Here is a 72,089-nt window from a genome sequence, read left to right on the forward strand (position 1 = left end):
AAACTAATTTAAAAGTCTTTGTAGTTTATCTCTTTTTTCAGTGCGGTTCTTACATTGTTCGGCCAAAGAAAAACTAATTTAAAAGCTTATAAATCACCATTTGCACCGTTGGTCCTTACAATCAAGATTCCTCCTCCTCCTCCTCCTGTCACGGGTTACTGGAGTGTTAACATTCAACTGAATAGAGAATATATGTTATATGAGAAATTATTTCCTTTCGCCATATTATTCTTTGCCTCTTTTTTTTTTTGGTGAAAAAAACAGGGGCAAACAAAGTAACCATCTACTTTTGTTTGTTTCCATTATACAAAGCCATTGTTAAGCCCAAAAACTCCTCCAAGAAGGTATCACCCAACTGTTCTGAAAGACTGGAGGAGGGAGAGAGGCTTGAGGGCTTTAACAAGCTAAACAGTGTACATAGGGACTCTAGGATTAGAAAATTTTTAAGACAACATTATTGGGATGATTGTGGTTAGTTTTCCTTTGTGTCTTAGATATTGAACAGGTTCGCATGCAAGAGCCTGATTTAGCTTAGAACCTATATCAGATTAAATGAATGAAAATTTTTTTTTAACACTTTTACTCTGTTCTTTAGCGGGTGTTTGTTGTTCATCAGGTTTTTTTCTACGGTGGTATTGGGCTTGATGTATGAAGCAATATTGCCTTTTATGTTTGTGTCCTTGTTTCTGACTCCCTGTGTTGTTTAAAGCATAATTGATCCTTTTATTTATTTTTTTCTTTTTAAAACTTATGAGAGCGTTTTATATGGCAGCTTCATGTAGCTGCGGTTTTGAAGACAAAGCACCACATCAATCATTATTAAAGACACGCTTCAAGCTAAAATCATTGCACCCTCTAATAATATCTAGCCTTTGTGTTGTGGAAATTATATTTAAAACATCAAATTTTGAGTCATTAACCTTAATTTGTTGTGAAAGTGATCACTCTGATTCAAGCAAAAAAAGATATTTTGTTGGCAAAAAATGGTGCAGAGTAGCTTTGTGTGGAAATTATATTAAATTTATTATATATTTTCATATAATTATACTTTTGCTATTTGAAACCTCTCTACTCAGAATAAAAAAATTATGCAGAAATTAGTCATCTACAGTATCAACTTTTGCATAGAGTTATGTATAGCAGCCAGGCATGCATATTTTCCATCCTAAGTTTTCTTTTTCTTTTTTTAACTTAAATAAGCCTAATAATCACAAATTTATTAGAGACATTATGTGCAAAATAACAAGAGTTTTGAAACTCTGCTTCTTGTTTTGAGTTTGCGAAATGATCATATTCCGTAAACTTGAGAGATTTAAGCATCCATGTTGAAGGAATAATGTAAAATTTATTGATGGATTATTTCCCTTGATGCGCAATAAGGCTTTGCCATCGAATCATGATTGGACTAGGGGAAATAGTAATTACGATCTTGATCATATCGTACTGTTTCCTTTTTCGTAAACTGACATCCAAATTTTGATCAACGTCACTCCTCAGATTATGACTCAAGAAGATATAAATGTCACTAGTGGATGCGATGCATTTTTATTTGAAAGAAAATCGCAAAATTAAAAAGAAGGAAGAATTACAATAAAATCTCAAAGAAAAAATAATTATCAGTTAGTCTTAATGATAAATAAGTAATTATCATTTACTATATGTCATTGCAAGCTGCTCATATTATTACTAGGACTTTAATGATTATATTCCTTACTTAGAATTTCATAGTAATTCTCCCCTGAAAATTTAAAAAAACGAGGAATTCTTAATATGGCATTTGTAGGAGAACAGAGGGCACACCTAATGAGCAAAACAGAGATGTGGAGGAACAGAGGAGCACACACAGAGGGCGAACTGCTCACCTCACACCATCAAGGTGACGGACGGCAACTGCGGGAGGACAAAAATGACGATGATTTCTCAAGAATAGTAAGCAAAGAAGAGGCCGACGGCGGACGGACAACGGCGCAACCACACCGGCACTGAATATAAGGAGGATGGAGGTTGACAGGAAGTGCGGCTGAGATGCCCTTTTTCTAATTCTCCATAGGTTGCTTCTCTCTTTTTCTCCTCTCCCTTCAACGTAACAAGCCGAGAAAATTATCATGAAAACATTTATATACACGCACAAAATGATAAAAGCTTCTCTCATGCATCGGTAGGATTCACAGCAAACCATAAAAACGTTTGTCCTAGACTGCCAATTGACCTTATTAAAAATTTACAACGCATAATCAAAATATTAAATAATTAATACCTCTGATTTTTAATATGAGAGCTAGATAACTAATTTAAAGAGATTAAAAAAATTAGTTAAGTTGGTTAATTGTAACAAATATGTGTTAACTTTTCTAAATTACTCTTTTTAATCATGTCCACTAGAACTATCCTTTGAAGGAAACGATGCCTTATGACCAATAGGGATCTTTTAGGGGAGGAAAAATAATAAATTTAAGAGACAAAATGAATTTAGGACAAAATTCAATCTCTAACTAACTATTAGATTAAGAATAGGAGGCTGTATTTTACATTACTTTTATGGCCATTACAGGATTTTTGCCATCTTTGAACATTTCTACACAACACAGGCCATTCGCACTTGCTTACAACAAAACAAGACCGGATAATATGCATAATAGATAGTTGACCTATGGCCATTGGATCGTATATATCTTAACACTTCCCCCTAAATCCTTTTCTATAGTCCTTAATACATACAAATGACGTAAAAACCTTCTTTATAGATTATATTAAATTAATGTATCCAGGAAAATTTTAAATATCCATCAAGCATGCATTAATATAAAATATAAATTTTAATCTAAAACCAGAAGGGTTGATCTACGTACCTTGGAAGTATAGACTCATCTTCTTCAACAACGAACTGACCATGATGTCTGGAGCATTGAGTATAACCTCCATCTTTCTCAACTTCAGGTTGTATAACATCAGTGGCCTGTAATATTTTCATCATTGTCCTGGGGCCCAGTATTTGCAGACCCATTGCTCCATTAAGTGCTCTTTTAGCAAGTAAATAAGCAATGCCATTGCCGTCCCTGTGAAAGACCTGGATATCCACAAACCAATCCCACTCTAGCATCCCTTTGATTTCCATGATGAGAGCAATATCCTTGTGCGTCTCAGGGACTTCAAATTTGATCAATCGAACAGCCTCAGCGGAGTCGCTTCTCAAGATAACATCTCCAATACCAGCGTCCCAAGCTCTTTTGAGACCCATCAAGCAACCCCATAGTTTGGCTGTGAGGGTATCTCCACCACTTAATTTCAGAAGAAACGCCTCCTTCATACAATTGTGGCCATCTTTAAGAATGCCTCCACAAGCTGCTTTGTCATCTAACTGAGAATAGGCGCCATCTGCTTCTACAATAATATCATCACGTCTCGGCGAGGGACTATAACCTCCATTGTTGATGTCTGGATCAATCTTCATGTAGTTATTGATGATACTACAGCCTTCGTCCCTTGTTCTTCGCCAAGCTTCAACATCTTCTTTACACACCAATCGCCACCCACACTTGCTTATTTTCATCCTTGGTGACTTATTTTCCGTTGCATTCTTAGAGAAAAATACCATTTGAAGTCCGTTGACAACCAAAGAGGAACAAGGAATATATCTCACAAAAAGCCTAGGAGTCCAGACCGTATGGAAAGAAGAATCATGTGCGTAATACCAGTTTGGAGATTCATCATTACGAAATCTGCAGCTCCACCAAATTTCATCCCACCCCTCTCCAAATGTGAGATCGTGTTCTATGACTAAGCATATGGCTATGCCCCACCATTCACGTGAACCACAATAATCAGGGGATATATTTATCATGAACGACACATTTGGACACCACCGGAATTCTTTCTCACAAAAGTAGTTTTGATTATAAAACCATGATGGAACTTCGCTACCTAGAATTGTTAATAGGCGAGTACAATGCCTGAGGTAATAAAACTGGAACCAAAAAAAAAACACATATTGCTTGTATGAGAAGTATGTTGATTCACACGTAAAAAATGGTAATATATATGTACAAGTAAAATAAACTAGATATTTACTGTCAAAGAAATTAAGAAAAACAATAAGTAATTCTAAAAACTCACAGTTTCTGAATACCCTGTTATAAATGCTGACTCCAAATTTAAATGGTTGTGAACCTATAAGAAACAATTTTCCATGTTAAAGAAGTAAGATGATTGAGGTGAAAGAACAAGTAAAGACAAATAAAATAAACCTGAGGTTGAAATGATTCAATAAAATCCCATAATTGATGTGCACATCCGTAATGTTTCATTGATGAAGAACAATCAGCCCACACAAGTGATAGATTTGACGGAAGTTGCGGCAAAGACCGAAGCCTTGGACAATAAAAGAGACCAATACATTTAAGCTTCGAGAGATTGGAAATGAGGCCAGATGGTAAGTCAATGAAATTGTTTTGACTTAGATTTAAAATTTCCAATGATGATAACCTGCTGATGTCATCAGGAAGTGATCCATCATGGAGACCGCAAAACCTTAAGTCTAATTCTTTCAAGAATGACAAAGACGGCGGCAACAAAAACTTGTTGGAGCTTGAAGGCCTTTGAAGAAGGGATAAGCAACTCCACGATGATGAAGATTGTGCTTCACCGTTGTAGTCACTAAATGATAACCCTTGTATAGCAATGAGACTCAAATCCAGCTTTTCCAAAGCTTCATTTTCATTCAAGTTCTCTGGCAGCCTTGAAAACTTTGAGCATTGAGACATTTTGATAACTTTCAGAGCTTTCAACTTACTAACACTACATGGAAGACAGACCAGCTTTTTGCAGTTCGTCAAATTTAATTTAACAAGACCAATCAAATTGCCCAACGATTGAGGTAGTTTGGCTATAGCAGTCTTCTCTAAATCAAGCTTAGATAGACGTGTCATATCTTTTCCAAACACAGGAAGTTTTCTAACTTTTGAACAACCCGATAGAATAAAAGTCTCCAAGCCATTCATCTCAAATTTTTCTGGAAGGGTTTTAACTTCTTTGCAATCTTTCAAGTCAACAGTGACAAGTTTCTTGTGTTGCCCAAGAGAGGGGTGAATTTCAACCAAGTTAGAACACCCTTCAAGAATCAACTTTTCAAGATGAGGAATTCCATCAAAATTTGGGACTTCGATGAGGCATTTTGAATGAGATAGATCGAGGGACTTCAGGCTTGGGAGAGACTAACAATAGAAAAATTGAAAACAGTCCTCAAAACTAAACATTAATTATAATTATAATTTATTAAGTTATGGAGAAAGAATTTAAATGAAAGGATCGTAATTACCTGTGTTCTTCTCCAAAGTTTTTTTAATTTGCTGTGCTGCATTTTTAGTACTACAAGCTCATAGAGTTGAGGCTGATTGGGCAAATAAAATAATGGATACCTCACCCATTCTATGACTCTCAAGTCACTAGAAAGGGATTTGAGCCCATGCAGAAGATTTAATTGGCAATGTGAAACATGTGAGGGACTTGAAATCGTAAGTAACCTAAGATTACTCATCTTTGAGAAGGATTCAGGATCCCAGAATGCATCACATGACTTTTCCAATGTTAGCGCTATTCCTCGAATTGCTTCTGTCCCCTGTAAAACAACAAGCCAAGGTCAAAATGTATGTGAAAGTTATGGAATATATTGACATTAAAAAGCACATAAACAAAAGAACGTTGGAATAATGTCACCTTATTTCCTTTTAGTACGTGATTGGCATCCTCCAAAGACAATATCCGGGAACGCTTGCCGGCATCATAAGGTGATTCTTGATAGATAATATATTTACACATATCTCGGAGAATTTCATGCACCCACAAATGCCCTTCATAACTAATTATTAGTGATTTCTTAATGAGAACATTTATCTCAGTTTCTGGGCGAATACCCTTATCCAAAGTTTCTAAAATTTGTATGACATGATCTTTGTCCATCCCATTGAAAAAGCAAGCAACATCCAAGAATATGGTTTTCTGCTGATCATCCAGTCCATCAAAACTCACCCGAAGTATCTTCAAAATGTCCTTTGGAGGAATTTTCTTGAGCTTAGCTAGTTCATCCTTCCATTCCTCTATAGGTCTTTTGCAAAGAGATGAACCTAACACTGTGAGCACTAAAGGAAGGCCTCTAGCATACTCAATGACGGTTCTAGCAAGTTTCAAATAACCTTCATTAGGATGCTCTTCTTTAAAAGCTTTTTCAAGGAAAAGTTCAAGAGACTCTTTATCGCTCAATAATTTGAATTCATACACAGCAGATACACCGTGTGATGATAACAAATGCTTATCCCTAGTTGTTATTATTATTATGCTCCCTTCGCTGAACCATCCTTGCTTTGGAGCCAAATTTTCAAGTTGGCTAGGATCACTCACATCATCAAGGACAAGTAGAATTTTTCTGTCAGTCAACTTTCTCTTTATTAACTCCATTCCTTCATAAGAATCAGCCACTTCCATACTCTTTTTTTCTAGAGACGAAAGAAGTTTTCTTAGCAATGAAATCAAACCTTCTTTTTCCCATGCCTCTCTAATATTATCAAGGAAGCAGTGAGTCTCAAAGTTTTTGCGCTGCCGCTCTTGCTCATAAAAGGCTCTAGCAAGAGTTGTTTTGCCCACGCCGCCTGTGCCCCATATTCCTATAAACTCAACTCCTTTTGATTCCCTTGCTACCATTGACTTCAATTCATCTAATTTTGGCTCAATTCCAATTAATTTGCCATGACCAGATGCTGATTTATCACGTAACTTTGACTCCATTTTTTCAGCAATGTTTTCAATGAATTCGCTTTCATACCTGTATATGAAAATAAAATTATAAAATGATTTTTTTTGGACATGAAAATAGCGTGATGGTTTTAAGTCAATTGAATTTTAAAGTTCTTGCATAAACAATAAAAAAAAATACTTAAAATGAGATATAAAGATAAACATGACCACAAATGTAGCAATCTTAAGTTTTCCGTGAACCTTAGTTTGACTTAGTGAGGATAGGAGATAATTATTTGCAGATATACATGATTATGTGTGTGTGTGTCCATACACTTTAGTATAACTCCTAGATATTGAAGTCACTTAATTAATACATTATAGGTTGAGTTTCCTTTTTTTTTTTTGGCAATACATTTTATTATTTGAATAGTTTTTCTTAATTTTATTCAAGCAACATTTCACAAGAGTTAAAATCTAATGCTGTACGGTAACGTCTTCAACTATCAAAAAATAATAACAACTATTAATTATTTATTAATAAACAATGAAATTTCAAAATTTAGAGAAATTATAAATTATTCATATTAAGTTTTTAATTGTTGAATTACATAATAATTATTATTATCTAATTTTACTAATATATATTCAAGAAAATGACCATTTCAGGATTCTATCATTAATTGAATTCAGTTGGAAAACCTAGATCACCTACAGCCTAGGTTGCAAGTCTATTTTACCAACAACTAAAAATACAAGTCTATAATGAAATAAAATGGGTGAAATACTAAGGAAAATATAATTTAGCACTACTTATAGTTTTATCTGATTTTAAATCAGGTCTTTCTAGTTTTTTTTCCCCTTTTTATGGAACTTTTGTACTCCTTTGATCCTATTTCTAAGATACTTCTAATATGTTTTACACAGACTAAGAAAAACTTTAAATTTCATTAACTCTCATTTAAAATTAAATAACTTTCTAACTTTATCCCTATTTAATATATATTATACATCATGTAAATAAAGTTAACACAATAATAAATGAAGGATAACATTGAATATCTATACAAAAAAAATTTCTCAATACCCTATAAACAAAACTAAAAAATATTTTCTCTCTCTCCTATAAATAGGACTAGAAGAGTAATTCATTACATTAAATGAACAAGTTCTGCTGTTAACAATGCTCCCAAGGCGGTTAATGTTGTGGTGACATGGCATTGAAAAGGCTGCATGGACTTGCTTTCTCTTCTAGTAAAAGCTTGCGGCTCTCTCTCTCTCTCTCTCTCTCTCTCTCGCATCCCTCAAGGGCCAACCACACCAGTCTCACGCCGACAAGGATAAGAAAGGCCTAAATTGTATTCACCCCTCCATTAGCATCAATGCACTGCTTCTATGCCATTGGGGATATATATGTAAACAAATTCATACACCTCAATGATATTAGAAGCATCTTAACCACGTCGATGTGAAGCCGAGCAGTGAAATGCCAAATATGGAGATGTTTTCAACTTTTTCAATGAGCTGACTTCGAATGTGTGAATATAGTTTAAGAAAGAGCTTTTCTTCTCCTTATCGACTGGTGTGGTTGGCCTTTGATTAATGAGAGAGAGAGAGATGGCCACAAGCTTCTACGTGGAACAAAGAGAAAGAAAAAGCTCATTATTGGCATTGGAAAGAAAGAGAAAGCAAGCCTTTTTAATGTCATGTCACGCAGCATTAACAGCGTTGAGAGTATTTTTAACAGAAAGACTTGCCCATTTAATATAATAAATTATAAAAATTTCATAAAAAGAAAAAAAAACTAGGACCTAACTCAAAATCAGACAAAACTATAAGAACTATTGTATTAGTTTCTCCAATTACTAATCACCTTTCTGTTTTATCTTAATTAAAGAAATATAGCATATTTTTTAAAAACATACCTAAGCCTCCTTTCAAATTGCAATATATCTTACACAAATCTCTCTTCTATATTTGAGATTTTATTTTTATCTATCTAATAGTTATTTAGTTGATGGTTAAATTTAACTTTTAAGCCTTTGCTTTGAACAAAATATCTTTATTTAGCATAAAAATTATTTAAATATTTATATTTGTCAAAAACATAATTTTTTATAATGGGAAATCATTCTACTGCATATGTTTTCAAACATTCTAATATGTCATCAGGTTAATTAATTATTAATTTTGATTATATAATGAAATTGTATAATTTTTTTTTTCATTACATGTATTGATATATATGTTTAGATTTTTTTTAAATGTCTAAGATCATATTTCAAAAGCTTATTTTATTCATAATACATATAATAAATAATTTGAGTTTGAGAGATTATATTAATAACTTAAATTCGTAATTTAAAATTTTTAGACTATTTTTGTAATAAACATTTATAAACGCATTTTTTAGAGTGAATCTATAAAAACATTTAGTGAAGTGTACATTTATTAAAGGAATTATTGAAATTCTTAATAAACTTTTTAATATCCATAATAATTAAATTACTTAAGCTTTTATCCCAATCTGATAAAAACATTAGAAAAATATTTATTTGCAAGAGATAATTAAGAGAAAGAAAGAGAAAACATTTAAATTCTTCAAAATAATTTTTATCCAAAATTAGGAATTTAGTATGATGAAGGATAAAGTAGTAAATAAATATTATTTTAGTACAAATTTTAATTAAAAAATATCTTTTTAAATTATTCTTTACAAAATTAACTATGTTTTCAAATAGGTAAAAAAGCAAGTGTAATTAAAATAAAATGGATTAAGGTATTCTAATTTTAAGCAAATGGCATTTATAATATTTATCAGTTAAAGCTCCAAACAATCCACCTCCACGTCCTGCCCATTTTAGGGAGGGACCTACTCACTCGCCCGACACAAGAGACCCCTATCCTTTAGGGAATAGATCCCACAATCTCCTCAATACGAGATGCGGTTTGCCATAAGAAAAAACCTCGATGAAACAATAATTTAGAGTATACTTGAATATCTACGTCCTTATTTTTCAATCAAAAAAGAGAGATGATAAGTATTGAGAGAAGTGAAAATTACTGATCTTTGGAGTCCCAACCAGATAAAGAAGCAACTTTTTGTAAAGCATCTCTCCACTTTTGCACCTTTATTTTGTCTTCGGCAAATCTTTCTTCATGCCTTATGAAGGCATCTGCAAAACTTCCCTTTTGTTTCCTAACATCAGAAGGATTTACACCGTAAAATATCGGAAATACTTGAAGACTTGTCTCTTCCTTTAATTGCAGGATCTTTTGAAGCTCATTCAAACACCAAGTTGAAGAAGCATAATTTGGGGAGAACACAATAATTGTAGAACGAGATTCTTCAATTGCTTGTACTAAACTTGGATTAATAGATTCTCCCCTTTCAAGTTCTTCTTCGTCCCGGAAAGTTTTTAATCCTTTACGTTTTAAAGCAGCATACAAATGATCAGTAAAATTTTTCCGAGTATCTTCCCCTCGAAAGCTCAAAAACACATCATACTTCCTTCTCTTAGTTGAACCAGAAGAGCTTGAAGAACACCCAACTCCATCAGCATCACGCGCCATCGCAAGGATTTGGAATCTGAACACAAACAAAAGTAAAAACACAAAAACAGAAAGAATAGTACATGTATAATAGGAGCTTCAACGAAGAATGCAGCAATCAGTCCAATGCAAAGCCTTGAGATAGGCATTGGGCATATTAAAACAAATAAAGTAAAAATTCAAAATCACAAAATGCTCGAAGATCTATAACAGAAACAATCCATTTCACTGAAGAAAACAAGATATAATAGAAACATCAACAGACAAGGTTCTTCTTAACGCAAGATTCATTCACTCTTCACGCATAATTTCAAAGCAAAATTTCACAGATCTAAACAGGTCATTTCGGTGATCATAAATGTAGAAAGGAGAGAGGGAGAAAGTGGAAACCTGGAAGAGGAAATAATATCGAAAGATTTGTTCGATTCCGACCGACCTGATATAAGATGAAGCCCAGCAGCCTGGTACAAATTTTATAGAAAGAAAAATGGAGAAACAGTGAGAAGGAAAGTGGAGGGAATGAGCTCAAGTCTTTGTCCTCTCTTCGGTCTTTGGGAGTTCAAATTTGAAACCGTGTTACGGACGGGACCACACTGTTCCCTTTTGCTGAAGGACAGAACCATGTGACCCTGTGTCAGTGTTTCAATGGGTTTTCCTTCTTACTTTTTTGTCATAAGACAGAGCGAGCGGAAACCAAAGCATCCCTCTCTCAATTTCCAGGATATTCCCCGGATTCACATTCAAAGACGGAGGAACCTATCATAATTTTCAAGGCGGAGTTTAATTCTAAAAGACTAATATATTAGGTGAGATAACTCCCAAGTGTGTGACTTGTAACAACATTTTTCTTTGAGAGTTCAATTCTATAAAAAACTAACTAACAAGAGTTCACTACAAAAAAATGTTTTTAATGACGGAATTTTTTATTTAGTGACAGAATTAATGACGGATTAGCGATGGAATTTCCATCACAATTCCGTCAAAAATTAGTGACGGAATTTGTTTCCATCGCAAATTAGCGACAGAATTTTTTTTCGTCGCTAATTAGTTGTTTTTTTTTTGTAGTGGTTGGTCTATTTAGTGACGAGTTGACTCCTAACTTATAAGGTCATGAGTTCGAATCTCACTACTAATATAAAAATCTTGTTGATGGGTGATCTGTAAATATCTCTATAAGCACTCTTTGAATCTGAAAGCATGTATTAACCCTAATAAATCCTCGTGATCCAACTCACCTAAGCTTTTTTGTATCAACAAAAATTTGAAAAAAACTTAAGTTACTCTCTCGAGTTCTTATTATAAGTTTTAAATTTATTTTCAGATTTAAGAGGAAGATGGAAACTCAATCTCATTCACCTAGTTCTCTGAAGTATGAGAAGATCAATGCCTGATTTGGGCAAAATATTAAAGAGCACTCTCACCAATCCTATGCAAGAGAATTTTTCATTAGGAAATCCATCAAATTGCATCCCACCCTGCGAAATCATTTTCTATCATTACGCATGTGGCTATGGCCAGCATTTGAAATACCTTAGAAGCACTTAAAAAAAGTACTTTCATGTAAATCAAAACAAAACTCCTCTCATATACTTATCTCAAACACTGTATAGAATTACTTTTGAAAAACTAAACCAAACACCCCGATCCAGCAAATTTTATAGAAAGAAAAATGGAGTAAAAATGAGAAATAAAAATGGTGGGAGTGAGCTCAAGTCTTCTCTTTTCTTCAGTCTTTGCGCGTTTAAGTTTCAAACCGTGTTACGGACGGAACTACTGTCTTCCACTTTGCTGAAGGATAGAACCATGTGACCCTACCTCAATGCTTTGTTAGATTCGATTTTACCTTTTATAAGTATGTATATGTGAGAAAAACCCCAAAAAGACTTTGGAAAGACTTGCTTTTATTTTATCATCGTGTTCTAGGCTGCACGACTCATGACTCCCTACTATACGTTGCTTCGCTTGAGAAAAACCCCAAAAAGACTTTGGAAAGACTTGCTTTTATTTTATCATCGTGTTCTAGGCTGCACGACTTACGAGTCCCCTACTATACGTTGCTTCGCTTTGGAATCCAATGGAAGAAGGCGAAGACCAGAGCATTCCTCTCTTAATTTCCAATTTATTCCTCGGATTCACATTCAAAGAAAGAGGAACAAAGTGCCAGCTAAAATAAAAAATTCAATTCCAACAAATTATCCTATGAGCTGGGAGAACTCACTTATGAAAGACTCGTGACAACGTACCCTCTTCAAGAGTCTAATTTCTAATTACTAACTTTACTAGATAGGAAAATCCCTTGAACTCATAAACTATATACAACCTTTTGTTTTTAATATAAGAACAAGTTGGATATTCATTTTAGTCATAGATATAAGATTCCAATTCACTTTTTTTCTCATGTTTATCTATTTTGCCACAAAGTAATATATATGATTATTACAATAATTGTTTCAATACACATTATTACTAATAATATTTTAGGAAAGATAACACATATTTACTATAAATAATTAGCTAAACTAATTTTCTTGATATTTGCAAATTAGTTTTTAGCTACTATATTAAAGACTGGAGGTAGTATTTTTCTTGTGAGGCTGCAAATCTTTGGAAGATGTAGGTCGTTTTTCCCTTTGAGAATGAGAAGAAACTCCAAAGGATTCCAAAAGGACCAAAACTCACAAATATTTTACGAAGACAGTTTGCCATCTCTAAGCAGAGTTGTACTGAATCTTGAAGCTCATTGTGGTTCACTATCACCGAAAAGGCCCAATAATCATATGGATCAGAAAAGCCATGTGGAGACTAATACAAAGGATGAGAAAATGGCCAACAAACAGACTATTTGGGCTTTGGAGTAATTTGAAATATTTAGAGTGTGCGAGTGAATTATACTACATCCACCCCTTATTATAATATTCAAATCCTTGCATTGATTCATTTCTTGTTACGAAATACCCTTTTAAATATTAAATATATTTTTACCATTTTGCCTTTATTAATATACTCATTATTTTTTTCCCAAAACACTCTCTCTCTCTCTCTCTCTAAGTCTCACCTAGCCACTTTTAAGCAAGGATATATTTGAAATAAAAAATATATTTCCTGCTTTTGACTTTCTTAATAGTTTTATTAAGTCATGCAATTCGATTACTTGAACCTTATAATAAATGATAGAGTAAAAAATTAATTTGAAAGTGCTTATAATTTATCTCTTTTTTTAGTGCGGCCCTTACATTTTAAAGGCTCATAAATCACCATTTGCACCGTTAGTTCTTACAGTCAAGATTCCTCCCCCTCCCACAGCTTACTGAAGAATTAATAATCAACTCGATAAAGAATATGCCATATAAGAAATTATTTGCTGCTGCCATATTATTCTTTACCTCTTTTTTATTTTGTGCAAAAAACAGAGGCAATGAAAGTAACCATCTACGTTTGCTTGTTTCCATTATACAAAGCCATTATTAAGTCCAAAAACTCCCCCAAGATGGTATCGCCCAACTCTCCTGAATTCTGAAAGAGTGGTGGAGGGAGAGATGTTGGGGAATTGAAGAGTTTGTTGCTAACTGCTCACTGGAGGAATTCAAAATCATATTAAAACTACAAGTATTGTTGGATTAGTTTTCCCAATGAAACTTCTTTATGTTTTGTATTAAACTACAAAATAAGTCTCACATTTAGGAATATTTAGGAACAGAGGCAGTATATATTTACCATCATAAGTTGTTTTATACTTAAATAAGCCTAATAATCACAAACCTAATAGAAACGTGCAAAATAATGAGTTTTGGAAGCCTACTTCTTGCTTTGGTTTTGTAAAATAATTGAGTAAACTTGAGATTTAAGCAACCATATTGAAGGAACATAAGATTTGTTGATGGATTATTTCCTTTGATGCACAATACTGTCTTGCGATCCAATCATGGATTCATGATTGGACCGGGGCAAAATATGGTAACAAGAAGCAGAAGTATCATTAAGATAATCTTCATCATCTGGTACTATTTTCTTGAGTTTCTCAAACGCAAAAAACTTGATCAACACCACTCTTCAGCTTATGACTCAAGAAGACATAAATGTCATCAGAGTACGATGTATTTTTATTTGAATGAAAATTACAGGGTTAAAAGGAAAATGAATAAAAAAGGAGGACAAATCACCCCATTTCTAGGGAGGGTCTCATTCATACTTTAAGTAACAAGAAATTCTTACTGAAAGAAACAAAACACGTACCTAGAATTGACACTAGCTAGTAAAGGGAGACAAAAACAAAGCTTTCTGGACCGGTTTTGTGATTGGCGTAGATATAGTTGAACTAGAAAGTCTGAAATATACCTTAACACCAAGTTTGGAAAACATGCTCAATGGAATGCCAAAAGTTTGACATCCACTCCCAACAGCTACAGCCTTCTTTATTCTCAACTTCATTAGGATTGCTGAAGTCACGTGAATCAATATCAACTTCATCTCTGGATTTTTGCCATCTTCCAACATTTCTACACAACAAACATTACTGACTTAATATGGTGTAAAATGATATTTCAAGTTGGTTCAATTATAACAAAACAAGACCAGTGATTATGTAAGATATATAGTTGATGACCTCCAACAATTGGACCTTATATCTATTAATACTTTCTCCTCTCCTTATTACCACTACAAAAAAATTGACTTTCAGCGGCGACTTATAAAAGTCGCCGCTGAAAGTTTTCAGCAGCGACAAGTCGTCGCTGAAAAGTCGTTGCCGTAGCAGCTGTGGCTGAAAACTTTCAGTGGCGACTAAAAAAGTTGCCGCTGAAAGTGTGACTTTTAGAAGTTTCGGCGGCGACATTTGTCGCCGCTGAAAGTAATGCCTAAGAAGAATTGGCTTCACCAACGCCACGTCATCGTCGTCAGCCGCCAAATCATCGTCGCCGACCGCCACATCATCACCACAGGTGCCACGTCATCGTCGCCGACCGCCACCTCATTGCCACATCACTCCTTCTCGCCACGTCATCGTTCAAATATTTTAACCTTAAATGTGTCTTCTTCAAGGTTCGAACTCGTGACCGCCTCCTTTGGTGTCCAATCTTCTTGCCACTGAGCCAGATTGAATTTGTTTATTAATATTGTAAAATAAAATATATATTATTATATTACACTTTCAGCGGCGACAAAAAAAGTCACCGCTGAAGGTCCACTGTCAGTGGCGACACTTTTGTCGTCGTTGAAAGTCTTAGTTTCAGCAGCGAACTTTCAGTGGCGACAAAAAAAGTCGCCGCAGAATGTCTAATTTCAGTGGAGACAAAAAATGTCGCCACTGAAAGTCCACTTTCAGTGGCGACACTTTTGTCGCCGCTAAAAGTCTTAGTTTCAGCAGCAAACTTTCAGCGGTGACAAAAAAGTCGCCGCTGAAAGTCTACTTTCAGCAGCGACACCAAAAGTCGCTGCTGAAACTAAGACTTTCAGCGGCGACTTTTTTTGTCGCCATCGAAAATCGTCGCCTAAAGTCTGTTTTTTTGTAGTGTACACATATAACCCTTTCCTAAGATCCTTAATATAAAACCTTTCGTCTGAAGCATCAGTTTCTTATCTTAATTATCTTTTATTTTGATATTTCTTAACCAAACAACCTCCTCCTGTAATAATGAACTTAATCATTGTGGCTAATGCTGAAGTTAGTCTGACAATTAACTTCATCATGGTATGCAAGGGTATGCCCTACCGTTCACTTGCAAAGGTGTGCCCTTAGAGTACAATCATGTGTATCTTTACATTGGGATTCTCTTTTATAGTTGTGTAAAAAAAGACTATTATAGGACATAATTATATGATGTGCTAAAACATATAAATGAGGTAAAATCTTCTTCAACTTATGATTTCTGCCACAAATCAATGGAAAAAAAATTAAGGGAATATAAAATCTAGTTTGACCTTTGATGGACTGTTGAAAATAGATTATGTCATACAAGTAAAAGGTGAAAGATAAGAAAAATTATCCAAGATATGGAAACAAATCCGTCCAAAACCATTAACCGAACAGCGCCTATGAAAATGAGATAATTAGGGGAATATAATACTTATATGAATTGAAAGATTATATTACATTAGTGCATCAAAGAAAATTTTAAATAGCCATCATATATTTAATCTAAAACAAGAAGGGTTGATCTACGCACCTTGGGAGTATGTACTCATCTTTTTCAACAATGAATGGATAATGATGTCTCGGGCAGTGACCATAACTTCCATTTTTCTCAACTTCACTGATATTGTAATTATTGATGCTACTACAATCTTCGTTCCTTGTTCTTTTCCAAGCTTCAACATCCTCTTTACACACCGCTCGCCACCCACACTTTCTTATTTTAAATGTTGGGGACTTTTTTACAATTGCATTCTTAGCCAAAAATACCATTTGAAGTCCGTTCACAATCAAAGAGGAACACCGAATATATATAATACAAAGTTGATGACCACAACTTGAATCTTAATAAATATCATGGCTATGATATGTAATTAGAAATTTATCATTTGGAAATCTGTAAGTCCAACAAATTGCATCCACCCCTGATCCAAATGCAAAATCATTTTCTATCATTAAAGATATGGCTATGCCCCACCACTCACGTGAATCACAATAATCAGGGGATATGCTTATTATGAATGACACGTTTGGATGATTGAATTCTTTTTCACAAAAGTAGTTCTGATTATAAAACCATGATGGCACTCGGCTACCCGGAATTATTAATAGGCGAGTAGGTTGCATGAAGAAGTCACGCTGGGACAAAAAAAAAATTCTTTTGTTGTAAGCATGATAATTAATCAGAAGAAATGGTACTATACATGTAAAAGTCAAATAAACTAGATATTTATTATCAAAGAATTTAAGAAAAGATTCAAGTAATTCTAAAAACTCACAATTTCTGAATCCCTTCTTATAGTTGAAGACTTGATATTTAAATAGTTGTGAACTTATAAGAAACAATTTTCCATGTTAAAGAAGTAAAATGACCAACATGAAAGAACAAGCAAAGACAAATAAAATAAACCCGAGGTTGAAATGATCCAATGAGATCCCATAACTGTTGTGAACTTCTGTGATGTTCCATTGACGGGCAACCGTTTGCGAATATAGCTGATAGATTTGACGGAAGTTGTGGCAAAGACCGAAGCCTAGGGCAATAACCGAGACCAAGAACAGTAAGCTTGGAAAGATTGGAAATGAGGGAAGATGGTAGGTCAATGAAATTGTTTCCACTTAGATCTAAATATTCCAACGATGATAACCCATTGATGTGATCAGGAAGTGATCCATCGTGGAGGTTGCAAAAACCTAATTCTAATTGGCTCATGTATGACAAAGACGGCGATAACATAAAATTTGTTGAGCTCGAAGGCCTTTGAATAAGGGAGAAGCAACTCCATGATGAGGAAGATTGTGCTTCACCATTGTATTCACAAAGTGAAAGCCTTTTTATAGCAATTTTTCTCAAATCAAGCACTTCCACAGCCTCTTTTTCGTTCAAATTCTCTGGTAGGCTTGAAAACTTTGAGCAGCCAGCAATTTTGATCATTTTCAGAGATTTCAATTTACAAACATCACATGGAAGACAAACCAGCTTTTTACAATTCTTCAAATTTAACTCCTCAAGACCAATCAAATTGCCCAGTGATTGAGACAGTTTTGTTATAGCAGTCCCCTCTAAATCAAGTTTAGACAGACGTTCCATATCTTTTCCAAACTCAGGAAGTTTTATAACTCTTGAACAACCAGATAGAACAAAAGTCTCTAAGCAATTCATCTCAAATTTCCTTGGAAGGTTTTTAACTTCTCTGCAATCTTTCAAGTTAACAATGACGAGTTTCTTGTGTTGTCCAAGGGATCGGTGAATTTCAATCAAGTTAGAACACCCTTCAAGAATCAATTTTTCAAGATGAGGAATTCCATCAAAATTTGGGGTTTTGTTGAGGTACTCTGAATAAGAAAGATCAATGGACTTGAGGCTTTGGAGAGACTAACAACAAAAAAAGGGGAAACATTAAGGCCTCAAAAACCAAAAACTAATTATAATTATAAATTATTAAGTTATGCACAAATAATTTAAATGGAAGGGCTATAATTACCGGTCTTCCGCTCCAAAGTTCTTTTAACTTGCTATGTCGCATTATTAGTCCAACAAGTTGATGGAGTTGAGGTTGACTTGGCAAGTAAAATAATGGATACCCCTCCCATATTATCACTTTCAACTCTTCGGAAAGGGACTTGAGTCCATAAGGAAGATTCAATTGAAAACGTAAAACATGTGAGCAATTTGAAATGATAAGTAACTTGAGATTACTCATTTTTGAGAAGGCTTCAGGATCCCAAAATGCATCACATGACTTTTCTAATGTGAGGATTATTCCCCGAATAGCTTCTGTCCCCTACAAAACAAGTTCAGGTAAAAATATATAAAAGTCATGGAATAAATTGTTATAAAAATAGTGCAAAAACACGAGAACTCTAGAATGTCACCTTATTGTTTTCTAATACATGATTGGCATCCTCCAAGGACAATAACCTAGAACGCTTGCCGGCATCATCAGGTGATTTTTTGTAGACAATATATTTACCCATATTTTGAAGAATTTCATGCACCCACAAATGCCCTTCATAAGTAATTACTAAGGATTTCTCAATAAGAACATTTATTCCAATTTTTGGGTGAAGATCATTGTCCAAAATTTCTAAAATTTGTATGACATGATCTTGGACCATTCCATTGAAAAAGCAAGCAATATCCAAGAATAGTCTTTTGTGTAATGTCTAATCCATCAAAACTTACTTGAAGTATCTTTAAAATGTCATTTGGAGGAAATTTCTTGAACTTAGCTAGTGCATGCTTCCATTGCACAATAGTTCTTTTGCAAAGAAATGGACCTAACACTTTGAGCGCTAAAGGAAGGCCTCTAGCATATTCAATGACGGTTCTGGCAAGGTTCAAATAATCTTGATTAGGTTTATCTCCTTTAAAGGCTTTTTGAAGGAAAAGTTGAAGGGACTCATTATCACTCAAGAATTTCACATCATACTTAATAGATACACCATGCGAGGATAGCAAATGCTTGTCCCTAGTTGTTATTATTATTATACTCCCTTTGTTGAACCATCCTTGCTTTGGAGCCAAATTTTCAAGTTGGCTAATGTCACTCACATCATCAAGGACAAGTAGAACTTTTCTGTTGTGCAACATGTTTTTTATCAACTTCATTCCTTCATAACAATCACACACTTCCATACTTCTTTTCTCTGAAGAAAAAAGAAGTCTTCTTTGCAATGAAATCAAACCTTCTTTTTCATATGCCTCTCTAATATTATGAAGAAACCAGTGAATCTCAAAGTTTTTGAGCTTTCGCTCATAAAAAGCTCTAGCAAGAGTTGTTTTGCCTATGCCTCTTGTACCCCATATTCCTATAAACCCAACTCCTCCCAATTCCCTTGCGACGATTGACTCTAATTCATCTAATTTTGGTTGAATTCCAATTAACATACCAAGGTCAGATGGCAATTCATCATCAAGTAACTTTGACATGATTTCTTCAGCAATGCTTTCAATGAATTCCATTTCATGCCTGCATAGGAAAATATAATTATACCGACATGAAAATAATTTCAGTATTGAAGAGTTGCGCAGAGCTTCTAGTATTTACAGACAGACACAGAGGGTGAGAAGCTACGGTATAGTCTAGTCTTGATGCAAAAGAGATTAAGAAAGAAGATTGCTACCATTGTGCGTGTGTACACACACTTTGCGAACTCCTAAATACTGTAGCCACTTAATTATATTAACGTAAACATATGATTGTTGGAGTTCACTTTTTTTGGTAACATGTTTTATAGTTGACCCTTGAGTAGTTTTTCTTTGTTTTATTTAAGGAACAACGTCAGATTAAAAGTTCAATATGTAACGCTGCATGGTAACATTTCCAACCATAAAAAAATAATAGATATTATTAATTATTAATAAATAAACAACGAAAGTTTTCTTTTGGACAAAAATAAACAATGAAACTTCAAAATACAGAGAAATTGTTAATATTAATTTTTTAACTATTGAATTACATAATAATTATATTATGTAATTTTACTAAAAGTCAACAGACCTGCTTGATACGCTAAAGAAAAATGACCATTTTAAAATGCTATCATTGATTGAATTCAATTGAGAAACCTATTTCGTCAACAATAAATATTAACAATAGCACTACAAGTCTATTAATTTTGCTAGCAAATAAATGAACTCTAAAGTTTAGTTGAATATCAACACCCTTATTTTCAACAAAATAAAAATAAAAGATTGTTATTGAGAGAAAAGTAATTACCAATTTTGTGAGTCCCAACCAGATATAGTAGCAACTTTTTCTAAAGCATCCCTCCATTTTCGCACTTTCATTTTGTCTTGTACAAATCTTTCTTCATGCTTTATGAATGCCTCTGCAAAACATCCCTTTTGTTTCCTAACATTAGAGGGATCTACACCGTAAAATATAGGAAATACTCGAAGACTCGACTCTTCCCTTAACTGCAGGATCTTTTGAAGCTCATCCAAACACCAAGTTGAAGAAGCATAATTTGGGGAGAGCACCACAATTGCAGAACGAGATTCATCAATTGCTTGTACTAAACCTGGATTAATATATTCTCCCCTTTCAAGTTCTTCCTCATCCCGAAAAGTTCTTAATCCTTTGTGTTTTAAAGCAGCATACAAATGATCAGTAAAATTTTTCCGAGTATCTTCCCCTCAAAAGCTCAAAAACACATCATACTTCCATCTCTTAGTTGAGGCAGAAGAACTTGAAGAACACCCAACTCCATCAACATCACGCGCCATCGCAAGGATTTGGAATCTGAACCCAAACAAAAGTAAAAACACAAAAACAGAAAGAATAATACATATATAATAGGAGCTTCAACAATGAGTGCAGCAATCAGTCCAATGCCAAGCCTTGAGATAGGCATTGTGCATATTAAAACAAATAGAGTAAAAATTCAAAATCACAAAATGCCCGAAGATCTATAGCAGAAACAATCCATTTCACTGAAGAAAACAAGATATAATAGAAACATCAACAGACAAGGTTCTTCTTGCCGCGAGATTCATTCACTCTTCACGCATAATTTCAAAGCAAAATTTCATAGATCTAAAACAGGCATTTTGGTGATCATAAATGTAGAAAGGAGAAAGGGAGAAAGTAGAAAGCTGAAAGAGGAAATAATATCGAAAGATTTGTTCGATTCCCACCAGCTTGATATAAGATGAATCCAGCAGCCTGGTACAAATTTTATAGAAAGAAAAATGGAGAAACAACGAGAAGTGAAAATGGCGGGTGTGAGCTCAAGTCCTCTCTTCTCTTAAGTCTTCCAGTCTTTGGGCGTTGACATTTCAAACCGCGCTACGGACGGGACACTGTTCCTTTTGCTGAAGGACAGAACCATGTGACCCTACGTCAGTCCTTTATTGGGTTTTCCTTTTTCACTTTTTAGACATTTGCATAATGTAATTACTGGAAATTAAGACAGAATTTAATTTTAAAAGACTAATTAATTCATTAGATGAAATAGCCCCTCAGTGTGAGAGATTCATGATGGTGCATTTCTTAGAGAACTTAATTTCAAAATACTAGCTTATTAGTAATGGCCTATAAGTAGCTTTGAAAAATATGAAGTAAATATATAAGAAGAATTTTATCTCAGTTTATATAAAACATGATTACAAGTGTTTATAAATAGATTTTAGGTACGAGATTATCTTGAAGTTATAAACTATACTTCCTGCGATATTTCAATATGGGAAATGATAGAAAACAGCAAATTCCTGTATTACCATTTCCATAGAATTCTCCCAAAAAATGAGAAACAACTCTAAAGTATTAAAACTCTATCTTTCTTTGTTTCGGTTCACAAAGGATGTCTATCATCTTTTGCCTACTGAGTTAGAAAGGCAACACAAGAAGATTTTGGAAGGTGCTGTGCAACTTCCGAGTAATATTCAAGTTCTTGTTTTAGATATTCATTTCAAGTGGTCTCAGGTTTTACTCTTCGGTAATATCACAGTGATCCAGATTTCTTTGTCTTTTTTTTTTTTGGCTAAGAATATAATATTACTTCTCGTAAGACGATTAATTTGAAAAAATTAAAAGAGTTACTACATCACTATAAATTAGTTATATTTATCTTTTGGTTTAAACTAACTTGTCTCATTTATAACTTGATACATGATCTAATGATCTGCTCATATGTTATAATTAAACAAGTTAATAAATCTTTTTCAAATTACTCAACTAGGTTATATATATATATATATTAAATATTAGAGGTAATAGTAATCTAGCTGCTTTTAATTTTTAATAATAATTTTTTTACGGCCACCATAATAATTATATATATAGGGAAAATTAATATTTTGATTCTTATACTTTTAACTCATTTGTAACTCAATCCTTAGATTATAACTCGGTGCAATTCAATCCTATAATTTTAACTGAATTGTAACTTAATTTCTAAACTTTAATTCGATGCAGCTCAATTCTTATAGTTTATTCATTTACAAATTAGTCCATGTATTTTAGAAAATAAAAATTATGGAAAATTAAAATTTTAATCTTTATAATCTCATTGAATATATAATTAGGTCCCGCAGTTTATATCCTTTTGATTAACTCCTTGCACCGCGAATGGCGTTCCTTCTCACCATTAATTAAGTAGCTGTTATGATTTAGCCATTTCATTATCTCACTTTCTACCCCCGAAATTTAAAAAAACAAAGAAAAGAAAAGAAAAACGAGACTCCTTGTATGTCTACAAATGAGTTAAAGATTATTTGAATGGCAGGCAGTTTTTTTTTCTTTACTGTGGTGGACTTCCTTAAAGTTTTTTGCTGTCATATTTTAATATTTTGATCAGAAAGTAAATTGCAAGCATGCAAATGTTGAATAAGTAGACAAAAAAATCAACGATCAAACAATAGATATCATCTTCATGTCAGTGGAGTGTTGAGATTTGAATAGATAAAGAATATACGCCGTACGAAGAACAATAGTCGAAATTGACTCTGTTTTAGGAGTGTTTGGATATCATCCCATGCTATTATCATATTATTTCCATTGCCTCTGTTTTTGGGGTCCGAAAACAGAGGTAAACAGAGGATCCTTTGCCTTCTGCTTGTTTCAATCGTGCATGTACAAATATTACCTTGTCGAAATTTTATTGTTCAGACATAAGCTAAATCCTCTGTGAATATTGAAAAGAAAAAAAACAAAAGTTAAGCTCAGGAGAAATCAGTGTCAAGCCTTGAAGAGTATCGGCCCTAATTACATATTGAATGAAATTTTAAAGAATGAAATTTTAATTTTCCATAATTTTATTTTCTTAGGGGAAAAAAAAAAGTTCATAGGCTTGGCAATATATATTATGCTCAAAATTGAAAAGCCCTAATTTAGGCCACGCGGCTTCATTTGTTACTATTAAGCTCATTTTAGCGCAGCGCTTTTCCCTCAATTCTGTATGTATATCAAGACATGTGATTTACATGATTAAAACTTGTTCAAAATAATTTTTAACTGTTAAATTAAATTTTAGAAGCGTAACCTCTATTAATTTCATGAAGAATAACCTGATATCTTGTTGGGTTCCCTTCACCATTTTACGATTTTAACTTCGTGGTTAGTGCTTTGAAGTTTTCTTTTCCTGATGGCAGTGGCAGCATTACAAGAGTTTGCACTTTTCCTTTTGTAACTTCGAAGGTCGAACATTACATACAAATTACAGTGTTTTGGTCCTGCTCCGAATTACAAAACCACAAACAATAAACCAGGGAATCAAAAATGAAAACAGAAAGAAAGATAATCTTCTCACGCGACGACCCTTTTCAGTCGAATCAATGGAGGGATGCTGAGATTTGTGGTGAAGATGAACAATCTCCACAAACAAAGGTGGCTGCTACTGCGCGGCGGGGTTCTCTACTTGGCCCAGTCTTCCCAACACACATTTTAAACTCCACACTAACAAACACCATCTCCGATCATAAACATATACAAGAATAAAGAATTTGAGTAGATTAAAAAAAATGAATAAATTAGTAATTTATAATAAATAGATATTATCTTTGCTATTTGCTAATCAAATTTATTGATTAGAACTACTATTGTTAGAAAGACTATCTTTAAAAAATTATATAAATATAAAAGACAAAATAGATTGGGATTTTATATTTAGGACCAAATAAAAGTCAAACAAAATATTATATTAAGGATCAGAGGTAGTAGCAAATAATATAATATTCCTCCAGTCCTTAATATAGAATATAATTTGAGAGTTGATATTAGTCCTATATGTAAGACCCATTCACATATTTATCAATGCTTTTTAAATTAACCATAATAATATTCCTTCAATAATAATCAAATGAGAGAGGGAGGAAATAAATTAAAGAAGATGATTAAGGTATTTTGAAAAAACATATCATATTAACTAATTTAACTAATATATTTAATTTGCTCAAAATAATTAATTAAGTTTTATATTAAGAGTCGAAGAATGTAAGATTAGCTAATTCAAAAACAGGATAATGGTACAGTGACATTGACCATGAAGAAGAATGGAGCCATTGGAACTGAACACGAAGAGGAGGACAAAATTATTTGAATTTTTTTAAAAAAAATAAAGAAATGAAACTATTAATATGTACAGACCTTTATCACGATCCTTGGTTATTTTTAATCTAACGTTTTATTTTCTCCCTTCACTCTCCCACCTCAGCCTCAATTCTATTTTCTTTCCTTTCTTCTTCGTTCCCTCAACCCAGAATAACATTGCATGCATCACCAGTCCCGCCTCACACACTTAGGATACAAGATCATCCTTTTCAGCTTACGCCAGTGTTACTGCCGTCGTCAAGCTAAAAGATTCCCAAAGTTTGACTCTTGCTTCAAATTTGAGGTGCGACACTCCTAAATCTTAACAAAAATCAAAGTGACCCAAAATATTCATGCCTCACGAGTTTCTTCATCAAATCTGGTTCGCTCCAAGGTTCGACACTCCTATACCTTTTCCATCTTCTCCATCAAAAATGCTTTTGAAGATTCATATCTTAGATTGTCTAGGCACCTACGACTTTAAGAAAGAACTAATAGGTACTACTGTCTCTGATTCTTAATATAAAAACTAGTTTGACATTTAATTTCGTCTTAAATATAAGATTTCTTATCAATTTTATCTTTCATATTTATCTATTTTTTTCAGAGTAGTCATTGTAATAGTTGCGTATGTTAAGAGTTCTATCAAATGATAATTTTAGCTAATACATATGATTATTAAGAGTATTCTAGAAAAAATAATATTTATTACAAATAACTAATTTAACAAACTTCATCAATCTACTCAAATTAGTTGACTAGTTCTATATTAAGGATCAAATGTAGTATACTTTATTGGAATTATAGTCTCTTTTTTGATGAGTATGAAATATATAGTGCTTCTGTAATTCTAATGATTGAGTTATTCTTTTTTTTGTGTTTATAATAATGGAAGATAAGAGACTGAATAGTTGTGATTTGTTTTTTAGAAAAACAGCATTCACATTGGTTATATTTTAACTTACATTTTTAAAAAAAATTTCACATTGTTTAACCGATGTAAATTTTGAACACAAGCTAAATCGTTCACATTTTCGTCCCTCCATTGGCCGACATGAAAAGTCCTATGTAACCAACGTAAAATATCATTTCTATAGTGGTGGGAAAATTCAAAAAGAAAAGGGCAAACCCAGTTTCTAGTCCTTGTAGTTTGGGTCAACTTTGGTCAAGGTCCCTAAAGTTTGTTTTTTAAGCTATTGGTCCCTCAAATTTAAAACTGTTAAGCCGTTAGTCCTTCTACTTCTTGAGGGTTAAGTTTGACCGTTAATTGATCAACTATGCTGACCTAGCAGATCCATGTGTCGTCCATGTCATTTTCTTTTTTAGGTTAAGTGCAAATTTACCCCAAAAGTTCTCACTCATAAGCGCTGAGTATTCTAAAATTTCAAATTGCAGCAATATTGTCCTAACTGTTATCAATGTTAAATTTGATCATTAACTAACCAAATATATTGAGTTGGTATGTTTACATGTGATCCACATCGTTCCTAGATCATACATTAATGCTATTTCTCCCACACAAAAACAACTCTTTCCACATCTGTTATTTTGTCATTCGCTATTAGTTTAATACGTTTTACAAGAACATATATAAGAAGAAGCTCACAAGAATTCTTAAAAGATATAAATAATGAGGACGACTTCGAAAATAGCCACAGGCTTAAAAAGCACAGAAGCATTGATTTTTTCAAAGTTAGTGCTAAATCCTCACCTTGAAGAAAAAATAAAATAGATCACACGTGGATCTACCAGTTCAACATATTTGATTAATTAATGATCAAATTTATCATGGATAACAATCGGGGTAACATTACTATAATTTGAAAACTTTAGAATACCAAGCGCTCCTAAGTAAAACCTTTCTGGGCAAATTTGCACTTAACCGAGAAAGAAAAATAATGTGGACAACACGTGAACATGCCAACTCAATATAATTAGTTAACTAATGGTCAAACTTAACCCAAATAACGATTAGGACAACATTACTACAATTTGAAAACTTTTAGAATGACATTAAACCAAAAACTACTTCCAGAGACTTAGCACTTTAAATTGCAAACTACAAATTTATAGCTTAACTCTATATTATTATTAGCCCTAATAATTCGGCTTTTTTGTTCTTATATTATTGTACTTTGAACCTTATTATTATCATTAATATTATTTTGCCTTTATTTTTTTAAAAAAATTATGATCCAGACTTAGATGATAGTGCATTGAAAATTAAAACTCCATGTTTACCAATATATCAAAGTTGATGCTGATCTGGCATATCATAGCATTTCTACCATTAAAATAATATCGGTGCATTGGCAAATGCAGTACAACAAATGGTAAACTAATATCCAATGCCATACATCATAGCCTACTGAAAAAACCCACTAATTCAGACTAGCCCCTCCCCTATATTACAAGGATATCATACCAATCAAAAAAATTAAAACTCCAACTGCATCAAAAAAATTAACATGGTCATTAATTCCCTGATATTCTCATGCAAAGCATCATCCTCCCCGTGATCATTTGTCACGTGAAATCTTCACTGCCACTTCATAACCCAACTGGTTTGAAAGCAAAGATTGTCTTCCTCCCTCACTGGACGTAACCATTCTTGCTTGTTGTGAACCAACCTTGCATTCTTATAGTTCCTAATTCTTCTACCATCAAAATCCATATAATCAAACAATTCATCTGTCTCAGTCGTCAATGCAACACGCCCTCATTAGTTAATAGACATTTACCATACAGAACATTATTCCTCTTCTCCCACATGATATACAAGCATCGACCTGCAACCCATCCCTGACACCTGGGTGAGCGAGCCATTTTTTAGGCCAGATAATAAGACCTCCTGTCGTATGCAGAACCATAAGCAGAATGGGTAAAGTTATTCACAGCCAGAGGCAAAATTGATTCCAACAACATCGTACTCTATGATGCCCAGAAATTAAAATCAACAAGAAAATCATAGTCTATGATGCCCAACAACCAATTCCCCAACGAGAGAGAGAACAAAAACGCAATACACAATCTGAAAAAACAAATAACAAAAAAAAAATTGACATGGAAAAAGAGAGAATAGAGAACAAATGAATGAGGAGGAGGTGAAGGTTAAGAGTACTGGATCTCTTTACCATCGCCAACCCTTCTTTTCCTTTGAAGATCTATACCCTTCTCGCGACCTCCTTTGTCGATCCCAAGCCCTTCGCGATCTGTACCCTCTCTTTGCCAGCCACCCCCTCTGCTTGCAGGCCCTCGTCCACTCTGCGTTCCATGATTGCGTTTCTTTCGTTCTTTTCTTTATCACATTGTTGTCTGAGTTAAAATTAAAATGCCAAGTTGTCAACTCATTATTTTTTGCCCATGATCACTATTAACACTGTTAGTGCACATCAGCACCCTCAAGAAGCAGGACTAACGGCTTAACAGTTTTAAATTTGAAGGACCAATTCCTTTAAAAACAAACTCCAGGAACCTTGACCAAAGCTGACCTCAACTCTAAGGACCGGAAATTGGGTTTTCCCAAAAGAAATTGACAAATCACCCCTTTCGTATGGAGGGTCATATTCACATGTTTAAGTGACAAGAAATCCTGACTAAAAGAAACAAAGCATGTACCTAGAACTGACTCGACAATGCAAAAACAAACTGCTTACAGCGATGAAAAAAATGTTTTCTATAAGACTTTTATAACTAGTACAGATACAGCTCGATATAAAAAAAAAAAAACAAGAAACTTGAAATGCACTTTAGTACCAAATCTAAAATAGATGCTCAAGAGAATGCCAAGAGTTTTGACATCCACTCCCAACAGCTGCAGCCTTTTATATTCTGTTTTTTTTTTTTTTTTGGGTGACCAAAGCTGCCTTCTGTATTCTCAATGTCACTGGGAACGTTGAATCAATATCAACTTCATCTCTAGATTTTTGCCATCTTTCAACATTTCTGCGCAAGACGCACCACTCACACTTATCTTAAACAGTACTGACTTAATACATAGTGTTAAATGAGATTTCAAGTTGGTTCGATTAGAAACAAAACAAGAACAACGAATATAATATGCATAATATATATATATATATATATATATTTGGATACCGATGGCAATTAAATCATCTATATCTTAAAATCTTGTCTTTTAAGTGTTAGTTTCTTATCTTAATGAACTTGATGTTTCTTTACCTACCAACCTCCTCCAATAATGAACTCGGTCATTGAGGATAATCTTAATTTTTTTTAAAATATTAATAATTAATATTAACTAAATTCTTAAATTTATATGAAATTGTTCATAAGTCTTTATAGTAAAGACCGTAGAGAGTAATATTGTCACAATATGCAACAATATGCATCTTAAGGAGATATGTTAGTCCAGCAAATTAATTTCATCGAAGTGATACCAAATTAGTTTCTAATACTAAGCACAGCTATGCCCAGTCATTCTTTTGAACAAGGGTATATACTAAAAAAGTAATAATGTATGTCTTCACATCGGAATTCTCTCTTATAATTGCGTAAAAAAAAACTAACTATCACGCATAATTATGTGCTAAAACATAAAAATGATGTAAAACCTCCTTCAACTTATGACTATCTGCCACAAATCAATGGAAATATTAAAAAAAAATTAAGGGAATACATAAGATCTAGTTTGATCTTTGACAGACAGTTGCAATTAAATTATGTCATACAAGTAAAAGTCAAAAAAAAAAAAAGAATCCCAAGAAAGCAAACCCAATACTATGAATTGATCAATGCCTATGGAAATGAAATAATTAGGGAAATATAATATTTAATGAATTGAAAGATTATATTAAGTCAATGTATCAAAGAGAAATCCAAACACCCATCAAGCATGCATTAATATAAAATATAAAATTTAATCCAAAACAAGGGTTGATCTATTTACCTTGGAAGTTGACTCGTCTTCTTCAACAACGAATCGATCATAATGTCTCAGGGAGTGATTATAACCTCCATTTTTCTTAACGTCACCGATGATGTAATTATTGATGCTACTACAACCTTCGTCCCACGGGCTCTTTGTCAAGCTTCAACATCTTCTTTACACACTGCTCGCCACCCACACTTCCTTATTCTAAACATTGGTGACTTGTTTTCAATTGCATTCTTAGCAAAGAATACCATTTGAAGTCCGTTTACAACCAAAGAGGAACAACGAATATATATCATACAAAGTTGAGGACCACCATACGAATCTATATAAACCTTAGTGCGACAATACGTCTTCGGAAATTCATCAATAGGAAATCTTAACGTCCACCAAACTGCATCCACCTCTGCTCCAGTTGCAAAATTATGTTCTAATATGAAGCATATGGCTATGCCCCGCCATTCACTTGAACCACAGTAACCAGTGGGCAAGCTTATTATAAAAGACACATTTGCATGATTGAATTCTTTCTCACAAAAGTAGTTTTGGTTATAAAACCATGATGGCACTTCGGTACCATGAATCATCAATACGCGAGTACGTTCCAAGAAGAACTCACGCTGGGACCCAAAAAAAAAAAAAAAACAGATAGTTTGTGTTAGAAGTATGATAATTAACACGTAAGAAATTGTAACATGTATGTAGTATGTACAAGTTTAAGGAAAAACAATCAAGTGATTCTAAAAACTTACAACTTTTGAGTCCCATTGTATAATTGCAGGCTTGATATTCAAATGGTTGCGAACCTGTGAGAAACAATTTTCCATGTTAAAGAGGTAAAACGACTAAGGTGTAAGAAGAAAATAAAGACAAATAAAATAAACCTGGGGTTGAAATGATCCAATGAAATCCCATCATGCCGTGAACTTCTGCAATATTTCATTGATGAACAACCATTTGCAATTATAAATGACAAATTTGAAGGAAATTGTGGCCAAGACTGAAGCCTTGGGCAATAAGCGAGGGCAATAGCCCTAAGCTTTGAAAGATTGAAAATAAGGCCAGATGGTACGTCAATAAAATTGTTTCCACTTAGATTTAAAACTTGCAATGATGATAACTCATTCATGACATCGGGAAGTGATCCATCATGGAGTTTGCAAAAATGTAAATGCAATTCGCTCAATAGTGACAAAGACGGTTGTAACAGATGCGGAAAATGAAGGCTTTGATAAGGATAATCCAAGAGTTGTGGAGCAGCCCAACATACTGCGAAGGAGCCAGCGAGCATGGAAGAAGCCTTGGAAGCTTCAAGAACTAGAGAACACGGAAATGGTTATATAAGGACAGGTGGTTAGAGGGAAGGGGAGTGAATGATATTGGTTATTTCCGTCCTGACAGATTCTCTGTAATTCTCTCTCCCTGCATTTTTCTATCATTCTCTTCTTTCTGTTATTCTGTATCATGTGGCTCAACTCATGAGGTTGAATAAGCTCTGTAATCGCACCCTTATTGACATACATATATACATTCAGAGTGTTAGGATTATAGTTTTGATGATAACAAGTCAGAATATCAGGGTTAAGTATTTTGATCGATCAACTAATCGAACAATCAGTTATCGCTAAGATTTCAGATAAATGATCAAGTGTAAATCAGGTCTATAGTAGTCTTTTTGATCGAAGAACTATTCGATGAATAGTTTATCGATAAAGGGATCGATAATCGCTAATGTAAAAATCACATAAGAGTATGGAAATTATCGATAAGCTGATCGATAATATCAGGTAAGCAATCGAGTTACTGATAAGAAACCGAGTGCATTTATCGATCAAGTTATCGATAAATCAGTCATCAATAACGACTTCGATAAAAGGTAACACTCTCTACTTGTTCTGCACATTAGTTCAGTTACAAATTTATCGATCATATTTTCGATCATTTGTTTATCGATTACGTACTCGAACTTTATGCTCTAACTCTCTGAATGCAGGAGATCAAATTCACTGATAGATCGATAATTTTATTGATCACAAAATTTTCGATTACATGATCGATAATCAATGTTCTTTTTAACTCTTACTCAGTTTTGCTACAGCTAAATTATCGATAACATTATCGATAATTTTAACTTGTTTGCTTAAATAAGTTTTTCACATAACGTGTTCGATAAAGAGTCTGAGAATTGACATATTAGCATTAAGTTATGATGAACTAATTTTCGATCAAGTTATCGATCACTGGATTTTCGATAAAATGATCGATCATTCAATTCCCCGAACTTCATGTTTTCACAAAACGTGATCGATAATCATTTTCCTTACCTTACAGGATCAAACTTCTTTCTTCACTATTATCGATCACTTGTTCGAATAGTTAATGATCGATCAGCTGTTCGATCATTTCAAATAGCATGTGTCTTCCTTTGATTATTTACATAACCATGTTTTATCGATAATATTATCTATCATATATTTATCGATAAGATGTTCGATCATCAATGACTGAAGCTTCATTTTAATAACATCTAAATTATCGATAATCTGTTCGGTCAATTATATGATCGATCACTTGTTCGATCATGCAATGATTTCCTCTTTCTATGAAAATTCTTGGAGCCGATGATCCAACACTTGATCGATAACTTTAGTGATCTATTTCGAAAAGTCTTCATTCCGTTTATCGATAACTTGATCTATCATCAAGTAATCGATCATCTTTTCGATCAAACCAAACCGGAATGACACTCTGTTCTTGTTACTGATAAATGATCTCGTCACAAATCTTGAATGATAAATTAGCCTTCCTTCTGTATTCAAGGTTAAAGCACTCACCACAAAATTCTCACTTGTTCTAAGTTTGAAATATGCAGATTAATGAAAACGAGTGCAACGGCTCTTCAATGGGATTACGTAGACTGCGACCTACAGTGTCAGAAACTCAGACGCATTAATGGCGGAGCAGTTAAAACCAGTGAAACACGCAAACGAAGTCACAACGGCTAGAAGCCTTCCGTCTAACGGCTATTTAACGATATCAACTATAAAAGGCGCGAAGAGGCATTAATGAAGAGTATTGAATACCGGAGCTACCATCTGCTATTATTTAGTTACGCATTCAATACTCTGTTTTTCACTTTACTACTGAGCATCAGTGTTTATCATTGAATTCACTCTGTAAGAGAGCCATTCACTACTTTCATTAAAAACTTGAGAGACACTCAAGAGTGTGGACTCTTGAGAGGGGTTGTATCCTTACGGGAGTAAGGGGGAGTGATTGAGCGATTCAATTACTGTACCGAGGCACCAAGAGCCCTGTCGATCTTGGAAGATAGTGAAATACTCAGAGGTGTTCTGGGGACTGGAAGTAGGTCACGTGGTTGAGACCGAACCAGTATAAATCTTGTGTCTCTTCTCTGCGGTTAAATTTCTCCTTACTCTGACTCTCTGTTTCATTCAATACTTGCACGCATTTAATTCTTAAATTTTTGTAACTCACCCAATTCACCCCCCTCTTGGGTGAGATTGTTTCTAACACAGAGCTGTTAATTTCTCGCATAGATTTTTATCGCACTCACTAACGTGACATTTGGTGCTTTCATTGAGAGGTTTAGGGAACAAGGCAGAGAACAACCGCTTGAAGGAACTACAAGCTGATATAAAGAGGACAAATGAGTTTGTAGAAGAAGCTAAGGGGCATTTTGACCACATTGATCGACGATTCGATTCTATGGAATCTCTGTTACATTCCCTAGTGTAGTCGATAGACAGCTTGAGACAACCAGAATCATCACCTTCAAGATCTAAGGATTCAACCTCCAGAATACCGATTGTAGAACTAGTGAACTTTATTCAGAACTCGCATAAGACCATTAAGGTGGATTTTTAACATTTTGATGGATCAGATGCACTGGATTGGATTTTTAAGGCAGAGAGGTACTTGAAGTATTTTGAGATTCATTTTGATGGATCAGACTCGCATAAGACCATTAAGTATTTTGAATCTCCAATGAGTTTTTATATTAAGAACCGGAAATAGTATTAAATTATGAACAAACAATTTAAATGAAAAGGGTTGTCATTACCTGTCTTCCCCCGAGAGTTCTTTTAACTTACTTTGTCGCATTTTTAGCTCAACAAGTTCATGGAGTTGAGATTGACTTGGCAAATAAAATAATGGAAACCCCTCCCATTCTATGACTTTTAGTCCATTGGAAAGGTATTTGAGTCCATAAGAAAGATTCAATTGAAAATCTAAATCATGTGAGTGACCTGAAATGATAAGTAACTTGAGATTACTCATCTTTGAGAAAGCTTCAGGATCTCAAAATACGTCAGATGACTTTTCTAATGTAAGAATTATTCCTGGATTGCTTTTGTCCCCTATAAAACAACAAGTCAAGGTAAAAATGTAAGAAAAAGTTATGAAATATATCAATATTAAAAGAGCACATAAGTACAAGAACTTTGGAAGAATATCACCTTATTTCTTTCTAGCACATGATTGACATCCTCCAAAGACAATATCCTGGAACGCTTGCCGGCATCATCATGTGATTTTTGATAGACAATATATTTTCCCACATCTTGGAGAATTTCATGGACCCACAAATGCTCTTCACGATTAATTATAAGTGATTTCTCAATAAGAATATTTATTCCAATTTCTGGGTGAAGATCCTTGTCCAAAGTTTTTAAAATCTGTATGACACAATCTTTGGCCATCCCATTAAAAAAGCAAGCAATATCCAAAAATATAGTCTTCTCATTAATGTCTAATCCATCCAAACTTACTTTAAGCATCTTCAAAATGTCATTTAGAGGAATTTTCTTGAACTTAGCTAGTGCATCCTTCCATTCCCCCATAGTTCTCTTGCAAAGAAATGAACCTAACACTTTGAGGGCTAAAGGAAGGCCTTTGGCATATTTATAATTGTTCTAGCAAGGTTCAAATAATCTTCATTATGTTGCTCTCCTTTAAAAGCTTTTTGAAAGAAAAGTTCAAGGGACTCATTATCACTCAAGTAATTGACATCATACATAGCAGTTACTCCATGTGATGATAGCAAATGCTTATCCCTTTTTGTTATTATTACTATGCTCCCTTTGCTAAACCATCCTTGGTTTGGTGCCAAATTTTCAAGTTGGCTTAAATCATTCACATCATCAAGGACAAGTAGAATTTTTCTGTCGCCCAACATGTTTTTTATCAACTTCATTCCTTCATAACAATCACCCACTTCCATACATCCTTTATCTAGAGAAAAAAGAAATTTTCTTTGCAACGAAATCAAACCATCTTTTTCATATGCTCCCTAATATTATGTATCAAGCAGTGAATCTCAAAGTTTTTGCACGTCCGCTCATAAAATACTCTAGCAAGAGTTGTTTTACCTAAGCCTCCTGTGCCCCATATTCCTATAAATCCAACCCCTTCCGATTCCCTTGCTACGATTGACTCCAATTCATCTAATTTTGGTTCAATTCCAATTAACATACCAAGGTCAGATAGTGATTCATCAAGTAATTTTGACATCACTTCCTTAGCAATGCTTTCAATGAATTCTGTTTCATGCCTGCATAATACGAAAATATGGCTTTTATTTCTGGACATGAAAATATCATGACCATTTGAGTCATTTGAATTTTAAAATTGTATGCATAAACACTAAATAGTTAATATGAGATATAAAGAAAACATGACCACAACTGTAGCGATTTTAAATTCACCGTGAAATTTAATTTAACTTTTAGGAGTAGAGGATACAATCATAGACAATCACGAAGAATGAGAAGCTATAATACAGTCTAGTCTTTGATACAAAGAAGCAAAATCCCTAAATTTTCTAATGAGATTATGAACTATAGTTATCACCATTGTGCGCGCGCGTACACACTGTGCCAACCCTTAGATATTGAAGTCATTTAATTAACACATTACTAGTATTCATTATTGAGAACCCCTTTTTGGTTATATGGTTCATATTTGACCTTTTAGAGTAATTTGAGTAGTTTTTCTTCATGTTATTCAGGAAACTTTTCACAATATACATTGTCAAATTAAAGGTTCAAATCTAATGCTGTATGGTAACCCTTCCAACTATCAAAAACTAACATTTATTATTAATGAATAATTAATAAAAAATGAAACTTCAAAATATAGAGAAATTATTAATATTAATTTTTTTAATGATTAAATTACATAATATTTGTGTAATTTTATTAAAATTCGACATACCTGCTAGATATATTAAAGAAAATGACCAATTCAAAATGCTATCATTGATTGAATTCAATTGGGAAACCTACTTCATCAACAATCAATACTATAGTGTTGGCCAAAAAAAATCAACACTATAGTACTGCAGCTCTATATTACCAACAAATAGAACTACAAGTCTAAAATTAAATAAATGAAGTTTATAGTGCTATTTAGTGGAAGTTTTAAGCAGTTCCCTTACCCTTAAAAAATTAAGAAAAAACCTTGATGTAATTCAGAGTTTATTTTGAATATCCTTGCCCTTATTTTTTGACCGAAATTTAAAAAAAAAAAAACAGAGATGGTTATTACTAAGAGAAGTGGAAGTTATCAGTTTTTTGAGTCCCAACAAGATATAGTGGCAACTTTTTCTAAAGCATCCCTCCACTTTTGCACCTTCATTTTGTCTTTTAGAAATCTTTCTTCATGCTTCTTCAATGCTTCCGCAAAACTCCCCTCTTGTTTCCTAACATTAGACGGATCTACACCATAAAATATTGGAAATACTTGAAGACTGGACTCTTCCCTTAACTGAAGGATCTTTTGAAGCTCATCCAAACACCAAGTTGAAGAAGCATAACTTGGACTAAGCACAACAATTGCACAATGAGATTCCTCAATTGCTTTTTGTAAACTTGGTTTGATAGATTCTCCTCTTTCAAGTTCTTCCTTATCCCTAAAAGCTTTTAATCCTTTGCGTTTTAAATCAGCATACAAATGATCAGTAAAACTGGTCCTAGTGTCTTCCCTTCGAAAGCTCAAAAACACATGATACATTCTTCTCTTAGTTGAACCAGAAGAGCTTGAAGAATGCCTAACAGCATCAGCATCACGCGCCATTGGAAGGATTTGGAATCTGACCAATGCGGAAACCGAGAGAATAATACATATATAGATGGATTTCTTTGAGCTTCTACAAACAGTGCAGCAATCAATGAGGGGATACTGAATACGGAAGAAAGTGAAATCAACTTTTGTAAATATCCCTTACGTTCTATTTGAGTTTCAAAGCAAAACCTTGAGAGAGGCACGGGACATATTCAAATATATCCATGCCCACACAGTCCCACGTCACAAATCAGTAAATAACACATTTCAGTATTTCACAGAAGAAAACAAGATATAATAGAAACATCAGCGGGCAGGGTATCCACACAAGATATAATACTAAAATTTAAATTAAAATAAATTTTATTTACTATTTTACTAAAAATTCTTGTAACTATAAAAATATAATTTAATAATTTATTAGAATGAGCAGTAAAATAGTAAATAAAATTTATTTTAATATAAATTTTAGTTAAAAATAACACTCCTCCGATCATAAATATAAGACCCATTTTGTAGTGTAATTTATATTACAAAATGATTTTTATATTTAGGACCAGAGTAGTATCTTTTAAAATCTTTTTAGAATATTTCTAACAGTGTCAACTAATTATAATAAACTGTATATTTTTAAAATAGAGAGGAGGTCTATATAATTGATGCAAGCTAAGAGGATAGTCAAAGTATTTTACTCTAAATTTTTATTTGAATAGTTTTTCTTAATTTTATTCAAGCAATTTTTAACAAAATACATTGTCGGATTAGCATTTCAAATCTAATGCTATACGGTAACGTTTTCAACCATCAAAAGTTAAAAACTACTATTAATTAATTATTAATAAAATGATATTTTTTTTAAATTTAGAAATTATGAATTATTGATATTTATTTTTGAATCTTTGATAATAACAATCCTTTAAGAATTACTCAAAATTTCAATTGATTTTTCTATATCCATGCCAATTAAATTACTTGATATTTTATCCCGATATGATAAACATATTAAACAAATAATTATTTGTAAGGAAAATAATTAAGGAAAACCATAAGAAAACACTAATTGTTCAAAATAATTTTAGCCAAAGTCAAGGATTTAGTATGACAAAGGATGAATTAGTAAATAAATATGTATTAAACTTGGTTTAATAGATTCTCCCCTTTCAAGTTCTTCTTCATCCCTGAAAGTTTTTAATCCTTTTGCGTTTTAAAGCAGCATACAAATGATCAATAAAACTTATTCGAGTATCTTCCCCTCGAAAGCTCAAGAACACATGATACTTCCATCTCTTAGTTGAAGCAGAAAAACTTGAAGAGCCCCCAACTCCATCAGCATCATGCTCCATTGCAAAGGATTTGGAATCTGAACACAAAAGTAAAAGTACAAAAACAGAAAGAAAGTGAACCAATATTTGTAAGATGTATTTTCCCGTCTATTTGAGTTTCAAAGCAAATTAAATCTTGAGATAGGTAATGGGCATATTCAAAAGGAAAAAAAAAGTACGACGAAAATTTAAAATCTCAAAATGCTCGCAGATCGAGTATCCTCAAATATAATGCATAAATAATCATTTTTATTTATGAATAAAATAAAAAAATAAACAAAAAGATGAGAGATAAGCGCATGATGATTTGATCCAGCACATGACAGCACATGGGTAATTAGTCTCTGGTGTTAATAGGTTGCTATACCAAACCAAAACTTTTAGATAGAACAGAAATGTCATTCCCAGATTCAAAAGTTCCTGAAAATTTCAGAGATAGTAAATAGAGATCTAAAAGAATTGGCAAGGAAGAAAATCGATCACAGGAAGATTGAATTGATAAATCTATGTCTATATTCCTTACGGTCTATTTAATTATTGTTCATATCTTCCTTGACTACCAGGGAACTTCTCTCTCTTGAGTGGGAGCTTTTCTCTCTCCACGTGAGAGTTTGTTACGGCAGTTATCACCGATTTCTTCTGTGAATCCTGTTTCCGTCGTATGGTGTGATGGTGAGAGAGGTAATCTGAGAGAGCTTCGTTGCCCACTACGACGAAGTGAAGAAAGAGTGATTCCTTTGTTACTCATTGTAACAGAGGAATAGTGAGGATAGAAGTTTGGAGGTACTTGGAGTGGTAGTCTGAAAGAGCTCCATCGCCTACTGTGGCAGGGTTGAAAGAGTGTACGTGCGGATTTTGGCGATTCGAAGGAAATGACGAGTGTAGAGAATGGAGGCAAAGGCAGTAACCATCAGCGATTAGAGGCTAATCTTGTATGGAGGAAAAGTGATCAGAGAAAGAAACATAGAGGAGCTCTGATCGGTCGTTTGATGACAGAGAAGAATTTGAATAAAATTACCTTGATCCAGATGATTCGTAAGGGATGGAATCTAGATAAGACAGAGCATATGAAGATAATTGATGTGGATCGAAACATCTTTGTTTTTGAATTTTGAAAAAAAGAGGATTATAGCAGAATTTTGAGGGGAAGACCGTGGTCAATGCAAGGTGTATTGCTAAATATTCAATCATGGAAGGAGTATATGGTGTACAGAGAGGTGGATTTTAGCGTCTGTCCTTTCTGGATTCAGTTTCACGATCTTTCTTTGGAGGCTATGGATCTGGATAATGCGATCACCCTTGGATCTATGATTGGAAAGGTTGTTATGGTTGAGAATCGGCTAAGAGATGAACTCTTGACCCGTAGCTTTTTGAGAGTCAGAGTTTTGGTGTATTTGAGGAGACTTTTGATAACAGGAATGTGGATGCCTAGACCTGATGGAAAAGAACTGATCTGGATAAAGGCAAAATATGAAAGACTACAGAACTTTTGCTTTTGCTGTGGAAGATTGGGACATGACCAATGAATTTGTGAGAAACGTAATAACAAAAATGAAGAGGAGGAAGTGGGATATGGGAGTTGGCTAAGCGTACAGGCTGCTCGTTTCATTAAAAATGAAGTGGTTTGCTGTAGTGAAGATTGGGAAGAATATGATGAGGATTATTGGAAGTTAAAAAAGGAAAAAAGTATAGTGAATCAGATACTGGATAAGGAGGTAAGCAAGAAGGAAGAAATAAAAGTGCAGAGCAAGAAGAATGCACAAGTTCTTGCTATTACCAACAGAAAGGAAGATGCAGAGAAGAAGAAGATAGTGATTAAAGATAGAAGTAAGTGTGTTTCTTCTGAACATAGCATTGAAAATAATAAGGAAGCAGGAGGAAATAAGGGGAGTAGAAAGGGGAAGGAGATTAATGAATCTGTGATTCTTTCTGATGTCACAAATAAAGTGGAAAATATAACTGAAGCTAAAGAGGACTTGTCGAGAGCTTTAGTAGTCTATGGAAATATTTCTCCAATTGAAGAAGTTACAAAAAATTTGAGTAGCATTGGCTTGAAAAGAGGATTGGAGGTAGTGGAGTCTGAGAGAATTGATAAAAGAAGGAAGCTGTCTGTTGATGATTCTCCGGTTAAAAATGGACCTGTACTTGTAGAGAATGTAGTGAGAAAGCGACCTGGAAGAAAACCCTTTGGTAGTATTTCGAGGGACCTGAGGAAGGGAGGAAGTAGAAGGTGTGTTGAGTTAAAGGAGAAAGGGGAGTGTAGTAAGAAGAATTTTGGAGGTGATTTGTTGAACTTTGTTGCAGAAAGGATTTGTTCTACTATTGATAATGCTGAAGGTCTTGGTGGTTGGCCTCAAACAGCCACCAAGGAGCAATGAAGCTATTATTGTGGAATTGTCAAGGTTTAGGTGGAGCCTTGATAGTAAGAAAGTTGAGGGAGGAATATTTCAAGAACGAACCCTTGATTATCTACCTAATGGAAACAAGAATCAATAATAGGAGATTGAAAAAGTTGAGAAGTGGATGTGTTATGGAAGAAGAATTCTATGTTCCTCCTAACAATAGCTGTGGGGTTTTAGCTCTCTGGTGGACCAAAGAGGTGACAGTGAATATTTGGTTTTATTCAGAGAATATAATCCATACTACTATATTTTCTGCTAGTGACAAGATGCCCAAATATGTTACTTTTATCTATGGGGCACCTTCAGAAGAAAAAAAAAATGTGTGTGGAACAAGCTTAGACATATTGCAGCTGGGACTAATTATGCTTGATTATGTTGTGGTTACTTCAATGATGTTCTGGCCAGCAATGAGAAGATTGGTAAGCTGCCTGTTGACATTAGAAGGGTACTTAACTTCCAAAATGCTCTAAGTGACTGTCATCTTATGGATCTTGGCTTTCAAGGTCCAAAGTTCACTTGGAGCAATAGGAGATTGGGGGAAGAAAATGTGAAAGAAAGGTTAGATAGAGCAGTATCTAATGTTGATTTCCGTGGCAGCTTTTAGAATGTTCCAGTAAGTCACATTATGCCTACAGGATCTGACCATCACTTGGTGCTGATTGATTTTGACTTCAAATATGGGAAATCTGTGAGGGACTTTCATTTTGAAGCAACTTGGATTGAGCATGAAGAATTTCTTCAAATGGTAAAGAAAGGTTGGTACTTGGATGATTTTGAGGAAGGCACCAAAATTGAAGAATTGATAGCAAAGCTCAAAAACTGCAGAAAAATCTAAAGTGATTGGGCTAGGAAAAATTTTCCAAATGCAAGAAGATTAGTTGAAAGGCTTACTGCACAATTAGAAAAGTGTAATGAAGGCCCTGCAAGAGTTGAAAAAAGAGTAGCAGCTGATAAACTCTTGAAAGAAATTTAAGAAGCTTGGGAAAGGGAGGAGAAGTACTGGTGGCAACGCTCTAGGGTGAATTGGCTTATGTATGGGGATAGAAATACGAAGTTTTTTTCACTCAAGTACCATTCAAAGAAGAGGTAGAAATAAGGTGGTGAGATTGAAAGGGGTGAATGATATTTGGTTAGAGAAGGAGGTGGAAATTAATGAGGCTTTCTGCAATTTTTATAATGAACTGTTTGCTTCTGTTGGGAATAGAGATATGTCAGAGGCACTTGGCTTTGTTAAGAAGGTTATCATAGTGGATGATAATGTGTTGCTGGTAAGAACCATTACCGTGGAGGAAGTGAAGCAAGCAGTGTTTGAATTGAATGGGGCTATAGCCCTTGGACTTGATGGGTATTCAGGTATGTTTTATCATGCAGCTTGGGGGGAGGTAAGGGGGGAAGTTTTGGAGATGGTAATGGATTTTTTTTTAGAACCACGCTGATTTGAAACCCTTGAATCGCACAAATATAGTTCTGATTCCCAAGGTTGAGCAAGCTGAAAAGGTGGGTGAAGTTGTACTTCCCTTTGATTGTCACTTTGGGGTTACTCCAAAAAATTAACCGAATTAATGCAATATAGTGCACAACTCGAGTCGTTTTACTTTGAGGAGCCGAAAACAAAATTAAATCCTAGCAATTGAATGCAAGTAACCTAAACTATAAAAAGAGAATTTTGATTTTGAAAAGCTGTTAATTAAATACTACGAATCAAATTGAAATTAAAATACTTTTTTTTGTTTTTATATAAAAGTGATTAAAATGAATGGAGATTAAAGAAATGAAAATGAGACACACAAATAACACTGATAAAAATCAATCCTCCAATTCAACAACGCAGGCAATCATCACTCTAAAAGATGTGGGAGTTAAAAACAATGAATTAAGAATTATAATTAAGCTTTTGATCCAACAACCGAGCCACCTCGAGTTGCCACAAAATATCTTCCTAAAATCCCAACTTACTAACTGCAACCAGAATAGTAAAATGGGATTAAGGATGCTAAAAACCAATGCTTAATTAGAACTCTTAAATCCAAAATAACAGAATCAAAGCTAGCAAGAGACTATATGATCCAAAATTCTAAGCCACCTTAGAAAATCACAATATATTAATTCTAAAATCAATACAAATGTCATAACCACAACATTATAATTGAGATCAAAACTATAAACAGCCCAATGTCAAATACTAAGCAATAATTCAGTCACAATAATCCCCAAATATAATCAGATTAAGCAATACAATTATCTCAACAATCAGAAAAACTATCCTAAGACTTAGGAATTGTTAAACAATTATTGAGTAGGAAATTAAAGCAACTAAGACTCCCCTTTGATGATCTAAGCTCCTGCCATTATTGTTGAATTAGAGAATTGTGAAGCTAGCCTCGGTTTGCCATGAGATTCGACGCCACCAGCAATTCTCTATTGCAAACTTCCATGGAGGATATCGAAGGAAGAGTGTAGAAAACCGTCAGCTCCCCTGGTCTGCGTCTGCCGTCACTTCGTTTTCTCCCTCTCCCAGCCGCCGTCCAGCTCGCTTCAGCGTCGTGTGTGTTGCCCGCCTCTGTTTCGCTGTGGTCGCGCTGAGAAAGGAAGAAGACGAAGTCGATGATGATGACGGATTTCGGTCAAAGGAAGAAGAGATGGATGGTTTCGCCGTCGACTCCTCACTCTCTCACTCGCGCCTGGTCCAGCCGCCGTCTGTGTGTTCTCCTCCAGCCCGCTTTGTGTGTTCGCTCCGGTCCAATATGAAGATGGTTATATTAGATATTAGGGGTGGAGCAAAACGCAGCGTTTTGCTCCCCCCTTTTATTATTTTATTTTTTTTTTTTTTTTTTTTTTTTAATTTTCAAAATCTTCCAAAAACCTGCAAGCAAAAATTCAAAGATAAGGTAGCATTAATTGTCCTCAAAATCAATTAGTCACAATTAAACCAAAATATGACAATTTTGCCCCTATAAAATAATAATTCAAAATAAAATAAATTAAATCAATTAAGGCAAAAATGGACCAATTAAGCTGACAAAACTCATATAAAAGATACCAAAATATATAAAAATAATTGAGTTTGTCAGTGGGACAATTCAGACCAATAGGCCTATGTAGTTCCACCTACAAGATTATTTCAAAAATTTTGGCAAATAGGTTGAAGATGTTGTTGAAAAGAGTGATTACTAAGAATCAACGTGCATTTGTAGCAGAAAGGCTTATTCAAGACAATATCCTCATAGCTCATGAGGCTTTTCATTACTTAAAAAATAAGAAAAAGGGTAGAAAGATTGAGATGGCAGTGAAGATTTACATGAATAAGGCCTATGATAGGCTAGAGTGGAATTTTACTGAAGAAGTAATGAGAAGAGTGGGATTTAGTGAAAGATGGATTACTTGGATAATGGATTGTGTAACTTCAGCAAGTTTGAGTCTTATGGTTGGCAGCAAGAAGATTGCTGGTTTGAAGATGGAAAGAGGCATAAGACAAGGAGATCCCCTTTCTCCTTATCTTTTTATCATAGCAGCGGATGTCTTTTCCTTAATGATTCAGTGGTATGTGACAAATAAGAAGCTGAAGGGGATCAAACTAGCAAGTAAATGTCCTATCCTTTCTCATTGTTTTTTTGCTGATGATGCATTATTCTTTATTAATGCAAATAAGACTAATTATCATGTCTAAAGAGAATTGTTGATGTGTATTGTATGGCTTCAGGTCAGGCTGTGAATTATGAGAAGTCCGGTATTTTTTTTCCTTAAAAAATACTAATGATGTACGGAAGAATGAGATTTACGATATTATGGGAATTAAAGCTAATGAGAGCCTAGGAAAATACTTAGGCTTACCTTTACTATGGGGAAAGTTTAAGGTTGAGGCACTAAACTTTGTCAAAGGGAAGATGAATCTAAAACTGCAGAGGTGGAATTTGACCTTTGCTAGAAGGGAAATGTTGATTAAAGCAATGGTTAACACAATACCTATCTTCCTATGTCCTGTTTCAAATTTCCAAGGAAAGTTTGTGCTGATTTAGACAGCATGGTCTCTAATTTCTGGTGGCATCAAAAAAAAATGAGAGGGAAGAATACACTAGAAGTCTTGGCAAGCTTTAAGTAAGGCAAAAAGCCAGGGGGTATGGGCTTCAGAGATCTAGAGGTTTTCAACAAAGCTCTGCTTGCTAAGACAGCTTGGAGGCTGATTCAAAATCTTGATGATTTGTGGTGTAGGATTTTGAAGGGTGTTTATTTCCCTAAGTCTGACTTTCTGAAGGCTAGGAAGGGAAGTAAAGCATCATGGGCTTGGACTAGTATTTTAGAAGGAAGAGAAGTGTTAAAAGAAGATCTGTGTTGGAAAATAGTCAATGGTGGGAAAGTGAGAGTATTCAGTGATGATTGGCTGACAAATGGACCTGTATACTCTTTAAAACCAGGGTATTGACTGATGATATGAAAAATTTAATAGTTAGTGATCTTATCAGAGATGGTAGATGGACACTGGAGAATTATGGGAATATTTTGGATGAGGAAGATATTGGAAGAATTAAAAGAGTCAAACTTCCAAGGTCTAATTTGGAAGATATGATGATGTGGTTGTGAAGCAAAGATGGCTGTTATGTAGTGAAACTAGGCTATAAGGCGATAAAGGAGAGAGAGGTAGGTCTTATATGTAAGGATCCTAGTAGCTCTTATAGAACTCCTAAACGAATTTGGGAAGGAATTTGGAATGTTAAAATGCCTCCAAAGATCAATCATTTTCTGTGGAGGGCAATTTCTGGTGCTCTGGCTACTAGGGAGGCTTTGTTTAGAAGAAAATGTCCAACTTCTCCAGTGTGTGGTATCTGTGGAATGTAGGAGGAAACCATTGAACATATGCTTTTCTTCTATTCTTGGATTGCACATGTTTGGTTCAGATGTCCACTCACTATGAGGTTTGTGGGGAATGGTGTATTTAGACTTGACAAATGGTTAGAAGAATGGTGAAAAGAGGTAGGGGGTCCGAGTGATATTGAAGTGGCTTTATTTGTCTCTCTGTGTTGGAAAATTTGGAAAGCTCACTGTAAATTTATCTTTGAGCATAAAGAGCTTAATGCTTTTTAGTGTGTGACTACTGCTTTGAGAATGGTTAGGGACTTCTGGGATTCCTTAGAAAAGAAGAAAAAGGGAGCTGGTCATGTTGCTTCTGATATAAGAAATTTACAGCGGGTTTGTCTAAATGCTGGTGCTATAAAGATCAATATTGATTGTTCTTTTTGTAGCAAAAGCAAAACGGCAGTAGTGGGTTTGGTGGGAAGAGATGAGTATGGGGGGTCTGTTGGAGGTATGGGGATGAAGGTAGATGCTGGTTCTGCTTTCATGAGTGAAGCTTTGGCACTACTAGTAGCTTTGGAGTGTAAAGAGTTGGAAAAGTGGAGGTGTGTGGAGGTGGAGACAGATTGCCAACAACTTTTCTGCAGAATGAAGAAAGGTGTTTTGGAAGGTTGTGAATGGGGAAGCAGGGATATTCTTCATATTTGTCTAGATTTGTTGAAGTCTAAACAGAATTGGTCTATCTCTCAGGTTGCTCGGGATGGTAATAAAGCTGCGGATTGCCTTATAGCTGATGTAAGGAGAGGAATGGTACCGGAAGGATGGTTCTTTGAACCACCACCCTCTCTGTGTTCAATTTTGAGGCATGACTTTTGAGGTGATTTGTGGTTTCTCTTGGGATAGAACTGGAATTGGCTAATAGTTTTGTTGTTCTGTTTTTTTTCCTTGTGTTTTTTCTTTTGAATTGGTGTTTGTATTTTTCTGCTTTTCCTAGGTTGTATTTCAGGTTTGAGTCTTTTCTTGTCTTGTTGGCCTTCTTGGCTATTCGTGTTTGTACTTCCTGTTTTTTTTATTAATAAAATTTACTCTTTTTGGCAAAAAAAATTAATTTTGTTCAAAGGAAACGTTTCGTACTCAAACAAACCATAATTACAAAGTTAACGCTTGAAGAACTAAATCCATTTCCTTGAATTTTCCAAAAAAATAGGTCCTAAATTCCTGAAATTAACTTTATAATTATTTAGACCATATTTTAGGGGTCTTGATTTCAATAATTTCTCTAAGAATTTTCTCGTTCATCATGCTTTACTTGAATCCATAAAATTTGGATATTACACAGATGACTTAGTCCGCGGAGATATTAGCAGTTTGCTTTACGAAACCAAAACCTTTAGATAGAACAAAAATCGCATTCGTACGTAGATTATAAAGTTCCAGATAATTTCAAAGATAGTAAAGAGAGATCTAACAGAATTGGCAAGGAAGAAAATAGATCCCAGGTTGGTTGATGAATTGATAACTACATGTCTCTATTCCTCGCAGTCTATTTATAGTTCAAAGCGAAAGTTTCGCATTCAAAGAAAGCATAATCACAAAATTAATGCTTGAAGAGCTAAATCCATTTCAAAAAACAAAACAGAATAATAGAATTTAATGCTTGAAGAGCTAAATCCATTTCAAAAAACGAAACAGAATAATAGAATTTAAACTAAACTTGAACAGACGGTGGCAGCCATGACGGAGTTAGGCACAAAGTTGTATAGTTTTGACAATGAAGCTTTTGAAGTCAGCTCAAGCCTATTCTTAACGTGTTCATAAACCGCGTTGCTGTCTGCTCCTTTGCAAGACCTTTTTTATTCTTGAGGAGGAATTCTTGTATACTCCTTCTTGTATACTCCGATCCCAATGTATCACCTCACATGAACTCTATGTAATTAAATGGCAACATCCCAGCACATTTTAATAGTGGATTTTTTTTTTAATTGGATGTAGAAAATTTATTGAGGCCAGCATCCAATGGCATCAAAATAAAAGATGATCTTGGTGGAATTATGAAAACCAATAAAGGAGATTCTTTTCAAGTCTCAAACATGAATCAATACAAACAAGGAAGTTATGAAAATATTGTTTGGAAAAATTGCTTATTGGATGATATCAGAGTTAAGTTGATACTTATGATCCGCTTTTAGAAATTTTAACTTGGGACTTAAAAAATATATTTTGAAGTCTCAGTTTGAGGGCTTTAGAAACACTAAACAGTGTACATAGTGACTAGGATTAGAAAAAGTTCAATACTTTATTGGGATGATTGTACTCCTCGTTTATATATAAGACCTATTTCACATGTATATTAATTTTTTTCAAATTAACCTTATTGATATTTTCTCAACAATATTCAAGTAGGAGAGGGAGGGAGGAAATTAAGGAAGACAATTAGAGTGTTTAAAAAAAACATATCATATTAACTAATTTAACTAACATCCTTAATCTACTCAAATAAGCTAATTATGTTTTACATTAAGGGCCAGGGGAGTAGTTAGTTTTTCTTTGTGTTTTGGATATGGAACAGGTTTGTATGTAAGACCCTGATTTAGCTTGGAACCTATCGGATTAAATGAATGAAGTTTTTTTTTTAAAAAAAACTCTTTTCGCTCTGTTCTTTATTGAGTGTTTGTCGTTCAGGTTGTTCTCTACAGTGGTGTTGGGCTTGATGTATGAAGCAATATTGTCTTTTATGCTTGTATCTTTGTTTCTAACTCCCTGTATTTGTTGTTTAAAGTATAATTGATCCTTTGACCTTTAAAACTGTTATTGATTTGATGAATACGCAAGTCCACCGAAAAATATTATAATTATACTTAATAATAAAATACTAGGAAAAATCGATGTCCAATTAGTCTAGCCGGATGAGGTACTAAGGGGTAACCCCAAAAACACTTTTCAAAAGCACTTTTTTATAAATAGAGGTAAACTCCTCACATATTTATTTCGTATACCGTAAAAGTATTTTTAAAACCATGGTTTTGTTTTTGTCCAAATACCCTCTAAGTCCCTTAAACAACATTGAGGGTTGTGAATGGAGCTGCTGGCTTGGGAGGGTTGCCCCCTATATGGCTTGCGAGGGTCGACTGTTCGGGCTGGATACCAAGGTGCTCACGAGGGGAAAAAAAAAACCACTAAGAAAAGCCTACATACCGTGAATTTCTTTTTATTTACTGTGAGACAAAAGAGAAGTCACACTTCTATTAACATAGGAACTGGAAATGGAATGAAAAGTATATATGATCCATGAAAATTGATGTGTATATTCCGTACCAGAAGAAGAAGAAGGAAAAAAATGGATTCTTAATGAATTTTGTTTCTTATTTGCCAATTTTATCTCTTTTGAAGGGTTCAATTAATAAAAAAATAAAAATTACGATAGAAATAGAATTATCTATTATTTATTATTCTGAATTTTTGTCCAATAGTTGAAAGTACGAAGTAAAAACACACATGTATAAACTTATGAGAGCATTTTATAGATATATATATGTATATGTCATGAGATGGGGGATATATGGAAGCTAGGGGTGTTCAATTTGTCCCGTCCCGGTCGTTCTGTCCCGGTCCCGGTGAGTTCGGGACGGGACGGGACGCGGGACGGGGTCGTCCTGTCCCGTCCCGTCCCGTCCCGGGATTTTTTTTTTCTTTTAAAAATTATTTATTAAAAATTATTATTAGATTATTCAATTTACTTATTAATAATAACTCTTATTTTTATGGTGATTTGTAGCTCTTAAGTTGTAGTATTATCTCAATAAAATCTCCTTCCTCAATAAAATAATTCATAAAGTCATTATATAGTGTTTTTTTAATGATATTTTTTTACAGTATTATTTTTACACTTTTTTTATGCTATATAATTAAGCTTTCTACATAATATTTTTTTTATAATGTTTTTATCTTTAAAAGCCCAATAAAAAATAAGTATTATAACATAAAAAAATTCATATAAAAAATTATGATATCTTTTTTTTAAAAAAAAAAAGGGGGAAGCGGGACGTCCCGGGACGGGACGGGACACGGGACAAAATCCCTGTCCCGTTCCTGTTCACCGGGACTTTTTTTGTAATTTTTTTTTTAAAGAATCTCACTATAATTGTCCCAAGAGAAAAAAAGCCCAAGGATATCCCCCCAGGCAATTCGTCTTAAATGATTTTGGTCCAATTTCTGCAGATAAGAGTTTGAAATACATCCTCTCGTAACCTTTTGTTTGGTTGGGGTTTTTCAGAGGGGAGGGAACGGTGCAAGAGGGCGTAGGGCTGTGGAGAAATTCTTGTAGAAACTGTACTAATCTTATAGATATATTAAGCCATAATGAGAAGCTTATATATGTACCAATTTTGTTGTCCCCCCCCCCCCGGGTTTTGGATGCATGAGGAAAACAAAACAGCATAAAAAGAACATAACAAAAGTGAAAAGCCTAAACTAATGAAGTGTAAGTAGAAATATGCAAGACTTCCACATACCTATTTGCTATATCTGTATGGGCCTCATTGATTTTACATCCGTCCTTCAGCAAGGAGATGGTTTTTGAAGAATTGCTCCTTGTATCTAGCTCTTGCTTCTTGAATGCCTCTAAGATGAGATTTCGCCAACTTGTATACACAAAACCTATAAATGAACTCAAGGGAAGATCAATTTTTCAGCCAAGTAAAAATTATGAAGCATACATGTTGTCTATCCCAAGTTATTTTATATTTCAATAAGCCTAATAGTAACGAATTTAATCGAAACTGGAGAGATTTTGGAAGAGTTTTGGAAGTCTACTTGCTTTAATTTTGTAAAATGATTCGAAAATATGTACCTAGAGCTGATGATACTGATGCAAAAACAAACTTTTTACAATGACCAAAAAAGAGCTTTCTATGACAATTTTATAACTAGTATCGATGGATACATGCACCTTGATGTAAAAAAAAAATCTAAAGCATACCTTAGCACCAATTCTGAAATAGACGCTCAGGGGAATGCCAAAAGTTACATCCACTCCCAATGGCTACAGCCTTCTAAATCAATATTAGATTCATCTCTTGATTTTTGCCATCTTTTAACTTTTGATCTGCAGAAAACGTGCCACTCATAATTGCTTAATTTAAACAGTACTGAATTATAATATATATATATATATATTGTAAAATGATATTTCAAGTTGGTTCAGTTACATCAAAACAAGAATATTGAACATGCCTAATATATAGTTGACCTATAGTGATTGGATCGTATATTTATTATTATTTCCTTCTAAACCCTTTTCTGTGATCCTTACCACATACAAATGACTGCGTAAAATCTTCTTCAACTTATGAAGTGAGAATGAAAAATTAAGGGAACGCATAAAATCTAGTTTGACCTTTGATGGAACGTTGAAACCATATACGTGTCATACAAGTAAAATGCAAAAAATAAGAAAATTTTTTAAGAAATGAAAATAAACCCGGCCAATAATATAAAACGAACAGCCCCTATGGAAAGGAAGTAATGAAGAGGATATAATATTTATAAGAATTGAAAGATTATTTTAAATTAATGTATCAACCAAAACTTTAAATATCCATCAAGCATGCATTAATACAAAATATAAATTTTGATCTAAAACCAGAAGGGTTGATCTACATACCTTGGGAGTATGGACTCATCTTCTTCAACAACGAACTGATCATGATGTCTGGAGCATTGAGTATAACCTCCGTCTTTCTCAACTTCAGTTCGTGTAACATCAGTGGCCTGTAATATTTCCATCATTGTCTCAGGGCCCAGGATTTGCAGACCCATTGCCCCATTAAGTGCTCTTTCAGCAAGTAAATGAGCAATGCCATTGCCGTGTCTGTGAAAGACGTGGATATCCACAAACCAATCCCACTCTAGCATCCCTTTGATTTCCATGATGAGAGCAATATCCTTGTGCGTCTCAGGGACTTCAAATTTGATCAATCGAACAGTCTCAGCGGAGTCGCTTCTCAAGATAACATCTCCAATACCAGCGTCCCAAGCTCTTTTGAGACCCATCAAGCAACCCCATAGTTTGGTTGTGAGGGTATCTCCGCCACTTAATTTTAGAAGAAAAGCCTCCTTCATACAATTGTTGCCATCTTTAAGAACGCCTCCACAAGCTGCTTTGTCATCTGAATGAGAATAGGCGCCATCCACTTCTACAATACCATCATCAGGTCTCGGCCGGGGACTATAACCTCCACTGTTGATGTCTGGATCAATCTTCACGTAGTTATTGATGATACTACAACCTTCGTCCCCTGTTCTTCGCCATGCTTCAACATCTTCTTTACACACCGCTCGCCACCCACACTTGCTTATTTTCACCCTTGGTGACTTGTTTTCCATTGCATTCTTAGAGAAAAATACCATTTGAAGTCCATTGACAACCAAAGAGGAATAAGGAATATATTTTATATAAAGCAGAGGAGTCATAGCCGGATGTAGATAAATACTCTGCCAACAATGCGAGTTTGGAAATTCATCATTAGGAAATCTGCAACTCCAAGAAATTCCATCCGACCCATTTCCAAATGCGAGATCGTGTTCTATGACTAAGCATATGGCTATGCCCCACCATTCACGTGAACCACAATAATCAGGGGATATATTTATTATGAACGACACATTATTTGGACACCTCCAGAATTCTTTCGCGCAAAAGTAGTTTTGATTATAAAACCACGATGGTACTCTGCTGCCTGGAATTGTTAATGAGCACCAACGTGGACGGAGGGAAAGAAACTGGGGCAAAAAAAAAACAGATTGTTTGTATCAGAAGTATGTTGATTAACACGTAAGAAATGGCAATATATACGTACAAGTAAAATAAACTATATATTTATTGTCAAAGAAATTAAGAAAAAAATAGGTGATTCTAAAAACTCACAATTTCTGAATCCCCTCTTATAATTGCTGACTTCATATTTAAATGGTTGTGAACCTATAAGAAACAATTTTGCGTGTTAAAGAAGTAAAATGATAGAGGTGAAAGAACAATTAAAGACAAATAAAATAAACCTGAGGTTGAAATGATTCAATGAAATCCCATAATTGATCTGCACATCCGTAATGTTTTAGTGATGAACAACCTTCAGCCCCTATATGTAATAGATTTGACGGAAGTTGCGGCAAAGACCGAAGCCTTGGGCAACTCCAGAGATTAACAACTTTAAGCTTCGAAAGACTGGAAATGAGGCCAGATGGTAAGTCAATGAAATCGTTTCCACTTAGAGCTAAAATTTCCAATGATGATAACATGCTGATGTCATCAGGAAGTGATCCATCTTGGAGATTGCAAAAACTTAAGTTTAATCCTTTCAAGAACGACAAAGACGGCGGCAACAAAAACTTTTTGGAGCTTGAAGGCCTTTGAAGAAGGGATAAGCAACTCCATGATGATGAAGATTGTGTTTCGCTATTGTAGTCACTAAATGATAACCCTTGTATAGCAATCCCACTCAAATGAAGCTGTTCCAAAGCTTCATTTTCATTCAAACTCTCTGGCAGCCATGAAAGCTTTGAGCATTCAGAAATTTTGATAACTTTCAGAGCTTTCAACTTGCTAACACTACATGGAAGACAAACCAGTTTTTTGCAGTTTGTCAAATTTAATTCAACGAGACCAATCAAATTACCCAAAGATTGAGGTAGTTTGGCTAGAGCAGTCTTCTCTAAATCAAGCTTCGATAGACATGCCATATCTTTTCCAAACTCAGGAAGTTTTCTAACTTTTGAACAACCCGATAGAATAAAAGTCTCCAAGCTATTCATCTCAAATTTTTCTGGAAGCGTTTTAACTTCTTTGCAATCTTTCAAGTCAACAGTGACAAGTTTCTTGTGTTGCCCAAGAGACTGGTGAATTTTAACCAAGTTAGAACACCTTTGAAGAATCAACTTTTCAAGATGAGGAATTCCATCAAAATTTGGGGTTTTGATGAGGTATTCTGAATGAGATAGATCAATGGACTTCAAGCTTCGAAGAGACTAACAATAAGGGAAAAAAGAAAAAGAAAGAATAGATCACAGACCAGAGACTAATTATAATTATAATTATAATTTATTAAATTATGGACAAACAATTTAAATAAAAGGACTGTAAGTACCTGTGTTCCTCTCCAAAGTTCTTTTAACTTGCTATGCTGCATTTTTAGCACAACAAGCTGATTGAGTTGAGGTTGACTTGGCAAATAAAATAATGGATACCCCTCCCATTCTATGACTTTCAACTCTTTGGAAAGAGACTTGAGTCCAAGCCGAAGATTCAATTGGCAATGTGAAACATGTGAGCGACTTGAAATGATAAGTAACTTGAGATTACTCAGTTTTGAGAAGGCTTCAGGATGCCAAAATGCATCACATGACTTTTCTAATGTTAGCATTATTCCCCGGGTTGCTTCTGTCCCCTATAAAACAACAAGTCAAGGTAAAAATGCATAAAAGTCATGCAATAAATTATTATAAGAGTGCACAAACACAAGAACTTTGGAATGTCACCTTATTTCCTCCTAATACATGATTGGCATCATCCAAGGACAATATCCTAGAACGCTTGCTGGCATCACCAGGTGATTCTTGATAGACAACACGCTTAGCCACATTTTGCAAAATTTCATGCACCCACAAACGCCCTTCATAATTAATTACTAGTGATTTCTCAATAAGAACCCTTATTCCAATTTTTGTGTGAAGATCCTTATCGAACGTTTCTAAAATGTGTATGATATGATCTTCATCCATCCCATTGAAAAAGCAAGCAATATCCAAGAATATGGTTTTCTCCTGGTCATCTAATCCGTGAAGACTCACTTCAAGTATCTTGGAAATGTCCTCTGGAGGATAGTTCTTGAACTTAGCCAGTGCATATTCCCATTCCTCTATCTTCCTTTTGCAAAGAAATGAACCTAACACTTTGATTGCTAAAGGAAGGCCTCCAGCATATTCAATGACGTTTGTAGCAAGTTTCAAAAAATTTTCATCAGGTTGCCCTTCTTTAAAGTCATTTTGAATGAGAAGTTCACGGGACTCACTATCAGTCAAGAATTCAATGTCATATATAGCACTATCAGATACACCATATGATGATAGCAAATGCTTATCCCTTGTTGTTATCACTATTATGCTCCCTTTGCTGAACCATCCTTGCCTTGGAGTGAAATTTTCAAGTTGCTCAATATGATTCACATCATCAAGGACAAGTAGAATTTTTCTGTTGGTCAACTTGCTTTTTATTAACTCCATTCCTTCATAAGAATCAGTCACTTCCATACTCCTTTTATCTAAAGAAAAAAGAAGTTTTCTTTGCAATGAAATCAAACGATCTTTTTCACATGCCTCTCTAATATTAGGAAGAAAACAATGATTCTTAAAGTTTCTGCGCTTTCGCTCATAAAAGGCTCTAGCAAGAGTTGTTTTCCCTGCACCTCCTGTGCCCCATATTCCTATAAACCCATCTCCTTTTGATTCACTTTCCACGATTGACTCCAATTTATCTAATTTTGGTTCAATTCCAATTAACCTGCCAAGACTAGATGCTGATTTATCAAGCAACTTTGACTCCATTTCTCCAACAAAGCTTTCAATGAATTCTGCTTCATACCTGCATGTGAAAATAAAATTATAAAGTGATCTTTTTTACATGAAAATAGCGTGATCGTTTAAGTCAACTGAATTTTAAATTTTTATGCATAAACAATTTTTTAAAAAAAGCAGGTAATGTGAGATGTAAAGAAAACATGACCGCAAATTTAGCAGTTTTAAGTTTACCATGAAATTTAGTTTAAATTAGTGGAAATAGCAATAATTTCATTTATAGAAGAGTTGTACATTGCCTCTGGTATTTACAGACATAGACGGTTATGTTTATTTGTCCACACGCTTTAATAGCTCCTAGATATTCAAATCATTTAATTAGCACATCATAGTTTGAGTTTCTCTTTTCTGGTAGTACGTCTTTTTTTTTTTTTAATTTTATTTGAGCACCTTTTCACAATAAACGTTGTCAGATTACAAGTTCGAATCTAACGCTATTTAGTAACGTTTTCAACTATCAATTTTTTTTTATTAATTATTCATTATTTATTAATAAACAACGAATTTCAAAATTTAGAGAAATTATCAATTTTTAATATTAATTTTTTAATGGTTGAATATTACATAATAATAATTATTTTGTAATTTTACTATATACTGTTTGTGTGCAATTGTATATTCAAGAAAATGTCCACTTCAGAATTCTATCATTAATCATTAATTGAGTTCAAGTCGAAAACTTAAATCATCTACAGCCAATACAGTCCTACAAGTCTATTTTACCAAGAAATATAAATAAAGGTCTACAATTAGATAAAAGGGCAAAAACATTAATTACCTTTCTATTTACATCAATTACGTACATAAATATTATTTTTATTTCAAAAATATATATAAACCTTCCTCATATGTTATTTTTATCTGTTCAATCATTAGTTTATTCAATTGTTAATTGAATGTTAAATTTAACTTTGAAACTTTTATTTTATCCAAAGTAACTCTATTTGACATAAAAAAATTATTTAAATATTTATATTTGTCAAAAACATAATTTTTCATACAATAGAAAATAATTCTAATTCATATAATTTCAAACTTTCTAGATTGTTATAAAATTTATTAATTATTAATTTTGATTATTTAATGAAATTGTATAATTGTTTTAGTACATGTATTGAAATGTATTTATTTAGATTTCTTTTAAACGGCTAAGATTATGTTTCAAATGCGTATATTATTCATCATATATAACAAATGATATAAGTTTAACAGACTATATAAATAAAATAAATTTGTAACCTAAAATTTTTAAACATTTTTGTAATAAACATTTATAAATTTGCAAATATATTTGTTGGGCTGAATTCATAAACACGTTTAGTCAAGTATATATTTATTAAAGAAATTACTAAAATTCTTAATTAAGGTTTTTTATATCTATGCTAATTAAATTACTTAAGCTTTTACCCAATATAATTAAAACATTAGAAAAATAATTATTTGCACGAGAAAAATCAAGAAAAAGAAAAAGAAAACACTTAATTCTTCAAAATAATTTTATCAAAAATTAGGAATCTAGTGTGATGAAAAATAAGTTAGTAAATAAATATCATTCCAGTACAAATTTAATTAAAAAATATCATTTTAAAATATTCTTAACAAAGTTAAGGATTTAAATTAAACTTACGTGTATGTGTTTAAAAATAGATAAAAGGTCAATGTAATTAAGGTAAAATGGATTAAAGGATTTTTTTAAAAAATAAATGACATTTATAATACGTTTTAGTCTGCTCCCTACCTATTTTAGGGAGGGACCGAGTCACCCGCCCAAGACCACACATCCTATCCCTAGGTGAATAGATCCTACAATCTCCTCAATAAGAGAGGATGTGGCTAATCTTACAGTTTAGAGTATATTTGAATATCAATGTCCTTAATTTTCAACAGGAAAAGACATGGTAACTATTAAGAGAAGTGGAAATTACCCGTCGTTTAACTCCCAACCACATATAGCAGCAACTTTTTCTAAATCATCCCTCCATTTTTCCACCTTCATTTTGTCATGTGCAAATCTTTCTTCATGCTTTCTGAATGCCTCTGCAAAACTTCCCTTTTGTTTCCTAACATCAGATGGATCTACACCGTAAAATATCGGAAATACTTCAAGACTTGTCTCTTCCTTCAACTGCAGGATCTTTTGAAGCTCATCCAAACACCAAGTTGAAGAAGCATAATTTAGAGAGAACACAATAATTGCAGAACGAGATTCTTCAATTCCTTGTAATAAACTTGGATTAATAGATTCTCCCCTTTCAAGTTCTTCCTCATCCCGGAAAGTTCTTAATCCTTTGCGTTTTAAAGCAGCATACAAATGATCAGTAAAATTTTTCCGAGTATCTTCCCCTCGAAAGCTCAAAAACACATCATACTTCCTTCTCTTAGTTGAACCTAAAGAGCTTGAAGAACACCCAACTCCATCAGCATCACGCGCCATCGCAAGGATTTGGAATCTGAATCCAAACAAAAGTAAAAGCACAAAACCAGAAAGAATAATACATAAATAACGGGAGCTTCAACAAACAGTGCAGCAATCAGTCAGGGGGATACTGAAGACGGGAGAAATTGGACCAATTTTTCATGATTTGATCAGGCTAAATATATGAGAGGCGTGATTTGATCTAGCCTGCTATGAATCAGGCAAAACTTTGAGGCAGAACATAAATCTAATTCGCCGATTCAAAAGTTCATGAAAATTTCGAAGATAGTCTAAAAGAATTGTCAAGGAAGAAAATATATCCCAGCTTAATTGAATTGACAACTAACGAGCTAGCTAGAGGTTGACCTGCTCGGCTGCGCCCCCATCTGTCCCTTAATTTTGGGGGCCCTTTTCAATTGTTTTCAATATTTGAAAAATCGGATAAAATTAAAAAATGAATCATTTTTTGTCTATGAAATATCAAAATATCACTCATTTGGAAAGGACCCCAAAATTAAGGCGTGGCTGGAATTGCAGCCGGGGGGAGCTGACACCCAGTGCCTAACTATGTTTATATTTCTTACAGCTCATGGGCTATTTATAGTTCAAAGCAAAACTTCTGTATTCAAAGAAAGCATAATCACAAAATTAAAGCTTGAAAGGCTAAATCCATTTCACAGGGAAAAAAAAAAACAAAATAAGAGAAACTAATCTTAAACTGACAGTGGTAGCCATGACAGAAAATAGATATATAACATAATTAGAAAGGAAGAAAACAGGAACCTGATGGATGAAATAAGTGAAAGATTTCTTTGATCTGCGACCTGATCGGAAGAAGATGAAACCCGGTTATGCACAGATTTGTAATTTTGAGGATGAAGCTTTTCAAGTCAACTCAAGTCTTCTCTTTAATTTAACAAGCTTTTAAAAATGTTCTTTTCACACTGGTACTCAAACCGCGTTGCTCTCTTCCCCTTTGCAAGAATTTTTTATTATTGATCAGCTTACAGATGTTCTCTGAAATTGGGACATAAAGAATACTTTTTCAAGTCGCGATTTGAGGGCTTTAACAAACTAAAGTGAACCTAGGCTTAGAAAAAGTTTAATACTCCTTCCGATTCCAAATATATGAGCTATTTTATTAGGATGCTTGTAGTTGATTTTTCTTTGTATGATAGATCTTGAACTCTTTAGCTTGTAAGAGCCTGATTTAGCTATCGACACGGACTAGACTAGTAAATTGCTCGAATAGCTGGTAATAAGATTAAAAAAAAGCACCAAATACGGGATAATAGTATTTCTAAAAAAAATAAAAAGAGCGTGATTTAGCCTGGAATTACGTATCAGATTAAACTCATGACAGCATTTCTAGTTGAAAGAATTTCACACAATTCTTTTTTTTTTTTAAAAGAATTTCTAGTTGAATTTTTTTATATTATTTTTACCAAGTAAAGTTCCTTCAATTTGTCAGGCATTTTTACTATAATAATAAATCAGACTACGAGAGCCATCTCAGCCACAACTTCATCTTTGCCTATAAATTAAATACAAGGCCTTGTCTCTTCCTTTGTGCTTAAGTTTCTCAAACCAAAGCCTATATTGAGGCAGAAATTGCAAGATTCAGCAGTCAAAAGAAATAAAGAGATCATTCTCATCTTGGATAATAATGATTTTCTTTTTTTTTTGGGCCGGCAATAATTTTTTAAATTTGATAATTATATTTTATTTGACGCATTAATTATTTTTAGAAAACAGAGATAAATTTTTTGATGTGTACTGTGTGAGAAAAGTACCAAAAGAGACTCTGCGATCCAACTCCACGTATTTCATATCTCATCTCACAGGGAAGTGGGAAGTGAGTCACCAGCCTTCTACCAATCCCGGCTTCCGTCCTCCGATTACGCGTCAGACACGGTCCATTATGGAGTTGGTAAGTTTTTACCAACTACGTCGGTGTGGAAGCCACCTACTCTCCCATGTATTAAAGGCAAAATAATTATGATTTACAAAATATGTTATAAGAATATGAATTGAGTTTTATTTCACCTTACCTAAAAAGAGCTTCCATCTCCCAGTTGGTAAGACAAACCACATCACAGTCTTATACTCTCAGAATCCTTCTTTTTCCTTTTTTCTGAGAATATGATCTCCCCCTTTAGATCAAATAATGAATTATTCAGATTTCATACTTTATAAAACTATTGTTATAACATTGCATAAATAGGAGAGAGAAGATGGATATCTACTTTTTAAAATATTAAATCTGAACTATCTATTATTTGATCCAAAAGTGGAAATGAGATTTTGAGAAGAAAAGAAAAAAGAAGAATTATGAGAGTATCCAGATCCACCACATCAGATTATTAAACAATTATTTAGGAAATCACATGTTATTTTTATTAATTTATCAATTTATTCTTGACTAAAATTCATAATGGCTCTAAGGGACACTTTTGTGAGTCTACTAATAATAATCCTTGCATGCTAGCCTCGCCTAATCTTCCCGTTCTTTCCGTCTTCCCCAGCTTGAAGTCATCCCCATTTGCAAATCATCATCTTCATTCCAAAAATCATCATCATCAAATCTGAAACATTTTTTGTGAAACCGTTTTTCTTATAGCGTTAGCATTATCCTCTTTGACTCTTGTGCAAGTCCTGATAAAGGCTGAAACAACATCCTCCCTCTTTGCAATGTTTCCTTTAGAGCCCACTTGGTAAGAAGGAAATGAAAGAAAAGAAAGGGAAGAGAAAATTTTAATGAATTTGATTTTAAAAAAAATTTAAAAAATGGAGTTAAAAAATTTTAATTAAATTTTCCTCCTCTTTTATCTTACATATCCTCTTTATCAAAACTTTAGAATCTCACTTCTTCAATTTTTCTAATCAAACTCATTAAAATTTATCCTTTCCTCTGATTTTCTTGTACCAAACATAGGGTTAGCCTTATTCATTCAAAAAGTCATCATTATGCCGCGTCAATTGCATTCTTGCTTTAAATTTTCGAACTTTTTTGTTGTGATTTTTTGTTGTTGACCTGGATGTGTATATTGAATTGAAGGCCCTTTTTGGGTGAAAGTTGAAAATTCTATTTTTCATGGGTTATAGTGGAGAAAAGGAATCTATCTTTTCAAAAAGAAGTAGGCCCCATGACTTATATTTAAAAAATATATTTATGAAAAAATTATTTGCAATTTAAAATTAAAAATTAGTGCCATTGGAAATTAATAAAGAAAATTACAAATAAAAACCCCTTAATATGTGAAATTGTGATTTGAGACTTTAAATTTGAAAAATAGCTTCAGAAGACTGGTCCCAAATTGCAAATATGAAATGTGGGTGAAATGCCTGAAATGCCCCTCAGCCAAATGACAAGTTAACTATGGGAAATGACAAGTTCTATTTAGTGAATGACAATTTTAGTAGACCAAATCACAACTTGGCTGAGATATGCCAAATAACAAGTTGATTATGGGAAATAACAAGTTTATTTTAGCGAATGACAACTTCAGTAGACCAAATCACAATTTGGCTTAGGGGCATTTTAGACATTTCATCAAGATTTCATATTTGTAGTATGAGACCAGGTCTTTATTTGTAATTTTTCAAATTAAAGGTCCCAAATCGTAATTTCACATATTAGGGTGTCTTTATTTGCAATTTTTCCAAATTAATATTATATTAAAATATTTTTAAAAATAAAATAATATAAAGTAAATAGTAAAACAAATATTTAAAAGTTACTTTGTCATAAAAATAGTTATGATTAAAATTATCATCTAGTTTATTTTTGGTTTTTAATAATTCATATGTGTATATATAATTGTTTGTGTAAAAGAATATTATATATATATATATATTAAATTTTGCATAATAAATTAGTATGTTTATTACAGCTCAACTACTGAAGTCGTGCGCACACGTACATGGGGTCTCTAGTTCGACCTAGGGAGAAGTCACTTTGAAGAGGAATTATATCATGGTGACATGTGACGGTACAAGGTGGCCTGTGAAGTGGTGACATGTGGAGGCGCCCAGGCGACTGTCATTGGTGATGAGGTGGAGGTGCCAGGTAACATTTTAATTTTTTTAAAAAAATCAAAATTCTGTTCCTAATTTTTAGAAAATTTTCATTAGTAATTAGTGACTGAAAAATTCCGTTGCTAATTTGTTGCTATAATTTCATCGCTAATCCAATTAGGGGCAGAAGAATTAGTGCCCAGAAGTCCCTTTTTCCAGTTTACCTTCTCCAGATTTCTTCTTTACTGGCTTTCTTGATGAGCTCGGGCAAATATCAAATTCTATAATATAGTTTCATATATAAATGTGTCAATGCTTAGTCCATTAAACTTTTATTATTAAGATATAACTTCTCTTGACCCATTTATGAACTATATTCCTTTATTTAATAGTTGGTCATCCTGAAGAATAGTTCTTACTCATAATATACCTTTTGAAATGTTCTCCTTCCTTTTTTAGTTGCAATCAGTTATCTTACTTAATAACCAGTCATCTTGATCAAATATATTATTTATATATATCACATTTAAGGACAATCCCTCCATGGCTCAATCATCCAATCCCAATGAAATAAAATTAATTAAAGTCCAACTTCAATAATTTTGCATGCATGGCCGAGACACACAAACTATTATGTATATAATCGCACCAATTGATTTTATCTCATTTCCAAGCCAAGCAATTTCAATTTCTAATTATCTATTAATTTTCTTAAACTTTGGTCTAACATTCCTCCAACAACCTTTCTAACAAATTCTATCAATTATCAATTTTATCCCATACCTTAATCGTTGATTGTGCCATTAAGGATTCTCCTAATGCACACCTTTGAGATGATTTCCAAACACTGTAATCTTTAATCTACCGATTTAAAATTTCCATCCACCATTTGGAAACCTCAAGCAAACCTCAAACAATAATTTCAAGTCAATTCCTAGTTTAAATTCTTTGGTCCCCAAAACAGACACCAAAATGAAATATCTAATATATTAAAACCTCATACTTGAATTTCAATCAATCTCATCCTCAAACTCAAAATCCCAAACTTCAAATATCTACTCTACTCACCTAATCCCTTTCAAACTTTAACATTCCTCGAACAACTTTTCTTTACAAATTCTAAAACTCCTATGTTTTCTATACTCATTCAATTACAATCTTATAGGATTTCTTATCTTTTTACTTCCAAAATCATTATCAAACCACCGCATTTATTCAACTATCTCAAACTTGATTTAACCCTCACCTTGATCTTCCCAAATGTAGTTAATTCATCTAGAACAATTACTAAGCATTTGGAGCATCAAACAAACAACCTTGAATCCATTTTTAAGCTTAAAAAATATAATCAAATTCAACATCCCCCGATTATACAATGCTGTCCAAAACAGGGGGGAAAAAGAAATCCACAAACTCAAACTCCAACATTCCAGCATACCATATATTTGCCATTGATTCTCAATTCCCTATATAGTGATCATTTAAACAGAGGCATTATTCTTAACCCTCACCCTTCTAAGATTCATTTTTTATATACATGTCTATAATGTAACATTTTTATATATGAGTCTATAAACTTCCTATTAAAGCATCGTGCATTTAGACTCCTCGTTAACAAAACAGAGCAGCAACTTATACGCACACATATATTTTAGACTTCCTTGATCATCTAACAACCAAACCAGAGGCATTTTCTTAAATCCTTAAAGCTTCCAAGATCATTATCACGTCTCACACACATACTTCTACAATCACCATTTCCTATCAGTGCCCCCAAGCCACACACACGCACCCGATAATATACATATATATACATATATATTTATCATGAGCCTTAACCATCATTTAATTGTCTCTGCTATGGTTTACTTAATTAGAATACTTAACTTCCATCTTCCACGGTCAAAACACAAGTAATCAAATACCCCCCCCCCCCCACGCAATGCTTCATTTTTCTCATTCACGCCCTTATCTTCTGAAATTCTCAAACAAATTTATTCAATGAATCTGAAAATTTTCAGATCCGAAATACACCCAACAAAGATCCAAACTATCACATGCAGTCCCTTAAATCAACCACTACAAGCTTGATCATTGTTTTTCACCTTCGCAGGCTATATCGGACATCATTTTTCCAAGTCATTACCCCTGTTTCTGAAACAATAACCCAGAGCATATAATACACATGCATGAGCATAAACCCCTTCCACAAACTCCATTATAACCGTTTAACACAGCCTATGTAACTTGACCTTCAAACTGGCCACTACTCGGGTTAACTAGTGAGTCGCTTACGCTCTTCCTCTCTCTTAAAACCAGATTTAACCATCTTTAACAGTTACGAAACATACCCCATCAGAGAGAAATGAAGGAAGGAGAAGATTCAGAAGGCGTACCTTACTCTAGATCACCGGTTGCATGCAAGATATTGACCTCCGATCACCCCCTTCTCCCTCTCGTTTCTCTCTCGCTCTCTCGCTCCTTCTCTCTGGTTCAGCGTCGCAAGAAATGAAAATGGGAAGGGAATCGGATGGTCCAGACAATCTAAACTCATCAGATAGACCGTGTATATCTAATTTAGATAATACATATTTAATTTTTTTATTTTTTTATTTATTTAAATAATTATTTTAATAAGTATAAAATCTAAAATAAAGATAATTTCTTAATTATATTCTTTTAAGAAATAGTTTTTTCTATTTAAAAATAATTAATTAAATATTTTAAATCTGGATCATTCAAATCAGATATAGACAGTTTAGATCTGATAAGTTTAAAGTGCTCATTAAGATGATAGAGTGTGGTTTAAGTGGGTGAAAGCAAATAAAATTACCAATATCCTCCTTGATCACCATTTGCTTACAATTAAATCCTCTATTTTCTGAATTAATTAGAATTCCAGAATTTAATCCTTGATAGTTTTAATAAATTTCCTTTTTCCACTAGCTTTTTTGGCTCATCAAATAGTTTCTCTAAAAATTTTGAGTCAAAAATTAATTTATAACTTTTTTAAAAAATTTTTCAAGAAAATAGTACTAAATTTCAAAACTTAATCTCTAATTCATTTTAAAGATTTTCTGCCTCAACTGGTTTTTTTTAACTCAGATAATAATTATCCTAAAAATTTCAATCCAAATATAAACCTCTAATTATTTTTTTGAATTTATGAGAAATAAGCCTTTTTTGCTCCGAAGATTAGTTTCAAAATTATTTAAATCATTTTTGGGGAAATTAACTCTTCCATAATATCCTAAAATCTCAAAATTTATATTTCATAATTTTTTCTCAATTTTCTTAGACATTAAATAATTTTAATAATTATTTTTTCATAATTCTTCCTCATTTCGTTAATATCTTGAAATTCAGAATATTACACCTAATATCTAATGCAAATTATTAAAATGGTACTCTATCAAAATCAATATATATTTACAAATAACTAACTTAACAATGTTTTTAAATTATCTAATTATGAGGATGACTATATATCCTATACAAAAGTCCATATATAATATCACCTCCGATTCTTGATATAAAAAATTGTTTAACTTTTATTTTGATATTAAACATAAGACCTTAATGTACTGTGTCCTTCATTTTTTTTAAATAGTTCTTATAATAATAATATTTTTAACTAATACACTTGATTAACGATGATATTTTATAAAAGATAATACCTATTTATTATAAGTAACTAATTTAATTAGATTATCAGTCCTTATATTAAATGCCCAAGGTAATAGTACATAAATGACGATGACGATAGTTGTTAAATGTCAATAGAAGCTTAGCTGGCCAAAAAAAAAAAAAGTTAATAGAAGCCATCCTTATTCCTTCGAAGTATAAATTTATTAAACAAAATATAAATTTTATTATTTAGTGAGCTAATACTCCCCAAAATCCATTTTTCTTCGTTGACGAACAAGCACTCCATACTTGGTCGAGCTCGTCGTCGGACGCCGTCCGCCGTTGTCAGCCCTGCGTGGTTGTTCTCGGGCAAGTATTGAAGAAGGTTTGGACCCTAGGGCTTTGTCCACGGCCAAAATCCTGTGAGATTGATTTGTTCAATCGGGCTTTGAATCTATATTTGAATCTGGTTGTGTGATCTTTTGAATATCGATACTTTTGAATAAAGATTTTTTCAATTTTTAAAAGAAAAAACTTTTGTTACCAGGTTTTGCTTCAATGTCGTGTAATCGACTATTATGCTTCTTCCCTCTTCATTTTGATTACCAACCACTTATATTTTTTGGATTGTTTTGATGTGTAATGTTGGATTTGTTGTGTATTCGCACTGTATATTAATCTCTTTATATTATCATCTATTTAGAAAATTCTCAAGTTATTTGTGATGCATGATCTGGGAAACGATTAGGCTCGAATTATGTGATGAGTATGAGCCCAAAAAGGAAGGAAAAGTGAGACAAAAAATAAAATGGGCTTCATGTCTCATTTTCTCTTCAAATTTTTTCTCCATATATGGAGAGATTTGGGAAGGAAAACAAGAATTCTATGACTACTCCTCTCTCTCTCTCTTCCTCTTTATATTTATTTTCTTTTATTATATTTAAAAAGTTATTCACTTTTTAATTTTTATCTTAAAATAATATTTTTATTAAATAATTATGTTTTAAAATATAACAATTTGAAAATATATATAAACCCAATAACTTGATTTTAAATTACTTGATGATTTTAATGTTAGTATAATTTTTCTATTGTAATATTTAATTTAATTTTAAATATGATATATTTTGATAAGGACATTTTAGTTATTTAGATATTTGCTAATTTTCTTTTCTTTCTATTTTCTTTCATCTATCCAAACAAGAGGGATGATAACCTCCCTCCGGTTTTTCTTCCTCTCTATTTTCCCTCCTTTCATTTTCTTTCATCCCTGCTTTTCTTCTCATCCAAGGGGAACATAAACTCAAGAGGAGAGCCCAATCCCAAAAAATAGCTATTAGGAGGGAGAACCTCTTGAACTTATGAACCCCACAGTACTTATGAGATTCCCTAATATGGAACTCATAACAGGTCTAACAATTTAGAAGGTTGAGTTCCAGTGATCATCATTCAGTGGCTTGGAGGAGTTGCCTCAATCAATTCGCTTGCTAAGGCATCTTAGTCAGAGTATCTGGAACAAAAATGGAAAGGATATATATCCAGTGGGGCATCTGCCACCACTGTGCGTAATATAGCGTCCGGCATGGTTGCCTCCATTCATGGCCATCATCCTGTCCCTGTTTTTTCATTTCCCAACAACGCCCTGTAAATTTCCATAATTTTATTTCTTGATTTGTTATTCAATTTTATAGCTTTTAACTCTAGTCAACTCAATATTGCACATCCTCTTTTTCACTGTAAATGGAGACAAGTGATACTTGAAAAATATAGCAAAATGGAAAAGTGATTATAAGCATTACATTGCATTTTAGTGCAAATCAACATGATGGAGTCGCACTCTCTAATGAGCAGAAAATTACATATTGCAAAGAAAGGCGTCAGTTTTTTTCCGCTAACAGTAAAATTGGTGTAGGCAGAAAACTGAATGTTAAGCTTATGGATAAGTGAGAAAATTTCTATTACCGACATCTTTTTGTTGAAATCTGAGTAGCCTTTGTTAATATATGTAATAATATTGCAAAAGGAAAAAGAGAGAGAAAGAGGTCTGCGGGCAGTGAATTAAAAAGTGGAGCCGATAGTTTTAAACATGTTCTCGACGGGTAAAGAGGAAGGTGGTGTTAGAGGGACAGGAAGGGAATTACAAGGGCAATAACTACTTTTGTATGGCAGCTTGAGGAGAGAGGGGTGAGCTGGAGGAGTGAGAAAATGCTAGTTACCAGGGCCTCAGGGGAACCTTTAGGGTTGATCTTTGAAGGGGTGACCAGTGTGGATAAATCTAGGAGAGTTCTGACTGTGATTTTTGCTTCTCAAAAGATAGGCAGTGTTTTAGTTCTTTGTTTCTGCTGTTTTTTCTGCCACTGTGGTTTGATGTCATTTTCTTCTTTTATGTTTTCTTGGCTGGTACTACTTGCTTTGTATCAGGATTATATCTCTTAACTCTGAACGGGAATTCTCTTAGTATTTCTGTTGATTCAGTAATATTTAGGTGATTGTTCCATCACGAGCTTTATCAAATAAATTGTGCACAGAAACCCCGATATTTAGTTCATTAGCTAATAATTATTGATGAACAAATTTTATCTGATGATTGATGACACAGAGCCCTATATTCTGTTTTGTTTCTGTAATCTGAATAGCCACTGGTCTGGATACATTTGAAATGAGTCATTGTTTCTGTTTTCAGGCAATACTCTGTTTCTGCAGGTTCCCTAAGTGGCTTTCAGTTTTTGATTGTTAAGAATGGTACTTGTCTTGGCCCTGGGGGATTTGCACATACCGCAGAGGGCCCCTGATCTGCCAGCGAAGTTCAAATCCATGCTCGTTCCTGGCAAGATCCAGCACATCACTTGCACTGGCAATTTATGTGTCAAAGTACATCTATCTTTCTTTCTTCTAATCATTTAAAAACGTTCGTCAATATTACTGACCTTATCCATATTATTCTTAGTATATTTGTGTCTGTGTGGCTTCAACTCTTTGCTTCCTGTTAATGGAGGACCTTCATAACATCTGCTTGTGACCCCAACAGTATCCTCCTTGTAATTGCCATGTGACAAACTTGCCCGCTCAATAAGCTATTTCCTTAAAATTGCTTCATAACATCTTTTTGTGACCAACAGCATTCTCCTTCTAATTGCCATATAAAAAACTTGAACACTCAATAATGTATATCCTTAAAATATCTTCTTGCATTCTAATTGGATATGAATCAATTTGTGACTTTCTTTGACGGACAGTCTTATGGTTCTCTCAATTAGTCGTTGTCTGTTAATTGCTTCCTATTTGCTTTTGTATCTAACTCTTAGTGGTGGGAATTAGCTCAAGTCTTTGTGGTCTCTTTGGGAGTTCAAATTTGAAACCGTGTTACGGAAGGGACTAAAGCGTTCCATTTTGCTGAAGGACAGAACCATGTGACCCTATGTCAGTGCTTTATTGGGGTTTTCTTTTTAATAGGATCAAGGGAAAACCAGAGCATTACTCTTTTAATTTCCAGTATATTCCCCAGATTCACATTCAAAGCTGAGGAACCTATCATAATTGGGAAAATTTCAGTTAAGTCCCACAATCTGAACTTAATAAACAAAAAGTCCCAAAATATTCTGAAACTTCAAATTAGTGTCTCAGTCCTGTAATGAAATTAATTTGATAAGTCTTTTTGCAGAAATGCCCTTAGTTGAAGGAAAGAATAAAGGAGGGAAAAGAAGAAGCATGTATGTGTGAAATACAACTCAACATACATCTGCCATTTCTCCGATTTGATTCTCGTTCCATAATCATTTAAGGTAATATGAATTAGAGTTTTTTTTATTAAGTCTGAAATCGCGTCATTGTGCGAACTCCAGTTACAACGGGGTTGAGCTCTAGGATGAATAGGAAATTGTGTTGTGGTTGAGGTAAATTTTAAACTTGGATTCTAGAAAGCTCTTTTTTCTCCGTCTAGACTGTTAAATGAATTGGTAAAGATGCTGGATATTGATGGAAACTAGTTTAGAATTTGAGTTGTGAAAATGCTAATTTTATGTTGTAAATATGCTAATTATAATTGTAAGTTGATAGTTTATTCAAGTTTTGCTAAGTAATTGAAAATCACATAATAATGAAGTGTAGAGACGCATGGCATATGGGAAGCACTGGCAGTTCTAAAATTTATCTGATTTGTAGTTTAATGAAGGTGGTGAGCACTGATGATATTAAAATGACTTGTCCAGAATTTGTGTTGTGAAAAATGCTAATTTTATGTTGTAAATGTGCTAACTATAGTTGTGAATTTCTAAGTTTTTTGGATTTTGCTAAGTGATTGAGATTTACATAATTATGAATCATAAAGACACATGGCATATGGTAGCAAGAATATGTGAATACTTATATATGAAAAAACGATGTATGAGCATGAGATTATAATTGAAACATTGATAACAAAATGACATTTGAGAATTAAGAAATCTCGTAGAAACAAATTTGCTTCATGAAAGCGGCCGGTTTGGCATAAAGTGAAGGGTAAGGCAAGGAAAAACTTCAAACAAACATCGTGACTGCATTGTGAATGATAGATTGTTATTCATGGACAATTTTAACATCTACAGTGGCTAAGAAAAATTCATTCCTACTTGTAAATTAAGTTGTAATTTTCACATATAAAGTTGTTATGTTGCTATTATTTGTTGTAAATTTTCGTATGTAAAGTTGTTATTTTTCAATGCTGTATTATTAAAATTTGTATTCTCATTTGTATCTTACTTGAGTACTTGTAAATTGAATTATAAATTTTTCTATTCTTTATTGTTTAAACTGGTATCCCCACTTGCAACTTACTTTGTAAATTGAGTTGTAAATTTCTTTATTTAGAGTTGTTGTTTTTCTATTTTTTTTGTTGTATATTTTTATATGTTGAATTGTTACTTTTTTACTATTTGTTGTAAATTTTCATATATAACTTTTCTATATGTAAATTTTTATATAGAAAATTTTTATTTCTATTTTTTTGGTTAAAATTTGCATCCTCAACTTACTTAAGCAATTGTAAATTTGTGGAGATAGAGTTGTTATTTTTTTATACTTTGTTGTTAAAATTTGTATCCCAATTATAACTTACCTAATTACTTATAAATTGAGTTGTAAATTTTCAAATTTTGAGCTGTTATTTTTCTATTATCTGAATTAAGAATACGTAAAAAGATTATGCCCTCTAATCTTGACCCCTTTCTTTTTTTCAAATATTAAGGCCAAAATAGTGTTTTTACGTTCTAATTTAATTTCATTCTAGGCCTTGAAGACTTCATTAATATGTCAGAATGTTTTGGGCCTTACTTTTAATGAAGTCCCTTCCATGGGACTTAAGTGAAATTTTCCCATCATAATTTTCAACACACAGTTCAATTCTAAAAGATTGATACATTATGTGAGATAATAATGTACTCCTCCGATATTTAATATAACATTTATTTAATTAATTTGATTAAATTAAAAAAATTAGGTAAGTTAGTTAATTATAAGAAATGTGAGGTTTCTTTTAAATATCATAATCATCTTCCTTAATATCATCTCTTCCTCTTCTACTTAATTATGGTTAAAAGAGTAATTACAGGGGTAATTTAGAAAAAATTGATAAATATAAAAAATAGATATTACATTTATGATCAAAATTAACTCAATAATTAGGTCTTATATTAAGAATTGAAGGAATATTTCTTTGAGACTTCAACTCTAAAAAACCAAGGTACGCTCTTAGATCTTTATTATAAGTTTCAAATTATTGATTTATGTATACTGAACAATTAATTAAAATTATTTAGAAACAATGAATAAGTTAGAAGTATACTTTTATTTCTAAATATGCTTTTTTAATAAATGAGAAAAAAGATGAAAAAAATGTATAAAAAAAATATAATGAGGGAGAATGACACATGATAGAAATAAACTAATTAATGGCAAAATAAAAAAAATATATTAAATGATTAAACGAACCCAAAATAAAGCTTATAAAAGTGAATTACCCTTCTCCCAAAATTTAAAACTTATAAATAGAATTGGAGGAAGTATTAGTTAGAAAAACGTCCTGAACTTACAAACTAGCTTTGCCTTGCCTTGCGAGGCATTCCAATATGGAAAATGAAAGAAATTAAAAGGGAAAAAACCAATTCCTATATTACCATTTCCATGGACTTCATCCGTAGCCACTCTATAACCTTACTTCATGACACTCCCTTAGCACGACTATGCTGAATCTGATCTTGGCAAAATAATTTTATCGAATTATAAATTGAAAATCAAAATAAACCTCCGGCGGGTAATATTCAAGTTTTAACTTTAGATATTTTTATATTCTATTTTCTCTGATAAAATTAAGTTTTTATGAAGAAGTGTCTCTTCCTCACCACATGTCCAAAAATGCAAATTACTATCAAGAGCCAACCATCTTCTCGCCCTTCAATATTAGTAAGAAGTCTATCTTTATTTTATGTTACTAGCCATTTGAAACTGTAAATGCTTAGAAAAAGCCCCTGGGACAAATTTAAAGACAAAATTCCAACGTATCAATTAATTAATGACGAATGCCCCTGGAAAAAATAATTAATTAAGACAAAAATATACTTTTAATTCTTTAATTTTATACAAGTTCTTGGTTTGTTCCTTTAACCTTAAAAGGTTTTTTTAATTCCTTTAATCCTATAACTGTTAAGGAAAAAAATGATGACATTGAGATTGCAAATGTTAATAAAATATCTTCAAATACTAACATATTAAGTATAAAAATACTTTGCTAGTAAAAAAAAAAAAGGTATAAAAATACTTTTAAGCACAATCATACTTGTTGCAAATAATCATCATTTAAGACTAATGACTTCAAGGTTAAAAGAATAATATTCTTTTCCAAATTAAAAGACCAAATATATACTTTTGTCACTAATTAATCAATGCCTTTATTTATTTATTTACTGTTATAAAAATAAAGAAAGAGAAGAGAATAAGAG

General features: G+C 33.4%; 4 protein-coding genes and 2 long non-coding RNA genes across 8 annotated transcripts; all 6 read right to left on the minus strand.

The window, feature by feature from the left end:
* Window positions 1-2,821: 2,821 nt before the first annotated feature.
* Window positions 2,822-10,746, minus strand: LOC114729803 (TMV resistance protein N-like). The gene is made up of 7 exons (XM_028916841.1): window positions 10,669-10,746; window positions 9,791-10,315; window positions 5,731-6,814; window positions 5,420-5,614; window positions 4,245-5,210; window positions 4,114-4,167; window positions 2,822-3,964 (listed from the first exon to the last, which is right to left on the minus strand). Exons 2-7 carry the CDS (start codon window positions 10,297-10,299, stop codon window positions 2,822-2,824), a joined length of 3,951 nt encoding a protein of 1,316 aa, XP_028772674.1. The 5' UTR covers window positions 10,300-10,315; window positions 10,669-10,746.
* A 3,777-nt stretch (window positions 10,747-14,523) lies between these two features.
* Window positions 14,524-24,320, minus strand: LOC114729805 (disease resistance protein RPP2B-like). The gene is made up of 7 exons (XM_028916843.1): window positions 24,221-24,320; window positions 21,073-21,153; window positions 20,629-20,989; window positions 19,092-19,878; window positions 18,391-18,690; window positions 17,387-18,281; window positions 14,524-14,774 (listed from the first exon to the last, which is right to left on the minus strand). Exons 1-7 carry the CDS (start codon window positions 24,318-24,320, stop codon window positions 14,524-14,526), a joined length of 2,775 nt encoding a protein of 924 aa, XP_028772676.1.
* Window positions 24,321-27,730: 3,410 nt separating this feature from the next.
* LOC114729790 (uncharacterized) lies at window positions 27,731-51,261 on the minus strand. Of its 3 annotated transcripts, none has more exons than XR_003738774.1 (6): window positions 51,094-51,261; window positions 50,410-50,535; window positions 49,943-50,087; window positions 28,696-28,884; window positions 28,074-28,254; window positions 27,731-27,790 (listed from the first exon to the last, which is right to left on the minus strand). It is a non-coding gene; the product is annotated as an uncharacterized LOC114729790 (long non-coding RNA). The 3 variants fall into 3 exon arrangements; XR_003738773.1 differs by having other exon boundaries at window positions 27,740-27,970; XR_003738772.1 differs by lacking the exon at window positions 27,731-27,790 and having other exon boundaries at window positions 27,988-28,254.
* Window positions 30,358-30,989, minus strand: LOC114729791 (uncharacterized). Its single transcript, XR_003738775.1, has 3 exons — window positions 30,718-30,989; window positions 30,586-30,639; window positions 30,358-30,453 (listed from the first exon to the last, which is right to left on the minus strand). It is a non-coding gene; the product is annotated as an uncharacterized LOC114729791 (long non-coding RNA).
* On the minus strand, window positions 34,157-34,744 carry LOC114729789 (TMV resistance protein N-like). Its single transcript, XM_028916829.1, has 2 exons — window positions 34,315-34,744; window positions 34,157-34,215 (listed from the first exon to the last, which is right to left on the minus strand). Exons 1-2 carry the CDS (start codon window positions 34,696-34,698, stop codon window positions 34,192-34,194), a joined length of 408 nt encoding a protein of 135 aa, XP_028772662.1. The 5' UTR covers window positions 34,699-34,744; the 3' UTR covers window positions 34,157-34,191.
* Window positions 51,262-53,924: 2,663 nt separating the features above from the next.
* Window positions 53,925-58,363, minus strand: LOC114729806 (TMV resistance protein N-like). Its single transcript, XM_028916844.1, has 3 exons — window positions 58,258-58,363; window positions 56,984-57,508; window positions 53,925-55,065 (listed from the first exon to the last, which is right to left on the minus strand). Exons 2-3 carry the CDS (start codon window positions 57,490-57,492, stop codon window positions 53,925-53,927), a joined length of 1,650 nt encoding a protein of 549 aa, XP_028772677.1. The 5' UTR covers window positions 57,493-57,508; window positions 58,258-58,363.
* Between the last annotated feature and the right edge of the window lie 13,726 nt (window positions 58,364-72,089).

Source organism: Neltuma alba, unplaced genomic scaffold (assembly GCF_004799145.2).
Source record: "Neltuma alba isolate B1F8T4 unplaced genomic scaffold, ASM479914v2 tig00012680_pilon, whole genome shotgun sequence".
Classification (NCBI taxonomy): Eukaryota; Viridiplantae; Streptophyta; class Magnoliopsida; order Fabales; family Fabaceae; genus Neltuma; species Neltuma alba.

Bases quoted from the DNA above. Each gene is read 5' to 3' on its own strand.
- LOC114729805 (XM_028916843.1), bottom strand. From the start codon at position 24,320: ATGGTGTTTGTTAGTGTGGAGTTTAAAATGTGTGTTGGGAAGACTGGG. The intron at 21,154-24,220 runs GTTCATCTTCAC...GTTTGGGTTCAG, and splicing joins CACCTTTGTTTGTGGAGATT to ATTCCAAATCCTTGCGATGG. The intron at 19,879-20,628 runs GTAATTACTTTT...TTTCCTATGCAG, and splicing joins GGTTGGGACTCACAAAATTG to GCATGAAATGGAATTCATTG.
- LOC114729803 (XM_028916841.1), bottom strand. From the start codon at position 10,299: ATGGCGCGTGATGCTGATGGAGTTGGGTGTTCTTCAAGCTCTTCTGGT. The intron at 6,815-9,790 runs GTAATTTTCACT...TTTCATATACAG, and splicing joins GGTTGGGACTCCAAAGATCA to GTATGAAAGCGAATTCATTG. The intron at 5,615-5,730 runs GTACTAAAAGGA...GTTGTTTTACAG, and splicing joins CTTTGGAGGATGCCAATCAC to GGGACAGAAGCAATTCGAGG.
- LOC114729789 (XM_028916829.1), bottom strand. From the start codon at position 34,698: ATGGGGGAATGGAAGGATGCACTAGCTAAGTTCAAGAAAATTCCTCTA. The intron at 34,216-34,314 runs GTGATATTCTTC...GTTGTTTTATAG, and splicing joins ATGTGCTAGAAAGAAATAAG to GGGACAAAAGCAATCCAGGA.
- LOC114729806 (XM_028916844.1), bottom strand. From the start codon at position 57,492: ATGGCGCGTGATGCTGATGGAGTTGGGTGTTCTTCAAGCTCTTTAGGT. The intron at 55,066-56,983 runs GTAATTTCCACT...TTTCACATGCAG, and splicing joins GGTTGGGAGTTAAACGACGG to GTATGAAGCAGAATTCATTG.